Source organism: Amblyomma mixtum, chromosome 7 (assembly GCF_055824585.1).
Source record: "Amblyomma mixtum isolate Tamu chromosome 7, ASM5582458v1, whole genome shotgun sequence".
In the NCBI taxonomy this organism is placed as follows: domain Eukaryota; kingdom Metazoa; phylum Arthropoda; class Arachnida; order Ixodida; family Ixodidae; genus Amblyomma; species Amblyomma mixtum.
Genome location: NC_143018.1, coordinates 122,716,427 through 122,788,134, shown reverse-complemented (window position 1 = coordinate 122,788,134; position 71,708 = coordinate 122,716,427). Strand labels below are relative to the sequence as shown.

The 71,708-nt window shown below is 50.2% G+C and overlaps 1 protein-coding gene and 1 long non-coding RNA gene across 2 annotated transcripts; both read right to left on the bottom strand.

Moving 5' to 3' along the window:
* Window positions 1-20,115: 20,115 nt before the first annotated feature.
* LOC149337379 (uncharacterized) lies at window positions 20,116-23,405 on the bottom strand. Its single transcript, XM_089554872.1, has 3 exons — window positions 23,063-23,405; window positions 22,144-22,341; window positions 20,116-20,579 (listed from the first exon to the last, which is right to left on the bottom strand). Exons 1-3 carry the CDS (start codon window positions 23,361-23,363, stop codon window positions 20,116-20,118), a joined length of 963 nt encoding a protein of 320 aa, XP_089410998.1. The 5' UTR covers window positions 23,364-23,405.
* A 3,431-nt stretch (window positions 23,406-26,836) lies between these two features.
* On the bottom strand, window positions 26,837-70,281 carry LOC149337378 (uncharacterized). Its single transcript, XR_016284624.1, has 4 exons — window positions 70,149-70,281; window positions 49,560-49,657; window positions 39,733-39,911; window positions 26,837-27,100 (listed from the first exon to the last, which is right to left on the bottom strand). It is a non-coding gene; the product is annotated as an uncharacterized LOC149337378 (long non-coding RNA).
* Window positions 70,282-71,708: the final 1,427 nt, after the last annotated feature.

Below are 71,708 nucleotides of genomic sequence, written 5' to 3'. Positions count from 1 at the left end.
AAACTTTGCAGCACGCAATGTTTGAGTGTGTAGTTGCGCGCACCTTTTGGATATTAGTGTCACGCATGTTTTTAACCCGCCTGGAAGCGCGCACTAGTTCTCCCGAAGTGTTTCAAAATATGCTCCTGTGTGTCGTATGTTCGTTTTGTGGCGTCAGCGTGGAGCGGCTTCCTTAAATGGGCGCCCGCAAAGAACAATGTTTCCAATGTTGCAGCGCCTCCGCACGCGCCTCTTTGAACAAGCATGCGTGGACGCTCTGTCAATGAGCGAGGCTGAGTTCTTGCGCAAATGGTCGACATACTTTATCGTTCTGCGCGGCGGTCGAGTGTCGGCTTTCTTACTGCCATACTGACATGCTCAGTGCTGCGTTACTGCGCATGTGCTTGAAAGATCAGACTTCAGTTCAACTGTTTTGCTTCGTATTTTTGTTCCTTTAGAAAAAAATAAACTTCTCTTTCCACGCCGCCACCGAGTGATTCAGTGCATTTGCGGGCGCAAGCCAGCCCAAGTAAAGAGCTTTGTTTGCAAGTCTTTCTGGTGTCTTCCTGACCGCTGGACTGCCGTCACTACAACGTGACATCTGGTGGAGGTGCTGGGCAGCCTTCCATGTTCCGGACACCCCCTACAAGTCGTGACGCCAGCCCTCTGAGTCATTCACCGCAGGACCTGGGCCCAGTCCACTGCGCAAGCCGACGTCTGCTAGGGGACGCACTTGAGTTCGGGATTCTGCCGGACCCTACCCGGAAGCGAAAACCAGTAGCAAAGTCCGCCATGAGCCTGCCCCAGGCGGCGACTCCAATCATTCTTCAGCAGCCCCAGGTGCCACTAAGCTTCGACGCTTCCCCTGGCGCCGACCCCGAAGAATGGCTGGAACAATTCGACAATGTGGCTGTTTTCAACAACTGGGATGATGCTACGAAACTTAGGTACGTCTTCTTCGCCTTGGAGGGACCAGCAAGAATCTGGTTTGAGAATGAGGAAGCTAGCCTTACGGATTGGGAAACTTTCAAGGAGCAGCTTCTCAAGACTTTCACGAACTTCGTGAGAAAGGAGAGAGCCCAGCAGCTGCTACAGTCTCGCATACAACACCCAAACGAGACCGTTGCGGTGTACACTGAGGAGATGAAGCGTCTCTTCCGGCGTGCCGACTCGAGCATGAAGGAAGAAGAAAAGGTCAAGCTGCTTATGCGAGGAGTTAAAGAGCAACTCTTTGCGGGCCTCGTACGGAACCCCCCGAAAACCGTTGCGGAATTCGTCGAAGAGGCATCCACTATGGAAAAAACTCTTGATGCCAGAGCCCGCCAGTATGACCGCGAGCAGCGCTTTTTGTCAGCAAGCTGCCTGGACACAGCTAACAACAATGACCTGCGGGAGGTTATACGTCAAGTTGTGCGAGAGGAGCTCCGACGATTGCTGCCAACGGCAACGCAGCCACAACTTTCATCGCTCAGTGAAGTCATCCGGGACGAGGTCCAACAGGCCTTGGGTGTGACACCGACCACCACCCAGCCTCTGGAGCCTCCAGCCATGACTTGCGCCGCAGCAGTGCGCCGTCCTGCACCTCGACGACGGGACCCAAGCCCCTATCGCCCTCAGCCAGCTGCGTTGGACCGCCGCCCTCTCGCACCAACCCGCCCGTCCTATGAGCGCCGCACAGACGAGGAAATGCGACGAATGGAGAACTCCCGACCAGCGCCGTCCACTTTGCTTCCACTGTGGCGAAGCCGGTCACGTCCTCAGGCACTGCCCATACAGAAGACTGGGCATCCGAGGGTTCTCTTACGACGCCCCACGACCCCGACCCGGCCAGCGACCAGCCGAAATCGAGGATTTTTTGCGTCGGGAAGAATACTCATCGCCGAGCCGCCTATCACGTTCCCCGTCGCCATCGTCCCCGCGCTTTGTATCTCCTAGCCGAGGTTACGCCGTGCGTGGACGCTCCCCCAGCCTCCGAAGGTTAAACTAAATAAAGCAGCCTCTGGAGGTGAGGTTGCTTCTAAGCGCAATGATAAAGATCCTCTATCGACGAGTACTCAAGACCACGCCTCAACTACGACGACAACACCGACGACGACGACGACGACGCGGCCAGACTTGAATCTTTTACCGCTGCCCAGTGAAGTAACGTCGGGGTACGCCCACCGCAGGCTAACTACTCGACGAAGCCGAGATCGGACACCGAAGACAACGTACAATACGAGAACGCGAACAAGTGATCTTGAAGTTACGGTCGATGGTCACGCGGTTACTGCCTTGGTCGACACGGGAGCTGACTACTCCGTCATGAGTGGGCCATTCGCTGTCCGACTCAGGAAAGTGACAACAACTTGGGATGGCCCGCTGATCCGCACCGCAGGTGGTAACCTTATTACGCCGTCAGGACGCTGCACCGCGAGAGTTACACTAAATGGGCGAACCTATGCTACAACCTTCCTGCTCCTACAGAAATGCTCGCGCGACGTGATTTTGTGAATGGACTTCCTGAATGAACATCGGGCGATCATCGACCTTCGATCCAAATTGATCAAGCTTTCCACGGACAAACCCTTATCTGCAGCGACGACAGCGACTCATCGCGTTGCCTTAAACGTCCTCGACGAAGCACTGAGCGTGCCGCCCCGATCAAGTGTCGTCGCCTGCATAGGTACAGGAGACATCGAAACTGCCGAAGGCGTCGTCGAGGGGAATACCCAGTTACTCCTTGATCGAGGACTGGGCGTCGCAAGGGGAGCCGCCCAAATCCGAAATGGCCAAGCCCAGGTGCTGCTAACCAACTTCACCGAAGAATACCGGCATCTAAACATAGGTACGACGATCGCTTCCCTCGACGAGCTGGCAGACATCAGAGATATATTTGCCCTACCCGACCAACCCGTAGAACCATCTGACCAAGGCCATCAACCAACGTTTGATATCAACCCGGCATTACCATGGAGCAGACAAGACCAAATACGCAGTCTTCTTCCAAAGTACAGCGATTGCTTCTCATCAGCATCGAATGTGCGACGAACCTGGCTTGCCAAGCACCGCATTGTCACAGACGAACACGCCCGACCCTTGCGACAGAGCCCCTACCGCGTATCGCCGCTAGAAAGCCAAGCTATTCGCAAGCAAGTTGAGGAAATGCTTCGTGACAACGTCATCCAGCCATCGAGGAGCCCTTGGGCAGCTCCAGTCGTCCTAGTGAAAAATAAAGACGGCACCCTTCGCTTTTGCGTCGATTACCGCCGCCTGAACAGCATTACGAAGAAGGATGTCTACCCCGTTCCCCGCATCGACGACACATTGGATCGGCTATACAACGCTAAGTACTTCTCATGATGGGCCTGAAGAGCGGATACCGGCAAATTGAAGTCGACGAAAGAGATCGCGAGAAGACTGCGTTCATCACGCCAGACGGACTCTTCGAGTTCAAGGTGATGCCATTCGGCCTCTGCTCTTCCCCAGCGACGTTCCAGCGAGTAATGGATACGGTGCTCGCAGGCTTGAAGTGGCAGATTTGCCTAGTCTACTTAGATGACGTTGTTGTCTTCTCCTCAAGCTTTGAAGACCACCTCAGAAGGCTTCGGATAGTGCTGGAAACGATCAAGTCTTCAGGCCTGACACTGAAACCAGAGAAGTGCCACTTCGCCTACGAGCAGCTGCTGTTCCTTGGTCACGTCGTAAGCAAGGATGGAGTTCGCCCAGACCCCAAGAAGACGGCTGCGATCGCAGAGTTTCCACAGCCTAATGACAAGAAAGCTATACGCAGATTCCTTGGATTGTGCGCTTATTACCGGCGATTCGTCAAGAACTTTTCGCGCATCGCTCAACCTTCGACCGAAGTTACCAAGGCTCACGTGCCTTTAAATGGGAAAGGCCGCAAGAGGAAGCTTTCAAAGAGCTGAAGCGCCGCTTACAGTCCCCTCCTGTGCTCGGACACTTTGATGAAAACGCCGAAACCGAAATTCATACAGATGCAAGCAGTCTGGGCTTAGGAGCGGTCCTTGTTCAGAAAGACGGTAAACAGGAGAAAGTTATCGCGTACGCAAGTCGTTCACTGTCGAAAGCCGAAGCCAACTTTTCGACGACCGAGAAAGAATGTCTCGCCATTATTTGGGCCACGTCCAAATTTCGACCCTACCTGTACGGACGACCATTCAAGGTTGTAAACGACCACCATGCTCTGTGCTGGCTTGCCAATTTGAAGGATCCATCTGGCCGCCTTGCTCGTTGGAGCTTGCGTCTTTAAGAATTTGACATAACTGTAGTCTACAAATCTGGCCGCAAGCATTCCGACGCGGACTGCTCATCCCGAGCCCCCGTCGACGCAGCACCGGAAGAGGAAGACGAGGACGCTTTCTTAGGACCGGTAAGCGCGAGCAGTTTCGCGCAGCAGCAGCGCTCGGATCCTGAGTTGCAAAGCCTAGTTGCTTATCTGAAAGGAAAGACCGCATCGCCTCCCCGAGGGTTCAAGCGCCAACTGTCGTCCTTCGTTTTTCACAATCATGTCCTCCTGAAGAAGAACTTCGCGCCCAACAGGACAGTGCATCTTCTTGTCGTGCCCAAAAATCTCAGGCAAGCAATTATGCAGGCATGCCATGATGAGCCGACTGCAGGGCATCTCGGGATTGCTCGCACGTTGCACCGCATCCAGGAGAAGTACTATTGGCCGCGGTTAGCTGCCGATGTTTCCCATTACGTGAAAACGTGCCGTGAGTGTCAGCGACGCAAAACGCCTCCGACTAGACCAGCCGGACTCCTGAACCCCATACCACCTCCAACTAAGTCCTTTCAGCAAATTGGGATGGACCTCCTCGGCCCCTTTCTGACTTCATCATCGGGTAACAAATGGATCATCGTGGCCACCGACTACATGACCTGATACGCCGAAGCGAAAGCGTTGCCTAATGGTACCGCAACAGAAGTCGCTAAATTTTTTGTCGAACAAATTCTCCTGCGACACGGCGCCCCCGAAGTGCTGATCACAGACAGAGGAACGGCGTTTACAGCGGAGCTGACGCAAGCCATCCTCAACTACAGTCAGACAAGCCACCCGAGGACAACTGCCTATCATCCACAAACCAACGGACTCAAAGAGCGTCTGAACGAGACCATCGCAGACATGCTCTCCATGTACATTGACGCCGAACAGAAGACGTCGGACTCCATTCTGCCTTACGTGATCTTCGCCTATAATACTGCCGTCCAGGAGACAACCAGGTTTACCCCATTCCAGCTGGTATACGGCAGGAAGCCCACGAGAACACTCGACGCAATGCTCCCGCACGTTTCCGACGAAAACAACCTCGACGTCGCCGCCTACCTTCATCGCGCCGAGGAAGCCCGAAGACTTGCGCGGCTTCGCATTCAAGACCAGCAGCACACCGATTAGCGAAAAAGAGGATGTGCTAAAAATGCATTTCAAACGTATTGTATTAATTTCATATTTATTTCGCATTTTTTTGTCCCTATGCTTAAACTGCAATACGAATGCTTTCTAAGTATACTAGGAACAATATTTTAAACGTTCTTAAAAATACGTGAAAAGTACATTTTTGCCCGCTTAGCATATTTATAATGCATTAAAAATATACTAAAAATATACATTAGAAATATACTAAAAATATACATTTAATACATTACAAATATGTTTACTCGGGCTTAAGAAAAGTCTACTGGGCGGCTCCATGGAATGACACGGGTTAATTCTTCAACTGGAGAACAAATCGCAACTGGAGAACACGCAGGAGGCTTCTACTCGAGTCGTGGCACATACAGCAAACACGAGAGAATGTTAATCGTTCCCTGGGGACTCTCCCCTCATCCTACGTCCATGGGCTGCGGCCATTGACCCGCAGGTCCTCCACACAGGGGCTTAAAAAGCCAAGCTGCGCTCGCCCGTAGTCACACCGTGAAGAAGGGGCCGAGCCGGTCCCGAAACGTCGTGTTTTTTCCTGTATTTTACTTGGTTGGCGTCACTTACCTTCTCCTAACATTAAATTTCCCAACCAGACAGACTTCTGTCGAATGTTTTCTTTTGAGTCTATACGCCAAGACTTCGGCATCGAGACCATGCAGCTAGTGAAGCGATACATCAACATCACCAAGAGTATTGCTGTCTTCCGGACACATCTAAACTTCAACAAGACCTGCAAGGAAAAGGATGTGATACCCGTGAGCCTTCGCCTAAAGCGCCCTGTAACCACCGCAGAAGGCCTACGGCTGGTGTCCAAAACGGAGCAACAGTTATTAAGTGCGCGGATACACGAGTGCCATTCCGTTCTCCGCAAAAAGGAGCTGGACCGGTTCTTCGCGCGCCGCCAACTAGAACACAGGATGCCTGAGCTCTTCCCGCGGGTGGACGCCTTTGCCATGGAAGCGGCCTCCACTGCAGCCAACAAACATCGTGAGTGTCAAAACAAGAAGTTGTTTGCCCTACAGCAGCGGCAGAAGAAACAGCCTGACCCCCATAACTCTGGCTTTGTAAAGAACCTCTCCTCCCGTCGCTTAACACCGCCCGAACCCTCTGTTCTCGCAAAAGGACATGGATTCAACATATCATCTGGTCCCGCCCTCCCAAAACTAGTCGCGGCTGTTGAAGATGCGATCCAGCACCTGGAGCCGCACGTCAGGGAAGAGGTCCGCCTGAAAGCGATTGGTGTCATCGCCAAGGTACCCCCCAAATTTCCGAGCAATCTGTCTCAACTGGAACGAAAAGCCCTACGCGGTCTCAGGGACGACACCGACATCGTCATACTCCCGGCAGACAAGGGCAACTCTACAGTGGTGATGGACCGACGCGACTACGAGGAGAAGGCGTCAGCCCTTTTGAGCAGTGGGGCGTATGAGAAGGTTCGCAAGGATCCGACTTCAAACACTCAGGCAACACTCAACAAAACCCTGGCAGAGATGTTCAAGCGGCATCCTGATTTCAAATGGCTTTACCTCCGCCTCATCTCCAGAAACGGCTCAGCTCCAGGTTTTTACGGGCTACCTAAAACTCACAAACCTGGCGTCCCCCTTCGGCCAATTGTAGACTTCACCCTGTCTCCTCTGCGACGTCTCTCTGACTACCTGCACAAGGTACTGGCGCCGCTCGCCGGCAGAACACCCACGCATGTACAGAATTCGCGGCATTTCGTCCAACTTGTCTCGAACCTTACCGTGGAGGAAGACGAAGGCCTAGTCTCGTTTGACGTGGTGTCGCTATTTACCTGCGTACCGGTTCCCCTTGCTGTGTCCGTTGCTCGCCGCGCACTCGAAAACGACCAAACGCTGCACGAGAGAACTCCACTCAACGTCGATGAGGTATGTCGCCTTCTCGACCTCTGTCTGCGCAGTACCTTTTTCACCTACAACGGAGAATTTTTCAAGCAAACAACCGGAACTGCTATGGGGGCATCAATTTCAGTCACAGTGGCTAACCTAACCATGGAAGACGTCGAAAGCCGGGCCCTCTCCTCCTTTAATCCCAAGCCAAAGTTATTCCTCCGTTATGTAGACGACTGCTTTTGTGTGGTGAAAACCTCAGAGATAGAAAACCTCCAGAGTCATCTAAATTCAGTTGAACCGGCTATACAATTTACTGTTGAACATGAACAGCAGGGCAGCCTGCCTTTTCTGGATGTCCTACTTACAAGGCACGACAAAGGCCTGCAGTCCTCGGTGCACAGGAAGCCAACCCACACAGGACGGTACCTACATTTCGATTCGAACCATCCCATCCCGCACAAAGCATCTGTCGTGACGTCATTACTGAAGAGAGCCGACTCCATATGTTCCTCAAGTGAAGATAAAAGGAAGGAGAAGAACCGAGTCATTTCTGACCTCCAAAAGAACGGCTACCCAAGCTCATTCATCCGGCGCATTATCAGGAAACAAGAAAGGCAAAACAAAATCCGGTCTATTATTTCCTCAGACGCATGCCAGAAGCGGAAACGTGTTTGCATCCCCTACGTGAGAGGCGTGAGCGAGACGCTCGGTCGCATTCTCGGAAAAGAAGGGGTGCTGACAACGCACAAACCGACTAGCACTATCGGTCGCCTTCTCCCCCGCCCAAAAAACCGGCAGCCCAGAGAAAAGGCCCAGGGCGTCGTGTACAAAATTCCGTGTTCCGTCTGCCCGGCGTCGTACATAGGGGAAACGAAGAACTTCGCGGAAAGGATGAACCAACACAAAGCGGACGTCCGTCACATGAATCGTCAACGCAGCGCCGTGGCCGAACACTGTGAAGGGTGTGACCACCCAATTGACTTCGACAGCACCATTGTATTGGAAACGGAAGCTAACCCACGCAGGAGGCTTCTACTCGAGTCGTGGCACATACAGCAAACACGAGAGAATGTTAATCGTTCCCTGGGGACTCTCCCCTCATCCTACGTCCATGGGCTGCGGCCATTGACCCGCAGGTCCTCCACAGCTGCGCTCGCCCGTAGTCACACCGTGAAGAAGGGGCCGAGCCGGTCCCGAAACGTCGTGTTTTTTCCTGTATTTTACTTGGTTGGCGTCACTTACCTTCTCCTAACACGGGTATTTATTATTAATCAACAGGAGTCTGATATTATAAGGTCACGTCATTGAATGGGAACGGCAGATACCTACACACAGCATACCAAGACGACAGCGACACAGCAAACCACAAATCCTATGACAAGCACTATGCTTGGCTTGCCGTATATATACCCAGCGAAAGCGACGCACTATTTTGCGCGGTGAGGCCTTTTTTTGCGCAAATACTGTGGGCTGCGAAATTATCGCACAAGTACCCTACTGGTCGCGTTCGAATCTGGGGTTAATTGAGAACGGAATTGCTAGTTGAAACTTGCGTCAGGCACAGGTCAGGAGTCGAACTGTCAACCAACAGATACATGGGCGTGTAAGGGAGCCGGTCTGCCCTGCCAGACGGGGTCCTTCCCGCTGGCTTATTCAGACCCAGAAGTACCCAAGGGGCTTTTGCTGGTATAATGCTATCACGTTCTCACACGGAAATGTTCGAATGACATTGAGTGGTATGACATTCGAGAATAGGAATGACATTAGGATTCGACGGACTGCAGCGGTGCTGCACGACACTTTCGAAACGCATTCGAAAGCCTAAGCTCGTTTTCAGTGTACAGCGACGACGACGACGGCGGTCATACTAGTCCGACAACGACAGTATATATCACGCTGAACAACAGCATGTAATTATAGTGAAACATCTAGTTTACTATAATATGATTCTAGAGGGACACGTTTTTCAGGCCAACGACACCGACGAATCCGGTCGCGGACGGTCAGCCTTGTCGGCGGCTGAGCGAGAGCACGGTGATGAGGCGGCGGTGTGTATATGCTCGCGCTTCTAAATGAGCGAAACGAACAGCTATATTTCGCGTGTGCACACCTGAACACTCACCAGCGATAAGCGCTTGCCAAATCAATTTCAGTCGACGACGGCTCTGTTCCCTTCCGCGACGACTAGGCCTAGCGAGTTCGCAGGGTTGGATCTGTGATTTCGGCAGTTGTGAAGAGCGAATCACAAGCTTTAGCGAATGCAAATAGTCACCAGGTGTAGTTTTGGCAACAGTGACCTGAAATCAACTATTGCTTACATCGCAGGGCACGCGTACGATGAACGGGAATCGCCGGTGTGATCCAGACTGCCGAGCCGTGCTTTACGGCCAGCAGCAGTCGTCGCCGTCGCTAGCTTGTGAATAACAGTCGCCAGACATACTTCTGGATAAAGTAGTTTAAAAAAAGTACTGGTCACGTCGGAGAAAGCCGGGACAAGAAGCGAGAAGCGCCAGTCCTGCGCGATGCCAACAACCCGGCTTTCTCAGGCGTGCGATCGCATCATCGCTTCCCACACATTGTCGCACTGCGTAAACAAGCACGAGTACAACCAGTAAAAAAGAAAACAGATTGTTTAATAGAAGGAAAGCGCAGATTGCGTTTTATGTTATGTAAACAAGCGATGTAATCAACAGTATGAGTGCAGTCGTCCTCATCGGCGCACTCCCGGGGAAATTTCATGCTGACGCGGTTAATATTCATTGGCGTAATATTATCTTCAAGCACTCCCTTAGACAGAACACGTGTAGCATCGTTAGATGACATTCGGTTGGAAGGCATTCGAAGCGCCCGTGCAGCAGGGGTATAAGTGGTGATCACCTTCCTGCTAGAAGTTACCACAAACGAAAGGATGACACGAAAGGGAAAGTTTTCACTCCTCGCTGAAACGTCATTTCGAGCCCTAGATTGTTCCACGGTAGCTTGAAGTGTAATGCAAATATGTTTACGCGGACAACCCATTTGTTAGAATTTAAGTATACTTCAGACGGATTAATTGCGTATTTACGAAAGTACACTTTAAATAGATGGCCAGCACCAAAATGCGATCCCGAAACTCCATTTTGAGCATTAGATTGTTCAACGACAGCTTGTAGTGCGCTGCAAACATGCTAATGAGGACTGCCAATTTGCTAGAATTTCAGTGTTCTTTGAACGAATTAATTGCGTATTTACGGAAGTACACTTCAAATACATTGACGACACGCAAATGCCATTTCCCGAAACGCGATTTCGAGCACTCGACTGTTCAAAGGCAGCTAGAAGTGTGCAAAGACGTTTAAAAGTACTGCCCGTTTGTTAGAATTGAAGTATATTTCGGATGAATTAATTTCATATTTACGAAAGTTCACTTTTAATACATTGACAAGATGCTAAAACTACATACATATACGTTTACAAGGGCTGCCCGTTTTCTAGAATTGAAGTATACTTTCGATGAATTAATTTCATATTTCCGAAAATACACTTTTAATACACTGACAAGATGCTAAAACTGCATACATATTTTTTCACGTATTTGAAAAGTGCTCGAAGCATACTTTAAGTGAGGTATTTTTGGCACATTTTAAAAATATATTTCGAATACCAAGCATGAAATTTCAGGAACGTATTTCCTACATATTTTTAGTGCATTCATGAATACAAAATATGTTTAAAATACAATTTAAATAGCCCACCGTATATTCCAAACGTATTAGTTTTTGCTAAGGGCGACGCCCGACGCTACAATCTGCGCCGACGAGACACGCATTACAAGCCAGGTGATCGTGTTTGGATATGGACGCCAGTTCGCCGCCGTGGATTGAGTGAAAGTTGATGCGACGCTACTTTGGCCCGTACAGGTTTCTCCGTCGCATCGGTGACCTCGACTATGAAGTCATCCCCGACGGCACGACAGCATCTCAGCGACGCCGCACACGCCCGGAAGTCGTACATGTCGTTCGCCTGAAGCCATATTATGAATGCTAAAGGACTCGAAGTTTGCATTCTTCGTGTTTATTTTCATTTTAAAGCATCGAGACGATGCTTCTTTGGGAGGGGGGTAATGCCACGTATCATTTAGCGTCTGTTCGTTCGCGCAAGGCCGCAGAAAAGGGGTGTTATCATTTTTCTTCGTGACGCGAGAAGCGACCGGACTTATCTCGATTGTTCACAGCCATGAACAGCTGCATCTACGTGTTTCCAGATTACTCTAGATGTTCTCGACCTGTTATCTCGAAGTTTCCTTGCCGGCTTTAAATTGAACGATGCCGCGAGCAGCGGGCATTCGTAGTTCGACGATTGACGAGCACGCTTGCTGCTTACGCCGCCACCGAGTGATCCAGTTGTTTTGCGGGCGCAAGTCAGCCCAAATAAAGAGCTTCGTTTGCAAGTCTTTCTGGTGTCTTCCTGACCGCTGGACTGCCGTCACTACAACGTGACAATATATGTATTCTGTTTTTTCTTCTCCTCTTTTTTCTCTTTTTTTCATCCCACTCCTGTAATGACCCCTCTGGGGTTCGCAGTATTCCAAATAAAATAAATAAAAAATAAAAGTAAAATGTCTTACGAAAAACAGTCATGATTTTTTAGAGAAAGCAAACGACTACCTAAGGGGGTTTCAGGTAGCTACGTAGTGTCCGCCGGAAAAGGTGCCAACCAAGATCTGCTTCGGCGCAGTAAAAAAAAAAAACTTGGCAGTATCCGGCTTCCTTCCACTACACAATCGCCGCACTGTAACATCCCGTTTAGTAAACTGTCAACCGCTGTTGTTGTTATTTTATCTGAAGCAATGGCACATACCCACGGTGGGGGATTGGCCAGAGTTTGGTGCAGATCCAAATAGGAGAAAAATTTAACCTGACTTATCTGAAGCGGTTCATTAATAAAAACTGTCAGCCTTTCCGGCATTGCTTTGATTATTGTCACCTTCATCAACTTCCATCCGCGCTCGTGTGAGTCCAAAAGGACGAGAACGCGGGCACTTGCGCGTTCGAGCCCAAGTTGGAAAGAAAGAGGGAACAAACTTTTCATTTCATTTCATTTTATTGGTGCCTTATGAGAGAAAAGCACACGACAGCTGTATCTTACCGTTACTCACCTATGGGGCAGAAATATGGAGGCTAACGAAGAGGATTCAGCGCAAGTTAGGGACGATGCAGCGACCTATGGAAAGAAAAAATGATAGGTGTAAAGTTAACAGACCGGAAGCCGGAAGAGTGGGTGAGGCAACAAATGCGGGTTAATGTCATCCTGGTCGAAATAAAGAGAAAGGGCTTGAGCAAGGCATGTAACGCGAAGATAACCGCTGGTCCTTAAGGGTAACGGAGTGGATTCCATAAGAAGCCAAGCGTGGCAGGGGAAAGTTAGGTGGACGGATAAGATTAAGAAGTTGGCGAGGATAGGTTGGCCGCGACTGGCAAAAGACAGGGTTAATAGGAGAGACATTGAAGAGGCCTTTGCCCCGCAGTGGGTGTAGTCAGGCTGGTGATGATGATGATGTGGTTACACATGTGGTTCGCACAGGTCCTGGGGTCCGGGGAACCAGTGTTGCAAACGGCGGCTCAGGCATGGTCGTTCAGGTGTCGCTGAAGAGGAAGCTCTGTGTTAGACAGCCTCATCTCGCACAGAGTTCAGGTTCGTACGCTTGGCCGGATTGGTGGAAAAATAAAAGGATTGAGGAAGCGCCCTTTCACGAGCATGCGTCACATCACACAAGACCGCGAAAGATTTGAACCACGAACTTCAATTATTGTTAGTTTGAATGGACTCAGCAAAAATAACTAATGCTACCACATTGTCAACGGGTAAAGGAAATTAAGCGAATTTCAAATTTTAAGCGAGTGAACCTTATGACGATAGCGCTGGTGCCCAAAATCCTCCGCAGAAAATGTTATCGACGTGCACAGGATGACTGTGACGCTAACATTTCAAGGCGTATCTTGTCGCCGAGATAAGAGGCCAAAATGAAATGCTTTATATGGCCGGCGTGTACATTTTTACGGAAGTTCATGGCCCCTCTTACCGCAACTCTTTCCATCGTTTTCGGGCAGGTGAAGATGTCGTACTCTGATACACAGCAAACCTTATTCTGAGCAAGACGGTTGAGGACAGTCCAAGTCTAACCGCTGGCGCGGTTTGTATGCCGCCTTTCCATATGGCTGCTTCGCGCTATGTATAGAGTGTTTCACCTAAGCTTTGCACAATTTTTAAAAACAGGCTTTTTTGGTTAGACGACAGCTTTTCGGCATAGCACTGTGAGTGGCGTAGTATATCAGAATATAGCTAAGGCGTGCTAACAGAAGGCTGGTTGGCCAATATTGAATAGTTACCTTTTTAACTATTAGTGTTAGGCTCCTTAATCATTGATGGCTGGTGGCCGGTGAAGGTGAATACTAATATTAGTTTTTACAAATTCGAAAACGCGGTTACCCTCTGCCATAGGGCGACACGCTCACTCATTAGTGCCCTCATACCGCCTGACTCACACTTACGGACGTGAGTGTGAGTAGGTGGTCGTGTGTGTGAGTGGACGTGAGTGTGAGTTTGAATGATGGGTGTGAGTGGGAGTGGTCATAAGTGTGAGTGAGTGGATGTGAGTATGAGGACAGAAGAGTGTACAGATGAGTTTAAGTGGACATGAGTGATGTGCAGATGTGATGGTTTATGGCTTATGGAGGTTTAACGTACCAAAAAGTGAACGTGAGTGGCTGTCAGTGGTTGTGAGTGGGAGTGAATGTGATTGGTGGGTTTTCCATTTTATTGCGAAAGCAATACTACGCTCATGAACGGTCTTTCGCGTAGTGGCGGCCGGTAGCTACGTTTGACCTTTAGAATGACTTCTGACGTCATACCAGGGTGAGAGATGGGCCACCAAGTCGAGTCGTCGCGCAGCGGCGGCCCATTGCCACGCGTGACATTTACCCCCGAATGCAGAAATCTAACTTCACTCGAACTTGACTTCCATCGGTCTCAAGGCAGCTCCATCCTGTTTCATAAACCAAACTTGACTTGAAAGGCGACTTGCGATCGACTTGGCTCGATCTCATTCGGCCCAACTTTCAAGTCGGCTTAGGGGCTAGCTTGACGCTGACTTCGTCGTTCTTTCCAACATGGCCGCGTACCGAACGGACGTCGCGCGGAGAGTAGCTGCGTTCGAGTTCGCGTGCCACGCCATGGACGTTGCGTTTTCAGAGGCCCATCGGTTGCCGAAGATCCCCCGGCCAGCGTTAGGCGATCGGGGGAACCCCATGGAGCTGTATAACGACGAGCAGTTCCTCGCCCGCTATCGCTTCTCGAAGAGCGCCGTGCGGGAGCTGCTCACCTTGCTGCCTCTGCGCGAGAGTCCCGACAACAGAGGACAGCCCGTGCCTCCGATGCTGCAGCTGCTCCTGGCGCTAAGATTTTACGGGGCCGGCACGTTTCAGACTGTGACGGGGGATCTGGTGCGGATCTCGCAGTCTACAGTGTGCCGCGCAGTTGGCAAGGTCACTTTGCTGATTGCCCAGCACTTGCGCCCGGTGTTTGTGCACTTTCCAGCCGTCTCGCAGTTGGGAAACCTGATGCGGGACTTTTACGACATCGCCGAATTCCCTGGTGTAACCGGCTGCATTGATTGCACCCATGTCCGCATCAACAGCCCTGGAGGCGCAGATGCGGAAGTGTACCGAAACCGCAAGGGCTATTTCTCCATCAATGTGCAGGTGAGCAATGAAAATTGAAGTTCTCTGAACAGTTACGACTGTTCAGCTCACGCGTATTCATTCGTGTAGTGCACGTGCTGTCATTTTTCTTCTATCCCCGCTGTGCTAGGAACGTACTACAATCACAAGCAAGCTTGCCCGAAAGACGCGGGTTCAATCCCGCTACGGCGTCACTACGGCGTCTCTCCTAGGCTGAATCGCTTTGGGACGTTAAAAAAACTTCGAAAACAAAAGTATGCTCGCGTCGAGCGCTGGCAGATGGCGAAATATGTCTCTTTGGAATATGCAATCGAGGTCGAGCATATTCTTTTGAAGAAAATACTGCGTTATAATGTAGCATCGTTCTCCATGAACAGAAACACTGTACGTCGTTATTCCTTTCTTTTTTTTTTACATGGTTGCGCATGAAAGCGGGTTTCGCGAGTGTTCAGAACTGAGCGTTCTTAGCGATAGGCTGTCGTATCAACAGTTGCATTACGAGTTGAAGAAATAGAAGGAGCCATGTGTCTGCTTGCTTTTGCTGATTGGTCTTATTGCTGGTTTTGTACAGGCTGTCAGCGGACCCCAGCTGCAGTTCTTCGACGTTGTTGCCGACTGGCCAGGCTCCGTCCATGACAGTCGGATATTCGACAATTCCCGCCTGCGGGTACTGTACGAGGAAAGTCGGGTGCCTGGAGTCCTGCTGGGGGATGCTGGCTACGCATGCCACCCTTTCCTAATGACACCGCTGTCGGACCCTGGCCCAGCAAATTCGCCGCAAGGAAGGTTAGTTAATATGTTGCCAATGTCATTGCATGACAAAGTTCAATCATCCCGCAGAGGCACCTTGAGTCTCAAGGTAATGGTGTTTGGTGCCACCACACATCTCAGTTGTCCACACATTAATCATGTGGCCGAGATTGGAAACAGAAAGACGACAGCACTTCCCAGAACTATACACATTCCAAATACAAATGCACCCCTCTTTATTCTTAGGTGATGCTTGCATGTTTTCTTTGGATATGGTTCTTAAATTTTTAGCTCATGTAGGCTTTTCACAAGATATCTCTTATTCCAAGTAACCTCAGCCCCTCCTCATTGCTGAGCAGAAGGCTGAGCTTAGCCTTAACTGTCAGATGCCTTGCCCTTCTTGCTGGATAGAGGACTGTGGCTGAGGCTACCTGGCTTCATATTTTACATACCGCAATTCTTGCCACAATTTTTAGGCACTATACATCACTTAAGGCCATTCCACCTGACTTTACACCCTCTGGACGCACTATAATCATGCGCATACTCACTACTCTTTTAGGCCCTATACACCCTGTTTTGCTTTTAACACGTGTACATATTTTAACCTCAGCCAGACAAAGACATTGTTTTTGGCGCTCTTTGGCCGTAGATGCCCTCGCCCCCAAAAAAACTGATCATCATCACAAAGATCGACCACACTTTCTAGCTGTGGCATTAAACCAACTCAATATTCCTTTATCCATGCAGGTACCAGAAAGCCCACATCAAAACTCGTAATGTGGTCGAGCGAGCCTTCGGTGTCTGGAAGCGGCGCTTCACTTGTTTGGATATGGGGCTCCAGCACAAGGCGAAACAAGCTGCAGTAATAATCACTGCCTGTGCAGCACTGCATAACTTTGCGTGCTCGAGGAAGGAGCCGCAGCCTCCTATTCGGACTGCTCCCGCCCAGAGTGCTCCACTCGACCGCACCAGCACGACAGCAGCAAGGCGGCCACAGCACCTGCCACCTGCTGATGCCGTCACCGACAGCTTATCAGGAATGCAGGCACGACGGGTGCTCATCCAGAAGAGCTTCACTTAGGTAAATATAACAGAGAAAGGCCGGCTAGTTGGCGACTATTACTAGAATGTATCTTGGGACCGTGCAAAAAGACAGAGCGTGGCACTTCAACTGAGTTTATTACACAGGTGCGTCACATTTATACATTCATCGCAATCACAAACTAACCTAACAAGCGACCATCACATGACACTGTTGTGCTGCCGTGTGCGGTACAGCATGTCATCTAGACATGCAAACTATTGACCACACAAGTGCATGGAGGTTTTGCTGACAAGAGCTGGATTCCTTCTTAATACAGTAGGCTTCGTACGCTTCTCTACTTACTTTAAATGCAAACTTTTTTAAGACGAGGCGGGCAACCACGGCAGTGGTGACAATAGTTCGCCACATGCCCACCCGCCGCCAATGCGCCTACTCCTGCGTGGTGCTCCTGAAGTCTGACGTTTATACAATTTCCAGTTTGCCCATTGTAGCTTTTGCGAGGAAGATTGTGGTATTAAGCACGCAGACAGATTCGCCCCGTGCATGAGCGGGGTCGTTTATCGAATGAATACCCCTGTCCTGTGGCAAAAGCTACATTGGACAAACTGGAGACTTCAGGAGCACCACGTAGGAGTAGACGCATTGGCGGGGGGATGGGCATGTGGCCGACCATTGTTGTCACTGCCGTGGTTGCATGCCACGGTTCCACGAAACGACAGTCTTAAAAAAATTTGCATCTAAACTGAGTCGAGAATTGTATGAAGCTTACTGTATTAAGAAAGAATCTGGTCTTGTGTCAGCAAAACCTCGGTTGGCTTGATAAACAGTTTGCATGTCTGGATAACATGCTGTCCCGCACAAGGCAACGCACCAGTGTCATGTGATGGTGGTTTGTTAAGTTTTGAGAAGGATGTATAAATGTGACGCACCTGTGTAATAAACTCAGTTGAAGTTCCACGCTCTGTCTTGCTGGTCTCTTCCTCATCTGTTGTCTTTTTGCTCGGCCCCAAGATACATTCTTATCACATAGGTAAGAAATACACGATTCGCTACATTCTCTCATGCATATTCAATCAAGCATGTTTATAATGCACAGCTGCTCATGCTACCCATATCCCTACTTTTGTGCAGGAACTAAGAAATGCTACAATTTTTTCTCAGCTTGGGAATCTTTTCAGTTGCGAGCTTGTTGCACTAACAGGGTGCTACTCTTCAAGTTCAGGGTCCTGAATTTGTTGCTATGGCGTTCTGTTTCAAATGCTATTTTTCAAGAACGCTGTATTGATCTTGCAGGAGGTGAATACCACTGCGTCCGTCCACTCTTGTCACTACATGGACGTGGAGGCTGCCTGGAAAAGCTCTTGTCTGTGACCCTGCTGCTGAGGATATTAGTGGAGCTCAGTTCATTGTTTTAAGAACTGCTGCCTCGGTGTCTTTGCTTACACACATTTGGTTTGGTTTGTGGTGGTTTTAATGTCCCAAGGCGACTCAGGCTATGAGGGACGCCGTAGTGGAGGGCTCCGGAAATTTCCACCACCTGGGGTTCTTTAACGTGCACTGACATCGCACAGTACACGGGCCTCTAGAATTTCGCTGGGATCCAACCCACGTGTTTTGGGCGAGCAGCCGAGCGCCATAACCACTCAGCCACCGCAGTGGGGCAGATCAGTTTGTGTTATCACTTCAAAGTTGTGTTTTGGGTGAGCAGCCGAGCGCCATAACCACTCAGCCACCGCAGTGGGGCAGATCAGTTTGTGTTATCACTTCAAAGTTGTGTATTTTGCCTTTTCAAGGGATGTGTGTTACGAATCAGCTATTAAATGGCACACTTTTTTTTTTGGCTAGTGTAGAGTTCAAAAGAAGCGATGAGTGTATTGTTTTTATTTGGTTTGGATTGAAGATGGTGTAGAACAGCCAATCCTTCAGCTGTTAAACTGGAGCCTTCTTTTCAGGGAACTAATGCGCAAGCGGTTGGTAGTGTATTGTCGCTCTCTCTTGTCTGTGTCCAAAGTGGGAGTTGGTTGGCAGTTGTCATGGTATGGCGCAAAAGGTTGATTCTTTTGGTCTGAAATGTGCTTCCCGACATGATTCATACACCTCTTATAGCTCAGTCTCTTGCGACAAAGGTGCATAACGGGCAGCAACTAGCACTGAGAAAGAAGTAAAGTCTACTGCAGCATATGTGCCAAGAGAAGTGCAGGCATTGCTATGTCATGGTGAAACGCACCAAAATACAGTTTGCGACCTGTGAGCATTTTGAATTTCCGAGTGTAAAGGTAATGGTAGTACACTGAACTCCTGTAGCTCTTGCAGAAGCTACACAATCTGTCTGCAAGTAGTTGCACTCAACAGTCTGTTCTTGAGCCAAATGCACCTGATGTTTGTTAGCTGCCTTGACCTATGTCACAGTCGTGGTGGACCACTGAAAAAAAAATTTATGACCCCTGTAGTCTTTGCGACATTTTGTTTTGTGGTTCAATGAACAGTTGGTGATATGACTATGCAGTTAGTTCTAGCTTAGAAGTGTTTTAGTGAAATTATTCACATGCAAACACGTAGCCTAGTGTTTTTTTTATTTGTACCTGCAGGTACTCGTTCGCTGCAGTTGCGCCCACCTTCTTGGAATAGTACCAATTCCACTCGAGGAGAACTCGCATCTCTTGAAATTGTTACAGGCTTTGGGGGTTCAAAATAGCAGAACATGAGTGCCATCAGCAAGTGCTTGGTGATGTATGCTTCTTTTAAGTCTTTTCCGTGCCTTGTGCAGGTTGTCGCAGGAATGTGGTGCCCATGTTTTCAAGGATTAAATTACTTCAGCATAGCGGCATTGCATTGACTCGAGCTTTGGGCCAACCTAGTAGAGAGCATAGGAGGAACCGCGTTCTTTAAGGGTTTAGGTTTTTGTGTAGGAGGCCTTAGGTTAGGTGACACAGCATAGATAATAGAACTAGGAGAGAGCAGTGTTGGCATTTGTGCACTTATGGTGTTGACTCTTCCATGAGCAGAGATTGTTGCGACTTTTCATACATGGAACCTTTGCCAGTGTGGCCTAAATTTTCCCTACCAATTGGTTTTGCAAGCCGTGCCAGGGGAGGATTTTCGTTCCAAGAGCAGCCAGATTTGTAGCATACAGCAGTGCATACTTCCGCGAATTACTGTTTGAATACAAAGACCCACAAGCACCATGTAGCCATAGCAGCAGGAGGAGGAGTACCATTCCTCCCACTGAGTCATGTACTTAAAACCATACGGGTGCCAATGAAGTGACGTTATGAGGATTTGCCACATACTATTCGTGCAAGCATTCACACAGCATTCCAGTTTCTTTCACTTGTAGGCACTATTTTATTCTGGTGGCTCTCGCAGCCTGCGAAGCTGTTCTAGTTTTATTTCTTTTTCAATTTGGAGAATTTCGATTTTTAGTTTTTTTTCTTGAATGTCCAAAACTTTCTTCTCCCTACGTTCTTCGAGAAGACTTTGGTGGTCCTCCCGCATCAGCTGGAGGCGCACCGCATGCTCTTCTCGCAGTAGAGAGGCTCTGACATCATTCTCGTCTGCCAGAGACCTCTCCAAGAGGGCCATCCGCCCTCTCGGAGCCCTGCCACCATCGCCAGTGGCCACTGCTTCAGCAGCAGTGCAAGCGTCAGCTCCAGAAGCAACTGCAGCTGTGCTGGGAGCATCGCCAGGTTCTACAGGTGTACAAAAGGCACCGCTCTCCTGCTGAGTTGCTTCTGGAGCTGGCGCACTTGGGCCAACAGGAGCCGTTGATGGCTGCTCCTCGTCAACAGGAGGAGCTTCCCAGTCTTCCTCTGTAATAAACAAAAAGTAAAAATTAGTGGGAAAATAAATCTAAGCTAACAATGCATTATCCTCCTACCTCAATAGAGCAAACTGTTGGGTCAGTTAGTAAACAGACATAACGAAACCCTTATAATGTTCCTTAGAAGTAAGTGAGGCATCAGTTGCCTTTCTCAGCACCAAATAACTGCCATTTCATCTTGGGGCCATGGTTTAGGTGTTCTGTTTTGGTCTGTTATATTCTTCGCAATTCGCTCTGAGTCTCATGGCCTCACTTTTGTGTTTTTTCTGCTAATATGCTAATATATAATTTGCTAATATAGTCGTGCTGGCCCAGAGTTTTTACACATGTGGTTATTCTTTAATTCTGTGCTTGCACCTTTTTGTTCTTTCAGTGGGTTTCGTTATTTTTTAATTTTTGTACATTTCCAACTTAGCATTTGTGTGTTTCTCTCTTTCGTCCTATGTTTTTTGCAAAGGTTTCCTTATAATTACTTTCAACCTCCTTAGCCACATATATGCGATACCAATGCTAAGGTGGGGCATACAAGAAAAGTGAAGAATACTGCAGCCTGTGGAACAGCCTATAATGGGTGTATGTAAGCTACTGTACAAAGCTGCTATTTCTCGTGTCTCATTATAGGAGTCCTGAATCAGTCACTGCAAACTGTTGCACTGTGGTTGTATTACATTGGCAGTGCCATTCCTATAGCGAGTATTACAATTTCCTTTCTGTTTAATATAGTGCATTGTACAAATAAAGTATGTACAAGTGACAATTGAATGCTGTGTTGTGCAACAAATTTTTATTTTTGATGCTACCGCCATAAATATTACTGCACAGTTTGTGTACACATTGCTGCCACTAGTGCTACTTTTCAGTCTGCACTAATACGCACATCTGTAGGCAACCAAATTCAGGGCTACAGAAAACACTCCTCAAGTAAAACCTCTGCAATGCAAAACACAATTTGCTGTCAAACTAGCAGCCAAATTCCAAAGGTATTTCGAGCATTGCACAGAGGCAAGCTGCAATATTATTCAGAACGAGAATGTTGTTAGCTTATCCCTCAAGCACTACCATGTACAAGTGCACACAAATATGAAAATATGTGGAGTGCATGCATAATGGAACTGCATGAAAGTTGACATTCGTTTAAAGAGATGCAGGAATGCCCAGCCGGGCTCAAAAACACGAAATAAGCAGGTGAAAATGTCATAATGAATGCAGTTCAGGTTACAGCACGGAACAAGGTTGCTACATCAGTGCCCGACGGTTGACTCGCCTCCTTTCACTACAGAAAAACAGCACACCACTTACATGCGTGAGCACCACCAAGACAGAATGCCTTCGGAGTGCTGTCCAACAACATGCAGCTTGGAGCAGGTCATCCTTTTGCATTGTCAACCAATGCAGCCTTGATCTGCACAAACATTCAGCCAACCCCGTGTACAGCAGCTTGCAACAGTGTTGCTGTAGCTGAACCCTATAATCCTCACAGTAGATTAAAGGCAATAAAAAAATTAAAGCAGCGTCACTTGCAACAGTGCACACTGCCATGCAAAGTGCCCTACCTGCATAGTGGTATTCCATATCGCCTGGTCCATCGACCATTGGCTGCAGGAGCCTAACAACAGGCAAACTTGCCACTGGCAAGAGGTCAATGCCCCTGTCCGAGTCTGTCTGATTGCCAGCACGCGTGGAAATGTGGCTGGCAACAGCCAGCACTTGTTCAGTTTGCGGGCTTATAGCGCACTCTGCTGGCCCTCCCCCTGAAAAGAAAACAAAACATATAGCACACAGGGAACCTAGCTTTAATAGATGTAAAATGTGCCATTAAAATACTGTTTTTTTCATGAAGTCCCATACAAAAGCAACCGAAGGCACATCAATGCGTCCGGTGTTGTTTTCGCTCCATTTTTGTGCCACTAGTCCCAATAGTGTCATGAACGAGTAAAGGTAGGTTGCTTTATGCACAGCCTTCCGGATTTTCAATAGTACCAATCAACTCTCAATCGCGCAGCTAGTTTCCTCATGAACATAAAGTTCGCCAGTGTTGACGCCGTCTGAACTAGGTCAGCGGTACAAATCGTCCGTTGTCTGTTCGCTGCCGGCGTGACGCGAACGCTCCATCGCATGGTACTGCCCGCTCATCGTCTTCTATGTAGCAGAAATCTGTGCTTTCGCACTGACTCGAGTGTAGTAAACATTCTCCATAGTTTTTATGAAACAAGGAGGCTGTAGAGGATACTGCTTACGCATTATTTACACGATGAAAGCAGGCTGCATTTATCTGCATTCGTAAAGGCAGCAGGGTACACTTCGCGGAAAGCGTGATTACGCGCCAATTTGCGCGTTATTATACCGTTCCTAAAACTATGCATTCCAGCACACGCTGCTTACGCAGACCAAGTAGAATAATCGCGCCCTTATCCATGGCACACGAAACATGCAGGAACAAGCGTTAGTAAACGGCCTGAAAGCTGCGCTCACCTGTCTTATGGCAATCCCTCCGTTTCCTCGCATCCTCCTCCTTTGACTTCTGCTTCATATTATTCCAGCATTTTTTAAGCTGGTGAGGGTCGCGTCGGGTCACCCCGTGGTTGCTGTTAAAAATTCTTGCAACTTCTTTCCAAGTCTCGTTTTTCTTCGCCAGAGAAGACACATCCGTTTTCTTGCACTCGAGTATGTGCTGATGCGCCTTCACCAGCGCCGTTAGGAGCTCTTTTTCTTCAAACGTGAAGCGAGGCGCTGGTCTCCGCTGAGAGCCCGAGTCTTCGCAGTGTTGCGACATTTCGCGATTTCTGCTCACGTGGATTAAGGTTGATAAACACGCCTTGCTAGTAGGCCAACGTGAACAGAAAAGAAACAACGTAGAAAAAACTGGCTACGGCTCAACTAGAACTGGCTCAATGTGGGACACGTTGCCAACCAAAGACGTCATTCGGGCGAAAGCGGCCGGTAGCACTGAAATGTGGTTTTATTGTTAGCATTTTTCTGCAGAAGTCACTTACACCTAGTGCCTGTTTATGATTGCTGAACGAAACGCGTGGTTTTATACGAGTAAAACGTGCGTTATTACAATAGAATGTTGAATACTCTCTTCCCCAGACGAGCAATGCGCCCTCGCGTTCAAGCACGCACTTCACTTGACGAAGCAAGTCAGGTTGAGCGTCTATGAAACACGAAACCAAACTTGGGGGTCCTGAAGTCGACTTGATGCTTCAAGTCGGCTTACCGTAGTCAGGTTCAAGCGCGATACAAGTTCGAGTGAAGTTAGATTTCTGCATTCGGGGGTTAGAATGGCCCCTGAAGTCATACCATGCCTAGTGACGTCACAGAGTAACGTCATACCAGGAGCGAGAGACGGGCTACCAACTCGGCTCGTCGGGTAACGGCGGCCGCTTGCCACGGCGCGCTGCGCTCCTCCCGCTAGAGGCGCTAGTGACGTTATGGCTTGACGTCCTACAACGGTGAGAGATGGGCTGCCAAGTCGAGTCGTCGCGCAGCGGCGGCTGGTAGCCACGCGTGACCTTTAGACGCGGCGCACTGCGTTCCTTCTTTAGACGCGGCGCGCCACGTTCCTTCCGTTAGAGGCGCTGCGCTCGCTTTCGCAACCTACCAGGCTTAACCAAAGCTAAGCCCCTGCCAATTTTTTATTTTTCGACGATGGTGTCTGCTTAGTTATTTTTGTTGTTGACAGCCGAGCGGCACCCGAGCGCACTCGAGACAGCATATGACATCATGCCAGTGTCTTTGGGAGCCTAAACAAAGTATTACGCTGGCGTGGGAATAGCAATCTTTCATTGATGTGTGCTTTAATAGCTCACCGTTGGCATGGACCTGAGATCTTCGCTGGTGCAATGAGCCGCAACGGGATGTGTCAGATCCTTTGATGGAATTTCGCTCTGCCACTACTAGAAATGCAGATGTTTCTTATCACGCCTCCTACACGGGTCGGGCTAATCTACGCAGAGATCCAATATTTTCTGCTGATACCATGACTGCCCGCTTCTCAGAAATAACTAGCGTAAGGTTTGATCTTGATCACTGCTGTGTACGCGTAGATTTTTTCTGCGTCCGGGTGTGTGCATTGTAGAGCTCCGCTCTGGTCGTAGTTATTTATTAGACCAGATCCGGAACCGACAGAGACTTCCATTGCCGAGTGGTTGTGAGTGTGAGTGGTAATAAGTGTGAATGAGTTGCTGTCAGTTCGAGTAGACATGAGTGTGAATGTGAGTGAGCAGTTGTGAGTGTGAGTGGTCATGAGTGTGAGTTTGAGTGAGTGGTTGAGAGTGAAGCTACATGGGTGCGAGTGTGAGTGAGTGCTTGTGAGTGCGAGTGGGGATGAGTGGGAATATGAGTCAGTGGTTGTAAATGTCAGTGGACATCAGTGTAAGTGCGAGCGGCCGTGAATTTGAGTGTGATTGAGCCAACCCTCATGGCGCCGAGATATGCCCCTGCCACTGTGTCCCAACAAAGTTTGGATACATCGCGCGAAAACGCATGCGCTTTCGAGAAGCATGTAGGCAAAGCAACCTCTCCAGTGCACGCCACTCGTCGAAATGGTCAGAATTTGTTGGGCCACTGCGGTGAATGTAACCGCGTTTCGTCAATTCTAAAAAGTGATATGGACATAAATTACGGTGGGTTACACGCTTCTCGAAAATTAGGGAGCCTAACAGTAAGAGTGAAAAAGTTAAGTATTAAATATTAGTTAACCGTCCTGCTGTTAACACGCTCGTATTCTGATGTACTACACCACTGGTAATGCATGCGGGAAGAAGCGCTCATCTAACTCAAAAAGCTTATTTTTAAATAGCCGTATTTCCGTACCGACGAAAGCCTGCATGTCCTGGTAGTCAATACACTAGCTCAGTGAAAACGTTGTAGAATAATCCAAGCTATGACCCGAAAGAATTTTATTTAATAATACTTCTGGGATCTTTCGCTCACGGCCAACACCGCCGCCGACGACGCCGACACCGGCTTTTCTGCGACACGGGGCCCCTAACGCTATCGCGTTAAAATTGTGCACAGTCCAAGGTGGAACGCCCTGTATACTGAGGCCTTCTCCAAAAGTGTCTTTGAGGGAGCGACGTCAGCAGATTTCAGGCAAGCGTGGAAACGGTTCACATGTTGGCGTGTAACTTCTAGACTCTTAATTGGTTGGATGCCTGAGTAGGCGGGTAGGAACTGAAATCAGAGGTCTGCACAACCCTGGGTGACGTGCATGCCGCCGTCGTCAATGAATTGCTGCGCGTCGGTGCAGTGTGAAAATAAATCCATTTTCGGGAACTTGTGTGGCAAAACATTGCTAGAGTATAGTTGTTGCCATTCCAGTCTGTTTCTACTCTGGGATTCAGTACACTCCACACGTCGTGAAAATGTTAATCAATAACCAAGGGCTAGCGCCATATGTAAACGATAGAGAATGCTCTCAGGAAATGTTTACTCCAAGTGCACAAAGGACAGCAGACACACTAGGTCATTGATGTAAGCTATTGGCCCCAGTGCAAGAGGTATATTACTGAAAACCATCTTTTCACCATGTCCATGACATCGTTTCATGTGAATACTGGCTTCACTTACATTAAGGCAACTATAGCTCATGAAAACTCGGTAAGGTTATTGTAAACTCTCATGTATAGCTGCCCATGTCCCATCCAGCGAGCTCAGAAACCATTCAGTACGCGTAAAGCTCACGCTTGAAAAGACAAGATACCCTAGGGTCGTTTACAAAATCCCTTGCAAAGATGCGGTGCAGCGTATATAGGCGAAACAGGGGACTTCAAGAGACGCTTCAAAGAACACCAGCGTGACGTCAGGAACGAAAAAGGGACTTCTAACACTCTCGCTGAACACCAGAAAAACAGGGGCCACTTGATTGATTGGGATGCTGCGGGCATAGTCGGAAAAGAAAGTCTTTATCTACTCGCGTGCTCAAGGAATCCCTTCAGATACAAATGACAAGCCAAGCGATTAAAATGACATGGGGCAATCCACCAGAGATATACATCCGCCCGAAACGGAACGTTTTTCATACATATGCAGCAGCCCTTCTCATTTTCATCCTGTTGTGAACAAGGAACCTGTATCGGTGCCGAAACCTCAATGCTCTTATGTTTCTCCTCTTCGTGTATGACTTCGGCCAGTGTTTGTTTCTTGATATGCGAAACTCTCATGTAGTTTGGAGTTGCCACAGATTTGAAAGCACAAGCTATGGCGCAGAAGTAGCTGGTTATTTTTATTGAACTGTGTCTCAAATTAGCAGTTACTGTAAAATATAGAGTAAGTTTTATAATCCACTCGTGGCTTAGCCAGTGATGTCAGTTGGTTTGATTGCGGGTGTCTTGTCAGCTAATGCTCCCTTGTAGGTTGTGTTGAGGGCACGAGCGATTTCTATGACTCTTTGGGAGATAACATTTTCCTCAAACTGCTTGATAACGTCGCTGGGGAGATCCATGGACGGGCGCAGAGGCTTCAGCTTTGCTGTCACGTCTAACTGAAAGATGGTGTCCACCTTCGTATCTGCGTAGAAGACATGTGGAGGCACGAGTCAGAGAAAAAAGTATGCGTACGTTTTATTTTGCTTTACTCGCTGCGTAGATCACTTGCAACAGAGTCTGAAAATGGGCACGTAAAAAAATGGCAAAAACGGCAAGGCAATTGTTCATTTTCCGGGGAAAGAGTATGCCTCTTACCACATATCTTGTTACCGCTGAAGGCATTGTTCTCGCCATATATGATCTCAAGAAAGATTAAAGCAGAAACCGTTCCTTTGCATTACTTATGCGTGCAAGAGTTAGTTCTTAGATTCAGAACAGTTTAAACAGACAGATGAAAAAACCAGAGTCGCCTAGGCACATAGCGCGTTATAAAGTTCCAAGGGTTTACACCTGCTATGGCAATAGCACACGGCAGTTCCATATACCCTACTATTTAAACAAACTACCTGCAAAGATGTTGGGTTGTTATTCTCTGAGGGCTGTGAAATATGCACTGAAAGCGTGTATTGAAAGTTACAGTAAAAGAAAACACTGAGTTGCCTTGTAATTTTTATCCTGTTATTGGAATTTGTATTCCGTTTGTTGACTGTAGACTTCTATACTATACTATGCTATACTATACTATACTATACTATACTATACTATACTATACTATACTATACTATACTATACTATACTATACTATACTATACTATACTATACTATACTATACTATACTACACTACACTACACTATACTCTCAACACCACAAAATAAATAAATGAATTTAAAAAAATCCCCTGTGCCCCTTGGTTTCTGTGGCTGTTGGCTTCTCTCATATACTATACTATACTATACTATACTATACTATACTATACTATACTATACTATACTATACTATACTATACTATACTATACTATACTATACTATACTATACTATACTATACTATGCTATATGCACTGTATCGGATTTTTCAATTGTGTGCTTTCAGTGCTTTGTGTCGACCGAGCATGGTTGTGACTGACGTGCCCCCCCACAAGCGCCAGCGCTTCTGCGGGCTCACGCTATTTACTGCAGATATATCTTGCAATAATTTCCCTGTGCGTGTGTGTGTGTGTGTTTGTGTGTGTGCGTGCGTGCGTGTGCGTGTGTGTGTGTGTGTATGTGCGCGTGCGTGCGTGCGTGCGTGCGTGCGTGCGCGTGCGCGTGCGCGCGTGCGCGTGCGTGTAGGAAACGCTGGCGTCCCCGTCGAGGCCTGTTTCTTGAGCACATCATGCAAGGCTGCAATGCCGGGAAGACGAGGATTGCTATTTGGCTTCGCTACTGTAGTGCTGAAAACATGTATATTGCCTTTACATCGGCAGCTGCACCGCAACGTTCTCCTGTTCGCGCAGATGAAATGATTTTAATAGTGCACTTTTTACTTTTTCAATTAACTTCGCACAATTGCTAGGCTGGTATAGAAACTATGCGAGCATTTCATCGATTTTGGCCACGGGAAGTGTCGTATTGCTATTGCTGAATCCACGTTCCATGCCCAAATTGCTGAAGGCTACTCCATGTATATCCTAGCAAACTCTACTGCAGAAATGTATTCGATCTGAGTAGGGCTTTGTCACTGACGCAGCTGTTCTGCTCTCGCTGCGTGAACGTAATGTAAATGGTCTTTAAGGGCTGCCCAGTGATGACGCCAAGGTAATGGAGAATACTATAGCAATTTTGATTTTGGCTGCCAAATGCCCACAGGGAACAGTTTGCAGAGCATGTTAGAGGAATTAAACAGGTAAAGAAGAGCGGTGGGTCTCAATATGTATATTGTCACGGAACCAAGGCAGGAGACACCGTTTGTCAGCTGCGCTAACAGAATCAGCCCTCAGGGCGTTCGAGCCAACTCCCACCTCTTTCTCTTCTGATGCCACCTGGGGCCACCGGGTGGCATTATTCCCCCTCCCGAAAAAAAGAAAGGGGATACGGAAAACCACTACGACGCCACGAGCTAACTGAAGGAAGTAGGAACAAAAACCGAAACTCTGCAAACGCTGTCAGTGCGTGAAAAAGGGCTTCATACGCAGTACGTGCACTACTTCTGGCTGGGGTCGACGGCGCGCACTGTGCACAGAACCGTCGGGCAGAACTTCATAAGTCACATCTGTTATGCGACGCAACACTCTGTAGGGGCCGAAGTAGCGGCATAGGAGTTTTTCCGACATGCCTGGGCGACGGACAGGTGGTCCATACCCACACTTGGTCGTCCGGTTGGTACTCGACGTGACGGTGTCGCTGGTTGTAGCGGCGTGCATCTGAGCCCTGTTGCCTCCTGATGTGCATGCGGGCGAGTTGGCGGGCTTCCTCCGCGTTTTGGAGAAATTCTTCGGCGTGTGGCGTGAGCGCCCGGTCGTCAGCAGTGCATGGAAACATGGCATCCAACATGGTGTGCACATCGCGCCCATAAACAAGGCGAAATGGCGTAAAGTGAGTGGTTTCTTGTACTGCCGTATTGTACGCGAAAGTCACGTATGGAAGAATCTCGTCCCAAGTCTTATGCTGGACGTCTACGTACATAGCGAGCATGTCTGCTATAGTTTTGTTGAGTCTCTCGGTGAGCCCATTGGACTGCTGGTGGTAGGCAGTAGTCTTGCGATGGCTGGTATGACTCAACTTGAATACCTCGTGCATGAGCTGCGCTGTAAAAGCCGTTCCCCGATCGGTGATCACGCTGGACGGGGCGCCGTGTCGCAGAACAATGCGATGCATGAAGAACTGGGCAATTTCAGACGATGTGCCACGCGGCACCGCTTTGGTTTCGGCATAGCGTGTCAGGTAGTCTGTGGCGACAATTATCCACTTATTGCCGGCCAACGATAGGGGGAATGGGCCGAGAAGATCCATGCCGACTTGGTCAAAGGGCGTACGAGGAGGTGCAACTGGTTGGAGTAAACCCGCGGGCTTGAGGGGAGGTGCCTTGCGGCGCTGGCACTCACGGCAACCTCGGACGTAGCGGCGGATGGTGGCAGCAAGTTTAGGCCAATAATAGGCCTTGCGTACTCGAGCGAGAGTGCGTGTAAACCCCAAGTGACCAGAGGTGGGCTCGTCGTGAGAGGCAAAAAGGATGTCGGCACGGAGGTCTGCCGGCACGACGAGGAGATAGGCGCGGTCGCCGTGGCTCGAGTTTTTCTTGAACAGTATGCCATTGCGCAGGCAAAAAGAAGAGAGGTTCCGGGAAAACTCCCGGGGTATGGTAGCAGTGCGGCCCTCCAAATGGTCAATGACGGGTCGTAAGGTGATGTCATCTCGCTGCCTCGCCATTACGTCGGAATCGCTGAAACACTCCAAGGAAACGACTGTCGTCCTCTATGCTGTCATCAGCTGGGTCGACTGGTGCGCGGGAGAGCGTGTCGGCATCTTCGTGCTTGCGTCCAGATTTATAGGCTATGGTGTAGTCAAATTCCTGGAGGTGGAGGCTCCACCTTGTTAAGCGGCCTGATGGGTCCCGTAGATTGGCCAGCCAGCACAAGGAATGGTGGTCTGTGACGACTTTGAAATGGCGGCCGTAGAGGTAGGGTCGAAACTTCATCGTGGCCCACACAACCGCGAGGCACTCCTTCTCCGAGGTAGAGTAGTTGATTTCGGCGCGAGACAAAACGCGACTCACATATGCAATCACGCGTACTTGTCTCTGCAGCGTCTCTGCAGAATACTTGTCTCTGCAGCGTCTCTGCAGAATACTTGTCTCTGCAGCGTCTGCCACCCTCCGAGCGACGGCAGTCAAGATCGCCGTCACCTCGCCGACCGTCACCATCATAGGCAAGGCATCACTTCTCACGACCAGCGCAAGGCCGGTCGCCGAGCCCTCGCCGGGATAACTGACGACAGCGACCTCCGGGGGCGGGGTCGCTGGAACTCGACGCTCTACAGTCCCCCCCACAACGCGAACATCGGCTGGCAGGAACGTGACGACATCGACGCCCACAGCTTCAGAACAGGAGACACCGTTCGTCAGCTGCGCTAACAGAATCAGCCCTCAGGGCGCGCGAGCCAACTCCCACCTCTTTCTCTTCTGATGCCACCTGGGGCCACTGGATGGCAATATGAATACCCCTTGGGTAATGTCCAATAGTATGGGATAGGAATAGATGTTTACAGTAGGGAGCGATTCATCGGATGTGGTAAGGAAACATGTGCTGTCGACAAGAAGTCATGACAGATGGTTCTTACCTCACGGGTGCAATAGCTAGGACCATAAGAAGGGGATAGAATGCATTTCGCAGGTACTATCTGTATGCAGCAGCGGCAGCATACAGAGCACGAAAGATACTGCAGATTACTTTTCGCAGGTTGTTGGATAAGCGAGACCTGGTCTGCCGGAGCACCACCGATCGTGGCTCGTTCATCGGAGCCATCAACGTGGGAAGCAGCGGAGCCGCCAGCGCTCGACACCTAGTCACGACAACTAACTGGACCATGCGCCTCCTGTATAAGCCAGCGCAGCCGTCGATCCTGGCATTGGCAGCAAGGGCAGCATACTGAGCACGACAGATCACCGCACATTACTTTTCGCAGGTTGGTTCATATCGTTCCTAGCACTTTCTCTTGCTGCCGCTGCTGCCCAGCATTTACCCTCTCTGACCTGTGATGCCTTCTGTGTGTTTGCATGCAAAAAGCCGTGCAAGCAGTGACATATTACCATTAGTTGCAGCGTGTGCACCAACAGTTATCACGCACGGACTCGTTGCGATGCTAGCGAAAGAGCTGTGAGAACTAAAAAACAAGGCGGTCTGAAAAATAGGAAATGCGCGAGCTGTCGCGAGGGCTCGCAATTCAAGACACACACTGCAGAAGACAGTCAAGGGATGGATGCGACCATAGCTGCGAGCCTTGTCATGATAAATGTAAAGCTAGAGCAGCTTCTGCCTTTAAAGGCTACCGTGAATAACAGAACAGTCAGTGAAACACATGTCCCAAAAGTCTGACGAAGTCACGAAACGGCGAGACGAACAAGAAAAAGACAAAATCCCTCACGAAGAGTGTAGATAAGATCGACAAAGTGCAAGTTATTGAAATGCCGAAGCAACTGCAGGAGGATCTGCATCACATTCAATAGCGCAGCAGACGCCTTAATCTGGAATTTCATGGAATTACAGAGACGTCTGGAGAAGACCTACAGCAGGTAAATGAACTTGCCTCAGTTTTAGACGTGCCGGTCCTCACGCAGAATGATATATCAGCTATACACTGACTTGCACCAAGACAAGTTAAGGTAGCTGGAATAATTGCTCGCTGTCCCCGCCAGGCAGATAGAGACATGTGGCTGGCCAAGCGAGAAGAACTGAAGGAAGAAAACAGCCACGCGTTCATTCTCGAGAACATGAAGAAGTACAACCATGACTGGTATCGATGTGTGAAAGACAGAGCGAAGGCAAACTGCTACCGCTTTGTGTGGCATTCAAATGGCGAAATCCTTCTTTGGAAAGGTGCTGGAGATACTGGCATCGTTGTAAAATCGCTCGGCCAGCTGATCGAACTTGAAGCCTAGTTGATCCCATGAAAGAAGCTGTAAGAACACAAAATGGTTGTGATACTGGAAGCTTTTGCCCAAATCTCTGGTCCGCAAAAACATGCCTTTCCTTTCTACATTTCAATTGTCGGTCTGCTAGGTAAAGAGCGGATGAGTTGGATATCTTTGTGCATACCCTAAACTTCGATTTTTCTGTGCTTATGCTTACAGAAACTTGGTATGACCAAGATTCAGAAATGTTCTTGATGCCATCTTTTTCTCATTTTTTTGTCAGACGTGCGAGCAAACGTGGTGGAGGCGTGTCTGTTCTTGTGCGCAGGAGATACGAGTGTTATATTCAACTTGAGTTTACTGCTGACACGGATGATTATGAAACCATAGCGATCTCTTATGGTATGCACATGTTTGTGGGATTGTATAAACCACCAAAGGCTGTTTAAGTACCTTGTGTGCATTTCTTGTACACATGTTTGATTTTGTCATTGCAAATGACGTGAAATTTGTTGTACGAGGTGATTTCAATGTCAGCCTGCTCGGAACTAGTGCAAAAGAATCTCAGCTTTATTCACTTGTTAATTCAAACATTTCGATATAATATCCACTAGTGCTACAAGATTATAGAAGCAACTGCCACACTTCTAGACTTTTTCGCAACAAACCACCAACTATCCTTTATTAAGGCAGACACCATAGCCACTAATATAAGTGACCACTCGCCGGTCTAAATGCTTGTAAGCGGAATAACTAAAAACAGAAATGAAAAACATGTTTAGGGAGACTATTAAAACCATTTCATGGGACCAAGTTTATCATGCGTGTAACCCGACGAAACATATGAAAAGATCCTAGACGGCATTTTACCAAATGATAACACTTTTTTCCTACAAAAACTGCGCAGAAGACGTGATGAAGTCGTAAGCCCTAGGGTGAACAAGGAAATATTATAAAAGATTACCCTAAAAAATCGCCTGTATCAAACGCTCATTGAAAATAAAGGCCAAGATGTTTTACACAATTTAAATGTCTGCGAAACAAACTTGTTACCATACTGAGGAAGACGAGAGCAGCATATTGCTACGATCTATTTTGTCGTAATATACACCGATCGAATATAATATGGAAAAACCTTAACTCTGTAGTTAGTCGCGGCCGAGAAATAAGCGAAATGCGTACAATTTCTCATGAGAGCGAAACGTTTTCAGGAGCTCGGCTGGCAAACCCCTTCAGTCACTTTTATGTAAATCAATTTCCAGCTGTGCAGGAGAACAATCGTTGGAATGAACCGCGAGTATTGAGGAAACCAAATTCTCTCTTTTTATCTCGTGTTCACGAACGCGAAATAGAGTCCACCCTTTTGGTTTGGTTTATGGGGTTTAACGTCCCAAAGCGACTAAGGCTATAAGAGACGCCGTAGCGGAGGGCGCCGGAAATTTCGACCACCTGGAGTTCCTTAACGTGCACTCACATCGATCAGTACACGGGCCTCTAGAATTTCTCCTCCAAAGAAATTCAACCGCCGCGGCGGGGATCGAACTCGCGTCTTTTTCGGTCAGCAGCCGAGTACCATAACCACTGAGCCATCGCGGCGGCAGTCCACCCTTTTGAACAAAAGTAAACGCAGAAAACCTGCAGGTCAATCCAACAAAGTATGTCGGTGACCTTATAGCATCACCTTTGACATGTATATTTAGCTTGGCTTTACCAACGGGAACATTTCCAGAGAGGATGAAAGTCGCTGAAGTGACACTAATATATAAAGGTGGTGACAAAAATGTATTAAAAAACTACAGGGACGTTTCTATCCTCCTAGTCTTTTCGAAGCCGCTCGAAACACTTACACACAATAGAATGACCAATTTTTTGTCGAAATATTCATTAGTAAATAGTTTCCAGCACAGTTTGCGGGAAAGTTGTTCAACTGAATCAGCGCTAATAATACAAAAAGAATTAATTCTTGACAATTTTTCACATAATTTGTTAACTTTAGAAATTTACATATATCTATAGAACTATCGAAAGGATTTGTTACTCTCTGCCAGACTATGCTAATCAACAAACTTTTTTATTACGACGTGCGAGGCGTTGCACACGATCCATTAAAATCTTATTATTGCGTTTGCAATACTACTGTAGGTTTCGCTTCGTCGCGTAGCCCCGGTCGGTCGTGACGGGTGACCTTAAACAGTCGCTGCGCTGAGCGATTGGCGCGCCGTTGCTTCAGCCGCGCTCCGCCATATGGCAGCGCCGTCAGCGCGCGGCAGCGGCGAGAGCAGTTTGATCTGTCTACGACAGATGGCGCCACTAGGAGGTCGGCCACTTCTGGCCTTCGAAGCCGGCGTTAGCATCATTGGTGCGAAGTGCGAAACGCTGCTGCGCACCTTGTGTACGAACGTCAAGTGACTCTTAAGCAACCCAGCTGTAACTAGCCCAATTTCTAGCCAGGCCACGTAAAAAAACACCGAGTAAGAAATTGGTCGAGTTGGGGAACCGAACGAGGGTCTCCGTATTGCGTGACGAGCCCGCTAACCACTCCGCCATGCCATGTTTTTTTTTTCTTTATTGCCTGGCTTTGGCACATGGCATTCAACAAAACAAACAATCAACAAAACGCACCAAACGCTTTGTACATACACACGGCACTGTCGTGGTCAGCCAGCATAAGTCTGGCTCCGTTAGATTCAAATTCACGCAAATTGCACAGCGGCTCTATTCTCGAGAGCCACTCCGGAGGCTCCGCAGCGGCTTTCTGGATGGCCAGAAACCAGTCCCTTTCCCGAAAGTTCGGGCAGGCCTAGCGTCTCTGTCACCATGGTAGCCTGCAGTGGAGGCCTATCAGCATTAATAAGTCAAATGGTACCCCATCCTTATTTTCTACAGATAAGTACCGGATGCCATACGGGTGTAGCGCTAATTCTCTCTTTACGGTTCGCTGCAATACATCGCAAAAATAGACCGCTTCCCAACAGTGTAAAAAAACGCGCTCTAATTTTTCCGCTTTCTGCAAATTAAACAATGAGACCCCAAGGGTAAAAATAATTCCTTTCCTTCTAAAAATTCTTGAGCCGGTAAGGTTGCGGTGTGTAGCTTAAAAAAAAAGGATTTTGTTCCTGGTGGCACCAGCATTTTTTTAACCCTCTTTAAAACATCTCTGTCTGGGCCTCCACTGTACAAGGCCCTGTACAAGGCCACTGGAAAAACTACATCGCACAATGCACGGTACAGTTCCTTCCGTTCCGCCGCCGCGGTGGCACAGTGTTTATGGTGCTCGGCTGCTAACCCGAAAGACGCGGGTTCGAACCCAGCCGCGGCGGTTGAATTTCTTTGGAGGAGAAATTCTAGAGGCCTGTGTACTGTGCGATGTCAGTGCACGTTAAAGAACCCCAGGTGGTCGAAATTTCCGGAGCCCTCCACTACGGCGTCTCTCATAGCCTTAGTCGCTTTGGGACGTTAAACCTATAAACCGAACCAAACCAGTTCCTTCCGTTTCACAGTTGACAGAAATCCACTTGAAAACCGCGCGGGAGGGAGTCTCACACTCGCCACAATTTGTCGGTAGAAGCCGCGGATCCTAAAGTATACCTCAGTAGTCGAGCCTACGTACTCCGGCAGCATGCGCCGCAGCCCAGCTTGGCATATGGTGCGCAAAAGCGGGTATCTTGTGTCCCTAAAAAACAAAAAAACGATTGACCAGCTGCCGAAAAAACAAATGGCCTAGTCCCAGCCCACCGTCGTGTACCCGTCTGAATAGGTTGGTCTGGCTGCAGCGCTCCCATACAGACGATCAAATGAAGATTGCGAGAATCCTTTGTAGCTTTTGAATGTTTACCCTTGAAGAGTGCAACACCTGCATTATGTACCACATCCTGCTGATATAGAACAAGTTGAAAACAGTGGCTCAGGCAAAATTCGACAAGGTTGTTCCTTTCCACTTATCCGCTCTCTCCCGTATCTCTTTGGCCTGTCCTTTCTAATACTTTTCACTGTCTCGGCAAGGATCGTGCGGAACGCCTTATCTGTTGTCGTCGTCCAAGGCACACTGGCGAAGCATTCGAGCATTCAGGCGTAGATGACCACTTTCCATGCCAAAGCTCGAGGCACTTCGACCAATTATCCCCGCTACCTGCAGCTTGGCTCAATTCGCGTACAAATTTAATAGCCTCGCTTATGCCTCCCTTGCCAACGGCAAGCACAGCAATGTCATCTACGTACGCCAAGAGCTTTACTTCGGCTACTTGTAAACAGAATTCATTGGTACTCCCGTTCTTCAGTATTTTCAAACAAAGGCTGTCCACATTAATACAAAATAGAATGGGGCTGAGGGGACAGCCCTGGCGCAGCGAACGCTGCACGCGAATGGTGGCCCCCAAACTCTTGTGAACAATCAATCTCGCCGTGCAGTTCCGGTCTGCCAGGGCCACATCCTCACGGATAACAGAACCGTCAAAAACGTGGCCTCATACAGCAAAAAAAAAAAGCCCATGGGTGACGCTGTCAAATGCCTTTTCAAGATCAATTTGGAGAATAGCCACCCGACAATAAGTGCCATCACATCATTCTAAGACACTGCGCGCTACGTGATTATTGCTAAAAAAGGACCGGCCTTTAATCCCGCAGGTCTGATTGGGACCAACTAAGTAATGAATGACAGTCTGCAGCCTTCGCGCCAAAATCTTCATAAAAATTTTGTACTCGACGTTAGTGAGTACTATTGGTCGGTATGCTGTAACCAGTCGTAATCTCTCAGTCTTCCGTTTTGGGAACCAGAACAGTATGGGGTGACCCATAAGACGGAGGCAGTGCTGTTACTTTAAAGGCTTTATTGAAGATTACCTGTTTGTATTCTCGTTTGTATTCTTGATAGAAAGCAGCACTGACGTATGGTCCAAGCGATTTGCCGGGGTTTAACTGTGTATTGCTTGCTCCACTGCCCGATGCGTTATGTCCCGCTCTAATCTGTCTTTTGTTTCGCCGTCGAGACGCGGTATGTCGGCTAGAAACACCTCCTTAAATGTGCTAGCATCAGCCGGATGCGATGCGAAGAGCGTCTCATAATGCTCGAAAAAGGTTGCTTTGATGTGATCGATGTCCGTTGGTAAAACACCCCTCCATTCTATTTCGTTAATGTGGTTTCTTTCGGCACGAGATTTTTCTAAACCAAGCGCTCGTTTCGTTGGCGCTTCCCCTGCTGCTACGTCTTCTGCGCTTGCCCTCACCAGCGCTCCCCGATAACGTTTTTCTTCGATTAGCTCTAGCTTTTGTTTGGTTTTTCTTATGTCTTCTATAGATTTACCAGGCGCTCTGCATTCTTGTTTTAGCATCTTCTCAAGCTGTGCCTTTAGCTCCCTTTCCTGTTGTTTTGCCTCATGATGTATACAGGTAGTTCATTCTATAGCTTTTAATTTTAAAGTTCCTTTAATGAGCTCCCACTCCTGCCATACCCTCATGTTTCTATTTGGTTCTATTTTTTATATTTCTTCTTTTACAGTTTGGTTATAAAAATTGTCCTGAAGTAGCGTGTCATTTAACTTCCACATTTACACGAAAAACTATTCCCCTTCTTAATGATCCCTATGCTGCTTTGAGCCAAACAATGGTGAGAAAATGATACCGGCACTACTCCATAACTATCGCATTTAGATATGGTAGCCACAGATGCATAAATGCGATCTAGCCGTGCTTGACTTGAGCCCTCGAATCGTGTGTACTTTGCAGCACGCGCTCCTTCGAGACACTCTGCCACACCCTCTAGGCTGCAGTTCTCGATCATTCGCAACATCACTTCAGTGCTTTTATCTCGAAAACCGTGTACGCTTGTCTTATCGCGAGCGCTAAGGACACAGTTGTAATCTCCAATAACAATGAGCTGTCTGTCCGTCCGAAGCCGTTTTTCGACGTGTCCAAAAACGCGGCTCGGTAACTGTACCGATCTCTTCAAAAAAAAAAAAAAAAAGAGGACAAAATTGCACCGTTAAGGGCACAGCACTGCTTACAGAGTCATTCCTCACCCTTAATTTCACTTTTTTGGACTGTTATTAGAGCCGTGCGTTTTTTAGGGTGAACATGTGGAAGATTCTTCCCTCGCCACGGAATGTCAGGATGCGTAAGGGCGCATAGGTGCTTCAAGGCTTTTCAGACAAGTTTTCTTTTGTACATCAACTGTACATCCAACATAATGTGCGATGTTAGAGCTTCCCGTTATAGGTAGTTGAAGTTTTATGCGCGTAGCAACAGCAGTGACTTGCACTGAAATTCGAAATTGGTTTGATTTGGTTTGGTTTATTGGGGTTTAACGTCCCAAAGCGACTCAGGCTATGAGAGACGCCGTAGTGAAGGGCTCCGGAAATTTCGACCACTTCGGGTTCTTTAACGTGCACTGCCATCGCACAGCACACGGGCCTCTAGAATTTCTCCTCCAAAGAAATTCAACCGCCGGGGCCGGGATCGAACCCGCGTCTTTCGGGTCAGCAGCCGAGCACCATATCCACTGAGCCACCGCGGCGGCTGAAATTTCGAATTTCAATTTTAAATTCGAAATTGAGTAAACTGCCATAGCACAACAGCAAAGAAGTACTAACTGGTGGCGAGTGGTATGAATTGGGTGTTTAAAACAGGAGAATTCCGGCGCGCAATACGCAGCTAAGGGGAGTACGACTCTGGCGTGCCTGCCTATTTATCTCGATCACTTCAGAATTGTTGCACCAGTTATTTCAACGATGACTTTAGCTGTTTTGTCTGGTATCTATGGCGCATCAAATTTCGTGTGCTGTGCGAGAGGGTATCGAGGAGGTTGGTTTCCTAACAGGAAATTTTCTTCTTTCTTTTTGCAGAAGGTAGCCCACAAAACGCTCTTTGAACATACTTCTACTGATTATTATTACCGAGAATCGGGAGATTTTCTCACGGCCTTTCCAGCTTCCCTTTCGTAGTTGGCGCATCACAAAATTACCAGAGTATTAAAAAGAAGTCGCTACTAGTGCAATTGTAAGCAAACAAGACCTGCTACACTGTGAAGCAATCGGCAGGAAGATGTCATTGCAGTCGTCGCATCCCATTGTTCAGGTGCTGTGAAAACACTCTACAGGGTGCGAATTCCTCCACAATGTACACCATGTAGCGGCAAAATTTTTTAAACCCAGTGTGCGTGGTTTAAGTACGCACCCTTTGGCGCAAATTGAGCAGAGTTCCTTTTTCCAGGTGAAACTCGACGTATCCAGAGAAGGCGCCCGCGTGCTCCACGTCGAACGAGATGTCGTGCAGCGGAATCTGGTCCAAGCCGACGCTGGGCAACAACCGGTCCACAACGAAGTTGGCGCGCAACACACTGGCCCAGGCACAAGCTAACATACAAAAGAAAGGAGTTATAGGGCTGAGGGAGAAATAGAATTTGGGTACGAAGGAAAACAAAATTCATGTTAGGTCCTCTTTCTGGTAGTAGTCCACAAGGCCACAACTGTGTCAATGAGTAAGTTCCTCACACATAGATATAAGTCCACAAATGTGGCCAAGGTTTAGCTGCCCTTTAAGCAGTGGGTCGGTTCCACTGTTTGAACTAAGCAATTTATTCTGAACGAAAAGTCTGAAAACGGAATAAAAGCTGCGTGATCATTGCATCAGGAATGTCCTTTATCCTCATTGCTCCACTATACCAACAAGAAGTAATTCGATTAGCTGCATTTCATGATAATTACACCAGTGAATTTTGGCTCCAGAACCGCCGAAGTTCGCTTTCTTACGCATAGCTCCTCCAGTATAGCGTTTCGTTTTTCGCTCAGATTAAGGGAGCATATTTTAAAGTCGTACAAGCACTGAAGGTAGTGACTGACCAGTGCACTGGGCTTCGATAACACGGGCTTTGGAGCTCTTTTTGGCCGAATGTCCCGATTGCCGCCACCAGCATACCGTCGACTACCCCAGCTAAGTAACTAGGTGTACCTCTTTATTTTTATTATAAGACCGAGCCCAACCGGTGCAGTTAAGCTGCTTAGCTGCTTGAGAAACCTAGATTTGATAAGCTCAAATTTTCCCTTTGTGTTATGATCTGCAAACTGCGTACGTAACGCAAGTTTTTCATTGTCTCCTTTTGTTTGCGTGAAACGGCTCAAGTGTTTTTGTGATCTTCCTATCCTTGGTGCTGCGGCTGGACTCAACAGTGTCAGCGAGTGCGCGACGGGAGATTCAGTTTGTTCATTTCTTTCTGACGGCTACTGATCAGCAGTTTTCTCTCCTATTAAAACTTCAGTGACCCGTTACTATGTACTCTTATTCCGAAGGTGTTAAGTAGAGCCTGAATTTTTCATTATTTCGGACTGCACTCAAACGAATACTTGGCCATACTGTAAACAAGGTTTACTCTCTTGCGAAGTTCTGTAAACGTGATTTTGCGGTGATTGCTTTAGCGAAGAAAATGAAAACTTAAAGGCTTAGAAAGACTAAGATTACTTTTTTTCAGGCTAGTTACTGTGAAGGCAGGCTTGTTTGTAGGAGTGCCGCTATTCATACAGTAGTTCAATAAATTGGCAACAGTATTGGAGCATCAGTAAGCCTGAACGGTAAGCGCTTGCTGCAGTTTTCCATTCGCAGCGTAGATATATCCTTCCTCACGCTCACTCCAGGCGTCACTTGCGTAATTTTTGGCTTTTAGTACCTCGTGGTACCTGAATGAAGCTGCAGACTATCTGTTCTTCGTGAGTGAAGCATGCAATACTTTACAGGACTATACTAGTGCATTGTAAGGTGGCTGGAAGGCGCTAGCAGCACTGTTCGAGTGGACCTCGGCCAGCTCGTTTGGGCGCTGCACAAGTCACTCTGCTGCTCATCGCTATTCTTCAGACTGTGCACCGTGTTCGGTGCCCGTGTCTGCTTATTTCGACCCCTTCTTTTTGGCCGCATAAAGCTACCGTTGCCGACGTAAGCCATGCTTTGTTTCCACCTACGATCCCCACCGTCTTGCCTGTGTGTACAGAAGGCGCTTCTTGTGTAGATTCATCCGCCTGTGTTATGCGGGAATAGCACTACTATTGCAAAGCGGAATAAAAAGGGTGATTGATGTTGCTGCTGACTTTTGGCTTTCCGTTTTGCATTGGTAGGATGTAGCAAACGCACGATTCAGCAAAGATGATGAGTGCGACGACAAACATGACAATCTTGGCCAATGTGCTTTGGGCAAGTGCCGTAGGCTAGGCTGACTGCTCTCGCACGACAATTACTGCGCACTCAAATTGGAGCCATATGTCGTGAGTGATATGGTACAGTTAAGTTGGTAGTGGCTGGCTAGAATGGCTATTGAGTTAAAAGCAGTTGTTCAGTGATAGACTTCTTTTATGCCTTGATGTATTACACGGCAGTACATACCCCTAGAACACAGTGATAACTTGTTTTACTTCATTTATCAGTTCTAGACTCATTCAGTGGCTGTGGAGGCAGGTAATTTGGTTCTTCATTCATATATTTACATTCATTAATATATTTCACAGCGCTTCAGTGTTTCCACTAAACAATAGCCTTGTACATCACATGACCCATTGATGTGAATTTTACTGGTGTGAAGTTATTGGCACTCGCCACATTCTGGCCAGCGTTTTGACAAGAAAGGAATCTTGCTTTTCTCTAAACGCAGCTTTGGTTCAAGCGGGTTTCTGTATATTAGCATATATTTACTGCCTGCCATGTAGAACTGAAACTTACCTGCAAGCAGAAGCACGGCTACTACACGTAAGAACATTCTTGCTATCTGAACTAACGAGAATAAGGATTTCTTTTAGTGACGATATTATCAACCTAACTTGCAGCATTAGGCTTACAAAACACCTAGCGATGATTAAGCGTCATCCTGCAAACAGTATAAAACAAAAACTGCATCATATGGGGCGAGCTACTCTCTAGCTCCATGGGGATCCATCCCCATCAGATGGAGCCTTCACTCCAGTGCCATGGGATGCGATCCCTCCGGCGATTGGTCAGTTATTCTAATCTTTTACATTCGCCACCTTAGCTCCGCGTTCACTACAACGCTAGAAGCGAACGCCATGAGGTATACAAGATCACCGCCTCTTATCACGCAGTAGGGTTACTTTTAGTGAGAGACTATTCAACACAACTGAAAGAAAACCGCCAGACCCTTGCAAAATACAGGAGATACAAAGAATAATTTTTTAACACTCAGTGCTCTCTTCCTTAATCTATTTTAAACTTAACAAGGAAGCAAGGCCAGCGTAGCGGGAGGCAATAGAAAGTTAGGTAGGCGGATGAGATAAAGAAGTTTGCGAGGATACTGTGGCTGTAGCTGGCAAATGACATGGTTAAATGGAGAGACAGGCTCTTCGTGCGCTTTTTATCCGCCAAAGAGCTTAAGATGGCTAAAAGCACGTTTACTTAATTGCAAACTGCAGCATATGCTCGGGCGTTTTTGCGGCGAAGTTTTAGTAACTTCCGCAACAAGCCGAAGTCCCGACTGCGTTTTAGACATGGCCTATACAGAGCCTATTGTTGCTCGAATGTGCTTCTGTTCGTTGGATCCCCCATATATATTATTTCAGTATTAATCTGAAAAACAGAAAATTGACTACACTTATGTTTAGCTACTCACAAAGGAAATATTGAACAGAGAAAAGTAAGAACCAAAAAAATTACCGAAACAAAAAATTATCGGAAAGGCGAAGTAAAGAATTAAAGAAGGAACGAAAGGATCGGACGCGAAGGTCATGGCATTTTCAAGAAGCCGGCAGCCTTCCTCAGCTGCATTTTCAATAAGCACATCGGGCTTCGGGTTGAGCACATCGGGTGAAGTCAGGCAGCTAGCCTAGGCATTGCCCCTTAGAAGAATCCTCTATGAAATCGTTGTCTTATTTTCATCCACAAAGAAACCATATTGACGTTGCGCTTCATACTTTATAGAAGACCGCGCTGAGTGTTTTCATACACACGTATACTGAGCGCCTATATTTACAGGGGTCTTCCAACCACAAGATCTAACCCGGGAAGACGCGTTGGTCTTGCTATCCGGCACACTCATCCCCTTCATTCTTCCTCGTTTACACAGATGCTCCACGAGCTAAGGTCGGAGTAGCTGCGTACTCCTTTGCCTGCGACAGCCTGGCTGCGACTAATACCCTCGGTCCTCACATCGGTCCGCCTCCTACCGCTATCCTATAAATCCTCCCGATAACTGCCAGTATTCAAGAGGTCTTCCCGCCGACGTAGTGGCTCAGTGGTTATGGTGATTGGCTGCTGAAGACCCGGGTTTGATCCCTGCATTGGAGGTCGAATTTCGATGGAAGCAATATGCTTCAGGCCCGTGGGCTGTGCGATGCCAGTGGACGTTAAAGAACTCCAGGAGATCGAATTTATCCAGCCCCTCCACTACGGCGTCCCTCATAGCCTGAGTCGCTTCGGGGCGTTAAAGCCCATAAAACCAAAAGCAATCAATACATCTCCCAAGCATCCCTTAACCAGTCCGACTAAACGATATTGCAAGCTATACGCGCCTCTTTTAGATGGCCTCTGAGTTGTGCTGGAATGATACCCACACTTCGTCCCCGCACAGTCACACCGAGCTCGATTCCTGGTCACACGGGGGTCCCAGGAGACGAGGCGGTGCACTGACATGAACTGGTGGGCGAGTTGGTCTGACATATTTTCTAGTGAAGCAGCGCAACGGCACAAGGCCAACGGAAGAAGAGGACAAACACAGCGCTGATCAGCGCTGTGTTTGTCCTCTTCTTCCGTTGGCCTTGTGCCGTTGCGCTGCTTCACTAGAAGCGGTGCACTGGCTCGCCTGCGAACTTCAACACAGGGTGCCTGGGATCCCACACCCTTTCCCACCACCATGGGACACCACTCTTCATGCAAACGTGAAACAGATCTTCACTATGGTAACATCAAAGAAACTCTTGCTAGTTTCCCATTTCTGACGAGTTTCAGCCCCCGCCTTAACCACCAGTTTTCTGGCGCATTAACTTCATTACGCTCCGCGCTCCTGCCGGTTCTTTCTTTCACAGTCTCTGACCCTCCGCTGCATGCCCAAGTCACTCCGAACCTTAAGCGAATCTGTAACATTCCCCCTTGTCCTGTCCCGTTGGCGTTCAATCCAACATGGCGAGCCTGGCTAACATTGGACCAGCTAAAGCACTAGCTGGTTTTGGTGACCCTGACACATTACGTTCTCGACGCATAATGCTTTGCCGAAAAACGTGGTAGGGCTTTAACACAGTTAGACCAAGCAGACGTGCGAAAGCTTCCCTTAATTCTTCGCCTCTTCTTCTTTTTCTCCTCCCATTGGCTACAGCAGGTCCGAGTCTCCTCTGAATTTTCCCAAGCTTCCTCTCATTGGTTACATCTTGTGCAACGCTAATCCGAACTAACTCGAGCTTACCCCTTCTTCTCCTCCCATTAGCTACAGGTGGCGCGACGCTCCTCTGAACTTTCCCGAGCTTGCTCCCACTGGCTACAGCTGGCGCGATGCTTCTCCGAACTTTCCGAGCTTCCTCTCACTGGCTGCGCCTTCGCAATGCTCCTCCGATCTTTCCGAGCTTCCTCTCACTGGCTGCACCTTCGCAATGGTTCTCCGAACTTTCCAAGCTTGCTCTCATTGGCTGCACCTTCGCAATGCTCCTCCGAACTTTCCGAGCTTCCTCTCACTGGCTGCACCTTCGCAATGCTCCTCTGAACTGACTCGAGCTTACCTCTTCTTCTCTTCCCATTGGCTAAAGCTGGCACGATGCTCCTCCGATCTTTCCGAGCTTCCTCTCATTGGCTGCACCATCGCAACGCTCCTCCGAACTGACTCGAGCTGAACTCTTCTTCTCTTCCCATTGGCTACAGCTGGCGCGATGCTCCTCCGAACTTTCCGAGCTTCCTCTCACTGGCTGCACCTTCGCAATGCTCCTCCGAACTAACTCGAGCTTACCTCTTCTCTTCCCATTGGCTACAGCTGGCGCGATGCTCCTCCGAACTTTCCGAGCTTCCTCTCATTGGCTGCACCTTCGCAACGCTCGTCCGAACTAACTCTAGCTTACCTCTTCTTCTCTTCCCATTGGCTACAGCTGGCGCGATGCTCCTCCGACCTTTCCGAGCTTCCTCTCATTGGCTGCACCTTCGCAATGCTCCTACGAACTGACTCGAGCTGACCTCTTCTTCTCTTCCCATTGGCTACAGCTGGCGGGATGCTCCTCCGAACTTTCCGAGCTTCGTCTCACTGGCTGCACCCTCACAATGCTCCTCCGAACTGACTCGAGCTTACCTCTTCTTCTCTTCCCATTGGCTACAGCTGGCGCGATGCTCCTCCGAACTTTCCGAGCTTCCTCTCATTGGCTGCACCTTCGCAATGCTCCTTCGAACTAACTCGAGCTTATCTCTTGTCTTCCCATTGGCTACAGCTGTCGCGAATTCTTCGGAACTTCAAAGAGCTTATACGAGTGACTGCTATCAGGCAAGACGTGATTCGTACTCGGGGTTAGTACGTCTGCAGTAGGGATTTCGCACTAATAAGGTTTCGTATCCGTGTTCCTCATTTTCATTTACCTTCGTAGGACATATGAAAACCGCGTGAATGTCCGCTGGTCTCAATACGTCCCAAGAGATATGTTATCTATTCTCTAGCTCGCAGAAGTAAGGTTTAAAAGGAAGTTATCTGATCACAATGGCTGACTCTCCTGCGTGTGACCAGTGCGGTTGTGACGAAACGATCAGCCACCTCCTCTGTGACTGCCCTCGTTTTGAGCGAGAGCGCGGTGTCCTAAGTGTTTCTCTGCTCCGCTTGGACTCGCGTCCTTTAACAGAGTCTAACGTTCTGGGGCCTTGGACTCAACCTTCCAGACAACGGAAAGCGGTGAAAGCGCTCCTGACTTTCTTAAAAGACTCGGGGTTGCATTCCCGCCTATAATCTTTAAGTTTTCAGTGCGCGCCCTCTGTCCCTGTGACATGGTGGTCGCTGGACACTTAGAAAACTCATTTCCTTGCCGCTCTTTTTCCTTTTTTCCCCTTTGTTCCCCTCCCCAGGTGTAGGGTAGCCAACTGGGCATCGCCTGGTTAACCTCCCTGCCTTTCCGTCCTTTTCTCTCTCTCTCTCTCTCTGTGTGAAAAAAATGTGCACGCCATACTTATTTCTTTGATTAAACACTTTGAGAGAAAATGCTCCTATGCAGGCCTGTATTCTACACAAGAAAAGAATACGCGGCCATTATGTCGCAAATTAATGCATGAATTTATCGGCATTGCTTCTCAGTGAGGGCGCTAGCAGCTGTCACCTTGTCTTTTAAATTTAACTGCTGCTGAATTACGTACTCAACGCCAACGTGCCCATGGCATGCTAGACAACAAGAGAAACACTCTCTGATTCCAAGTCATCGTTCGTACTTGTAGATGGATGTGCTCTGTCAATCATGGGAAGTCAGAAGCTGGATGAGCCATGCCTTTAGTGCCTCAGTGTTCGGTGCAAACTCGACTTCGCAAAAAAAAAAAAAAAACTCTAAGCCTAAATGCTGACAAGAGTGTGCGGTTGGTTTAGAGTGCTTATATGCTGTAAGCATCCACTCTGAATCATGCCCCAGAAAAGATCTCGCAGTCTCACGAGGGGCAAGAAAGCACATGGCACAAAGGTTCCAGCGTAATGCTACCAGTCTTCGTGGTAATAGGTCACTTTATTCCGATACCGTTTTTCGAAAAGAAGTCCCCGTCGAAAATTCATAACTGATAGCTGCAGTATGATAGCGTTCATTTCATAGAACTGCCTTTCATTAGTACAGTGCAACTGCGCCTCAATGTTGTGCGGGCTAATGCGCTTAGGGCAGGATGTTTGGGTACAAGTACGTGAATTCTGAAAAAGAGATACATTGTCAGGCTGTTTTATCCCATTTCTACCAACTGTCTGATAGAGTTAATTGCTAGAAACAAAAAATAAGCTGAATATGCAGAAGGGAGATATGGAATGACTCGTAAAATTGTTTAACACAGCGGGGTACAGTGCAATACAAAGGCTATGTAATATGCTTACGAAAGCGAGAAATTCGGTGGCGTCTTACCTGATGGTTACGGTAGACTGGCAGATCGGCATTCACTGGCAGCCTGCTTGCTCTAGGAACTTATATTTGGCCCTAGAGACTGGTATGCACTGGTATAGAGACGCCCACAATGCATTCAGGAGACGTCACCAAACCGGTAGCATTATATTTGGTACCCGTACACATACGGCAACGGGTGACTGAAAATAACTTTATTAGCACTGTTAAGCGATTTATCTGTGCTCGGCCTCTGGAGCACTTATTGTGCTTAGTGATGTGAAATCGGGCCGGAATTCTTGCAGCTCAAACAGAAAACTGACCCAGATTGATAGCGGCGTTTGAGCGCTTTTCTCTTGTCATTGTCGCAACACACGGCGTTATCAGATATCCGTTCCCGGAAAAAATGAGGAACTTGGGGGTTTAATAATGTTCAAATAGGGTATCTTTCGCTAATCAGATTGCTTTTTGTCATATTGCCCGTAGAATTTTCCGGGTTCTTCGTGTGTATATCAACAGTATTGTAAACATTGATAAGACCTTAAAATTCATTATATATGCTGATGATTACACAGTACTATCCTCTGGTGTAGATGTAACTAAACTAATGATCAAATGTAACCAATTGCTTGATACCCTTCAGAAGTGGTGTGCTGCTAATATACTCAAAATCAATCCTACAAAATCAAAAGTGATGGTATTTCGACCAAAAAACAAGGCTATCAGGTTTGAAGGTGTTATTGCCTGTGCTGGTGAGAAAATTGAAATCGTTCATGAGCACACCATACTTGGGGTAACATTTTCTTCTAACCTTACTTGGGATTCACACGTTCAAAAGTTAACTAATAGTCTCTCGTCAGTGACAGGCGCAATCTGCCGCTGCCGCACTTTTCTTCCTTGTAAAATAAAACTTCAGATATATAATGCGCTATTTGCCTCACGCATCAATTACTGTTCCTTAGTTTGGCTCACTACTACTAAAACAAACATAGAGAAAATTTCACTGCTCCAAAAGAAAGCCATTCGTCATATTGCGAATCTTGATTACTTAGGTCATACTCGACAAGCTCTCGAGGCGCACAATGTTGTAAGGACCCAAAATATGTACGAATTGCGAATTCTGTTGTCATACTATTTCCCTTCCAGCTTCAGATAAATGGTAGAAGGTACCACACTGCTAAAAGAAAATAGCCATCCAGTAAACACACGGAACACAGACAAATGGCTAGTACCCTTTTTTCGAACAGACTACAGGCTGCAGACACTAGAATACAATCTTCCCACAATTCTCAAGAAATACAAAGACGCGAATAAATCTACCAAAGCTACACTACGTCATTATTTTGTAATGATGTAATCTGATGTTCTTTCTCTTAGCTGAAAATTTCTCTCCACTTTTCCTCAGTTTGTTTAACAAATTTCCCGTTTAAAGCGTTAATAAAGTGTGTAAAATTTACTGTCATTTATTGAGTTGATTGTATGCATATTACCTTGCAGTTAGTGTTACTTGCCGAATTGATATTTTTGGTGTCCTCTTAATATAGCTATATGTTCACTGTATTTACTTGAATCTATGATACTCTTTTGTTTCATTGTTGTATCAACTATTTGCTTCTCGATGTATATAAATGTTCTTTTAATGTGTGCTGTTATGCCTTGTAACGGCTGGCTGGGGCCTCGTCAAGCTGTTTACGCACAGCTTCTAGCCCCAGTCAGCCGACCAGAACCTTCTGGGAAATAAATTGAAATTGAAATTGAAACCATTGGTCTACCCTGTGAGTAATATTGCAATGAATTTTTCGGGCTAAAAACATTGCACTCGGTGATGGAAGAGATATATTGTCAGCGACAATATAGCTGTAGTCCTGTGTACTACGTGCCATTGTTTATTCGCTGAACTTGCTAGGCCTTCAGGTGATGTCACCACGGAGTATCCGGGATTCAAGTTGAGCCGTCCCTAGAGGAAAACGCTCAGCTGCTAGCTTCTCTTACCTGAAAGTGGTGACGACAATTGGCCCGGTAGTGAAGTAGCGTCAAAGCTGGATTGGTACTCTCCCCTTTTGTCGCGGACGACACACATCAGCTGCGGGCTTCATCCATAAAAAATGCATAAATTGTGATTATCCATCTGTTCCTACAAGCACTAACCAAATAAAAAAACCCCCTGAAAGAGCCCTCTGTACCCGGCGAAAGAGGGCGAGGATAGAATTTTTACACTCCTAAATTAATGAAAAGCTCGACACCTACGCAGCACCTTATGTCTCACCACAATTGACTCGCAAAATACGACACGCATACAACTATAGCTTGACTTCTCACTTTCGCAAAAATAAACTCCCACTAATTCTAATTTTTGTTTTCCAAAAACAGTCTCTCACTGGAACGTACTGCCTGAAGAATTTTTCCCGTGTGAAAGCTTCAAACATACCGTTAGAGCTAGTTCTTATTTGATTTATTGTTTTCATTTTGTCAGCACACAGACTGCAAATCGAGCGAGAGCAAGCTAAAGGCGTTTAGAAACGCCTGACAGAGGCCTGCCCTCCCCATGTAAAATAAAGAAGCTGGCACTTTGCAATGGTAAAACATTTCCATAAGTAATACAAAGTACAATGCAGGGGACATAGGGACTACGGAACGATGAGATCAATCAGGCATAATGCAAAGCACCACACAACTAAGCTGGATTAGGTCGAGAAGACACCACAATTATCTATAACAGAAATGTTCGGTGACAGTTTACCTATATCTGGGCTCGGACGCATTTTGTAGCGACAATTCAGTTAAGTAAGGGTAGGTGTTTAATGTATGAGGAATTGCATGGGTTATTTTTTGGTACAGTAGTTTGTGCGAGATTTCGAAGCATGGTATCGAGGGTACCTAAGACTGCATGCTGTTTGGGCAATTAAATATGTGGTTTCAAAAGTCGGTCTGTTTTATTTCATTGCGTTTCTGGCATAAATATCAAGTTTATTACGGTAAGCGACTATGATGACAAGCAATCTATGATTGAGAAAGGAAGGTCCCGTGGCCTCACTGTAATGTAAATTATCAATCAACTTTAATTCAATGTAATTCTTTCTTAATACACCACAACCCTCGCTTGGTGACTGGTGCGTTCCTGCACGCGTTCTCGCTGGCATGTAGCGTGCTTGTAGGTTAAGCCGCACAACCCAGCCCGAAGCGAAGCGGACCCCTGGACGCCGCCAGCCCGCTCCCAGCAGGAGGCATCGCCCCACTGGAGGACCGCCGCCCGGGCGCCCGGCTAACGGCCGGCTGCCCGGGAATTCCTGCCGCTCCCCTGCCGTCCCAGGAACCTGGTGGAGGTGCTGACCGCGGCCTCCCACCCCCCCCCCCCCAGCGTCCCGCCTACCGAACCCGGTCCCGTACCCGGCACCAGCATGGCGTCAACCAGTCCCCCCGGAGGACCGACTTTTCGAGCGCCTCCCCCGAAGGCGCACTGCTTCACCTTCGAGGTGAAAACCTAGGCTTCGGCCGACGACATTGTCGACGGCATCGAGGCCGTCGTTGGCCCCAAGGGGCTGGAGTCCGTCCAGCACCAAGGGAGTTTCAAGTTTTGCGTCGCCGTAGACTCGGCTGCGGCGGCTCAGAAGCTGATTGCAGAGGGGGCCTTTCACATCAACGGCACCCCTGTCCCGGTCGCCTGCGTGGGTCCAGCCGTGGTCAACATCACCGTCTTCCGGCTGCCGCTCTTCGTGGATGACGCCTCGCTCGCCTCGGCACTCAGCCCCTACGGGAAAGTGCTCGAGGTGAGCCACCCAGTTCTCAAGGGCCGGCGGCACGTCGGCAACGGCCAGCGCCTCGTGCGCATGGAAATGCGCAAGCCCGTGCCAAAGTTCATCTCGGTGCTGGGCCACCGCGCCATGTGTGATTATCGTGGCGTGCGGAAAGTGTGGTCGCGCTGCGGGCAGGAGGGCCACGTTGGCGCGACGTGCCGCACGCCGCGGTGCTCGCGCTGCGAGGCGTTTGGCCACGATACGGCCGGATGCCAAGCGGCGTGCCGGCGATGCGGCGGCCCCCACGCAGCAGCCGATTGCCTGCGGCCGCGTTCCTACGCAGACGCGGCTGCCGCCAGGAAACCAGCGACCTCCCGGCCCGAGCTGCCCAAGGGAGCTGCCGACGACCTGCAGCAGCCCACTGCTGCTGCGCCCCGCCCTGCCGACGGTCCCCAGGAGAACCGGGTGGAGACCACCCCAGTCGAGACCCCCAAGGAGCTCCAGGCCGAACACCATCTGGCCGAGACCCCTGAGGAGGACCCAGCCGCAGTGCCTGCTGCAGGCAGCCCGACCACCTCGGCTGCCGGCGCGCAGGCGGAGGGCTCCCTGGAGCTCTTCGCGTTCGGCTCGCCCTCGTCCCCGACCGTCTCCGCCACAACGGGGGCGTTCTCTCCCGAGTCGCTCGTACCTTTCGGTTCGGCTGACGAAGTGAGCCGGGACTCCGAGTCCTCCACCTCCTCGACCGAGGAGGGTGGGCCCATCGAAAGCGGCTCTGTGCTGCGCCTCACGGGGGACCTCACCTGTGAGCAGCGCGCGGCCCTCACCACGTCGACCGACCCGGGCCTGCCCCGTCGTACGCCCCGTCGACCGCCGTCCGGGGAGGAGGACGGGCGACGAACCACCAGCCTGGCCGCCTCGCACGCCCCCGACGCGTCGGAGTCGGCATCCGGAACACCGCTCGCTTCAGTGTCGATGAGCCAGCCACTTGACCTGCGCGCGCCCCCCGTTGATGATATGGACACGGGTAAGCTCGCGGGGAAGCACGCCAGGCAGGATAGCTCTGATGATAACTTAGATGGCGCTGCCCCGCCCCACGCAAAAAAGTCCGCACCCAGCTCCGCTCATGGCGGGGCTACTTAGACTTGTCACCACTACGTCGGCACCCTGTCTCACTATCATGGCGTTAGTGCATCTCCTCTCCCTGAATGTTCAGGGATTTCGATCGCCGGACAAGCAGAGAGAGGTGATGCACTTCGCCCGCGCACAGGGCGTCGACATTCTATTTTTGCAAGAGTGTAACTTACGCTGCCCACGCGAGGTCACTGATTTTAAGTCTCGTTTTTGTGTTGAAGCTTTTTTTTCGTTAACCTGTTCTGTTTCGTGTGGTGTTGGCGTCGTTTTTGTCAATAGTTCCCTTCGCTCTGGCGCGCATTGCACCTACGGCGTGGACAGCCGCACCCTCGCGGTCGACTTCTTCCTCGGTGGAATGCGCGTCATAGCGTTGGTGGTTTACGCGCCAGCCCGCCACTCCGACTCTTCTAGCTTCTTTGATTCGTTAGATTCTTTTATGTTAGATTGTTATCCTTGCTTTCTCGTTGGCGATTTTAACTGTGTTCTGGATCCCGTACGAGACGTTCGCGGTCGAGGCCAGGGGCGACCCTACGCCGGGGCCCGGTCTCTGCGGGATATTTGTATTCAGTTTGGTTTGACCGACGCGTGGGTTAAGCTTCACGATGGTTGTTTTGGTGGAACTTGGGAGCGGGGCAGCTCAGCGAGCATAATTGGCAAGTTCTTGTTTCCTCGAGAGCTCGAGTGTTTATTGGTGGCCTGCAATGTGCTCGCGTTCCCCCCGGGTACACCGCGCATTAGCGACCATCGACCACTGTCAGCAGTACTGGACATGGGCGAGCGCGCCCCCCGTTTGGAAACGTGGCGTATGGACCCATGTCTGCTGACAGATTGGTCGAGCGTGATAGCCCTTGAACATGCGCTGGGAAACCCGGGTGGACGCGACGCGACGCGCATTACCTGGGACGAGCGAAAAGCGGCATGGCGCGCGCTCCTTATCACCGAAGGGCGCCAACGCCGTAGGCGAATTAAGGCCGGAATACATGGAGCGTTTTTACCGCGGCGAGTCGTCGATTTTCGCCCGACGGCGCAGATTTGACGCCCGGCGTCGAGAAAAACGCCCGCCGCCGCCGATCAGGACCAGCTTGATTTTGACGCGCGGCGTCCGGTGAGACCGGAAGCGGCGGCTGAAGCGAGCCAATAGCAGCGCAGAGAGCCCGCTCTTCCGGTCCTCTGCCTGCTGCCGCCAACATGGCCGCCTTGGCCATCGAGCTAGGCCGTGTTTTTAGCACGGAAATGTTATTGTCGTGAAAATAAACGCTTCATCAGACTTGAAATGGCGCTTTTTTTGGAGAACACGGCCGAATCTTGGATCGGAATGCCTGCGCTCCCTCCCTGAAGCGAATGTGTTGAAGAAAACCGCAGCCGCTGGTGTCCGCGGCTGAGCGGCCGTCCAAAGGTACGCGACGGAATGCATTCGAACACGCAAATCTTTATAGATACTTAAGCGCGCGTGCTAAAATTTGTACAATGGTGTCGAAGTGAAACTTCCCTGATTTTAACAGTATGGTCAGCGTCGCGGTTCTCACAGACCTCCTTGCACAGTGGTGTTTGCCACTTGTTGATCACATTTGCTTTCGCGTCGAGGGATACGCGGCGGCGCGCCGCCGCTTCAACGCTCCATGTATCTCCCGCCGGGCGTTGCGCCGCCGCGATGTTTTCTGCCGCGCGAATGTCGTCGAAAAAAACGTCGCATGTATCCCGGCCTTAACGGGCGAAATTAACATCACCCTCGCTCGTATACGCGCCGCGCAGCGCGGCGCGCCGCTTACTTTCGCCATGCGCGATTGCTTGAACATCTTGAAGGCGCGCTACAACACACTCCTGCGTCAGTCATCGCGGACAGCAAGTAGGGCGCTCGTACAGGGCCGACCGGTTTCCGATCCGACCGTATTACGCCAAGTACGGGCAGGTAGCCTTGACGAGCGACAGGCCCACGTGGAGGAGGTAGTTTTGCCGGACGGTACCAGGAGCAGCAGCGCGGCTGACATCTCTGACGCATTTACCCGTCACTTTTCGCAGCTGTTTGCTTCCGAGGCCGAAAGGCCGGACGACGCCTCTTTCACGGACTCCCTCCGTAGTTTCTGCGCTACGCTACCGCAGGTCCCGAGCGATCTCGGCGCGCAGCTGAGCGCTCCCGTAGGCGCGGAAGAGCTCTTCGCCACCGTTAAGGGCATGAACGCCGCCTCAGCTCCAGGCCCTGACGGCATTCCTATCAGCTTTTATGATAGGTTTTACACCGTCCTGGAGGATCACGTCCTGGAGGATCACCTCCTCCGGATGGTGAACGCCTTCGTCAGGGACGGCGAGAGGCCAGAGTCTTTTCGAGAGAGCCGCGTAGTCCTCATCCTGAAGCCCGGCGGGTGTCGATCTGACCCGCAGGCGTGGCGCCCGATCACTCTGCTAAACGCAGACTACAAGATCGTGGCGTCACTGCTGGCTAAAAGGTTGAGTAAGGTTTTATCGGTGCTCGTAAACCCTGCGCAGACCTGCAGCGTGCCTGGACGCTCGGTGTTCTCGTCTCTCGCACTGACGCGTGACTTGTTCACGTTCACCTCGAGAACAGGAATTCCGGGTTGTTTTGTCTCCCTCGATCAGGCTAAAGCCTTCGATCGGGTCGAGCACCGATACCTTTTTGGAGTTCTCGGGGCTTTCGGCTTTCCGCCGGAGTTCTTAGAGCGGTTGGAACGGCTGTACTTCGATCTTACAGCTTGCTTGCTCTTCAACGGGGCGTTGACCGCACGTTTCTGGATAGAGCGCGGTATTCGCCAGGGTGGTCCCCTGTCACCTATGCTCTTCGTGTTATGTTTAGGCCCGCTCTTGCGTCGCGTAGCAGAGTCTCCATCGATTCGCGGTTTCCCTTTGCCTGGCCAGGGCCAGGTGAAGGTGTCAGCGTACGCTGACGACGTGTCCTTGTTTCTGAGGGACGCGGACAGCTTCATAGCGTTTGTACGGCTTTTTTACAGTTACAGCGAGCTGTCCGGCGCCCTCCTCAACAGGGGCAAGAGCAAGGCTCTGCGTTTCGGGGCCTTCGCGTCGGACCTGCTGGGCGAGGTGGAGTGGGTCCCAGCTTGTAAGGTGCTAGGAGTCGTGTTCCTCTCCTCGGGGGAGGTAGCCCGCGACTCGTGGACCGAGTTGAGAGCGACCGCTGAGCGACGCCTGACAGTAGCAGCGCGTTTCCGCCTGTCGCTGTCGGAACGCGCGTTTATCATCAGGGGTGGTATTCTCCCGGTGTCGCCTTTTGCGACATGTCGCAGTCGCACTTCGCTGATTGGCTCGAGCCGCGGTGACGGCGGCGTGACAACACGGATCCGCCTTCCTGCTACGTCGTCGTGACGTCGCCCCAATTTACTACGCTTAGTCGAACAACGGAATGCGCTGAAGCGATTCGCGCGGGCGACGGGCTACCGTTAGCGCACGAACGCAATCGGCAGTTGCGGCTTTTGCGCCCTTGGCGTGATGAAAACATGGCGACGTCCTTTCAAGCGAGAGCCGCCCGCTTCAGCCAATTCAGCAGTCCTTGCGATTCCGGTCGGCATGTTTACCGGCAACTACTGGTGTTGTTACTTTTCGCTATGACTTACCTTGCTTCGACGATAAAGTTTAAGCTGCAATTCAGCCTAGTTTTTTAGATACGCTCTCGATTCTGGAGCGCGCAAGCCTAATGGGACCTCCAGCTACACTGCTACCGTCTGCAACTGCCCGAAACGCAGCCGAAACCTAGCACAACCGTCCGGAACGAAAGAAAAATAGATTTGGAGCTTTTTCGCGGTGTTTTATAGACTTAAATGAAGTAAAGCGAGTTTATATTAAATTTGCAAATGTTTTTTTGAACATTAGACGTCATGCGATGGCAAATATTCTTGCTATAAAAGATACGAAACTACTGCTGCTAATGAATCAGCAGTGGTAAATTGTCGCTTCTCGGAGTGAATGAATGCACCGCAGACGAAAGTGCCGGCGGCTTTTTCTGTTTCTTCGAGCATCTGTAAGCACTTTTTTAGGCCCTGCCCATATGCGACATGTCGCAAAAGGCGACACCGGCAGAATACCACCCCAGGTCATCGGTGTGCGCTCCGCTCTATTATATAGCTCGCGTCGCTTGTCCGCCGCGCACCTTTACGCGCCGCTTGGCCACTCTCTGTGGCAGTTTTTTCTGGGCGGGAAAAACGGAGACCGTCGCTCGCGCGCTCCTCCGTCTTCCCACGCGCATGGGCGGGTTCAGCCTGCCCAACCTGCGCACAATGTGCAGCGTGCTTGCTGTTCGAGGCGTCCGCGACCTGGTCGACGCCACCGACTACCCGGGAAGAGGGCTCCTCGCCTACCTTCTCGGGACTTCGCGGCGCCTCTTTTTTGGTGAACTCGTAGGTCCTTCAACCGAACGGCAGCCGGCGTTCTTCCGGTATGTCTGTCGGACGGCCGAGTCTCTCACCGCCACCCTGCCCGAGGTCGGCGTCTCTCAGACGCAGGCCTCCCGCGTTTGCGAGCTCCTTGCCATCCAGGAGGCTACACCTGAACAGCTAGGGCGGAGCAGGCGGGTACGGTGGCGAGACTTGACGTCGCACTGGGTACCACCAGACGTCCGTGACTTCGGCTGGCTGCGAGGCTGGAGAGTCCTCCCAACGGGGGTCCGCATCGCCGCGTGGGACATCGCTCCTTCTTCTCGGTGTCCCCAGTGCGGTGCGACAGAGACCCTCGAACACGCGCTTTTTGAGTGCGTCGTAGCGCGCACTTTTTGGAGGCTGATGTCGCGCATGTTTTTTGTTAGCCTCGACTCGCACACCAGGCCGCGCGACGCATTTGTGCGGCTCTTGCTCTGTGTCGGGGCCTTTGTTTTGTGGCGCCAGAGAGGCGTCGCTTCCTTGCAGGGCCGGCCTCAACGCGCCATGTTCCCCATGCTGCAGAGGGTTCGGGCGCGCCTGTTTCAACAGGCGTGTTTAGATCACGTGACTCTCCCAGAAGACGAGTTCCTGCGGTGGTGGAGCACCCGCTTCATCGCCGCCAGCGGGGGCCGCGCGACGGTGCGGCTCCTGCCGTATTGAGTGTGTGGTGCGCGGTGTCGGTGCGCGTTCATCGTATTTAGTGTGCGTGCTTCCCCCCGCGATGCCTGGACATTATGGACCCTTTGAACATTCTGTGCTGTGAATGATTTTGTGTGAACGGCGACAGGAGTCGCCGTCGTTTTCTTGTTTCATAGGTTGTTTGTACCGAGCGACACTAGTCGCTGCCTTGTTGTTTTTGTCTTTGTGAGGGATTATGGTCCCTTTGTATGAATAATCAGTCCAATAAACTCTTCATAGCAAGATAAACTCACTAGTTGTTAGAGAGTTTGGGGCAGGAATTCGAACCGGCGACCTATAATCGGGGCTGCGGGTGTCCACCGAGATGGTTGAGACAGTGACTGCAGCTTCCTTGCCTCAAATCTAATTTTCGTTTCCTTCATTACGGCACCTCTTTATCTCTCTCTCTTCTTTCACTCCAACCAACCTCCCTTTCCTTATGGCGGAGTTCGGGTGTCTATCGAGATGTGCAAGAATTACTGAACCATTTCCTCTCATCACAAATGCGTTCCTTTCAAAGCTGTTTCTAACGGGCAAGGTGTCGCGCTGGACGGGAGATGGGATTCCGTGGACTGCCTAGCAGCGCTGCAACATGGTGTCGCGTTCCACTCCTTAAGGACAAGCTTAAGCGTTTTCTAATTTTTAATGTAATAGCGTAAAGGGCCTCGTGTCGCAGAAAAGCTGGCGTCCTCGTCGACGGCGTCGGCCGTGAGCGAAAAATCCCAGATGCATTAATTAATAAATAAAACCGAGTAAGAAATTGGTCGAGTTGAGGAATCGAACCAGGGCCTCCGGAGTGCGAGCGAGCGAGGCCGCCAAACTTTTAGCCCGAGGTTCTTTAAACCGGCCTCAGGTGGCCTCGGATCGGGGATTCACGAAGGAACGCATGCACTCATTCAACGAGCTGACGCAAGCCTACAGAGCCTCACGCCAGCTCTACCCCCCGCCCCACTCCTCCCTAGATAATAAACAAGCAACACTCTGGCGCAGACTGCAGACACACTCTCTCCTCACCCCTTACCCTAGCCCACTATCATCCCTCTTTCCCCACTCCGGCATGCGCGCTATGCCCAGAACCCTTCGCTTCTTCCCTCCACATCCTTTCCCTCTGCCCGGCGGACCCTCCCCCGCGGGACCTAGAGACCTGGGCGGGACCTGGGCATGCGCGCTATGCCCAGAACCCTTCGCTTCTTCCCTCCACATCCTTTCCCTCTGCCCGGCGGACCCTCCCCCGCGGGACCTAGAGAACCTCAAGACCTGGGAGGACTGGGAGACCCTGCTGCGCTCGGAGGACCCAGCCGCGCAGACCATCGCCACCGGCCGGGCTGCCAGTGTTATGGACCTTAGGAACATAAACACTTTAGTGCAGTGGGGTCGTGCGGGGACTCTGGGGCGTGCCCCGAATTCCTATTTAAATAAAGTTTCTCTCTCTCTCTCATGCTGACCACTCCGCAACGCCAGCTGGACGGTTTGGAATGAAAGGCGCGTCTAGTGTTGTCTTAGGAGGGCGCTTTAGAGACGTACTGTGGTGTCCATTCCTTTCGGGTGTACACCGAGATTTGAAAGACAGGCGTATTTCCTTTCCTTAAAACCAATTTTCATTTCATTTTCCGTCCCTTACGGCGCGGCTCGGCTGTCCACCGAGTTATGAGAGACAGGTGTCGTTTCTTTTCCATTGGGCAAGGCGACGCGCCGTACGGGTAAATTGGTTTTTGAGGAAAGGAAATGAAGTAGTATGTGTCTCGCATATCTGGGCGGACACCTGAACCGCACCGTAAGGGAAGGGAGGAAGGTAGGAGTGAAAGAAGAAAGAGTGAAAGAGGTGCCGTAGTAGAGGTCTCCGGAATAATTTCGACCACCTGGGGATGTGGACACATCGCACAGAACACGAACGGGCGATGGCGTGCATGGGTGTCATAAACATAATGAAAGAAATTGTTTGGTTTATTGGTTTATTGGGGTTTAACGTCCCAAAGCAGCTTAGGCTAGAATGAAATAAAGATAGAAATAAGAAAAGAAAAGGGCAAAAATAAATAAAAAACAAAACAAGCAAAAATAGGAAATACAATGAAAACAAAAGTAAAATATGAAAAATAAAAAAAACGCACCAGGAAACACTTGTATCGATGGTCTTCGGATGATATCGCTTAAGCAATTAGCCTCATTTGTAGACAGACCACATAAATAAAATATACCATCGAATAGGTAGACCGATGCAACACCGCTGCTCGGCAAATGTCGAGCCGGAGCACGTGGCGCCTTTTCCGCGCCCTCATTGATCCGACCCAAACCCGCACCGAAACACAAAAACATCTTCAACGAGCAATTCACACCTTCAACGGAGACACAGCCAAACTGGCTGACGCGCTCCGAGACAAATATCTGTACACAGACCAGAATTCGCGTGGTCCGGCGTACTCTTATGCAGGTTCTGAGAACGCAGAGCTGGATCGAACGTTCCAGCTTCCCGACCTCAAAGCGGCCCTGGCCGAAATGAAACGAGGGACAGCCCCGGGCAGGGACAAGGTAACTGTGAAACTTCTCGCTAACCTACCCGAACGGGCCTACGAGCGGCTGCTCGAATACTTCAATGCCATCTGGACGGGAGGTACGCCTCTCCCAGTGGATTGGAAGACGGCTCTCGTCACATTCATACCCAAACCAGGCAAACCTCTCAACACTGACAACCTCCGGCCCATATCTCTCACTTCTTGTGTGGGGAAGTTGATGGAGACCATGGTCCGCGACAGACTATCCACCTACCTAGAAACGCACAACGCCTTTGCAGACACCATGTGCGGGTTCCGCCCACACCGGTCCGCACAAGATGTGCTGCTGCAACTTCATAGAGAGATTCTTGATCCCGTCGAGCACCCTAGCGATGACAAGGTGGTCCTCGCATTGGACTTGCGGGGGGCTTTCGACAATGTTACTCATGATATCATCCTCTCCCAACTGTCCCAAGTGAACTGTGAATACAACACATTCCAATACTTCAAGCAATTCCTCACAGATCGGCAAACATATATCCGACTCCAAGACAGTGAACATGGCCCGTACCAACTTGGTACGCGAGGGACTCCACAGGGAGCAGTCCTCTCGCCTCTTCTCTTCAATCTGGCCATGATGAAGCTCCCTACACTGCTGGGTGAGGTCCCGGGTGTGCAGCATGCCCTGTACGCGGACATCACCCTCTGGGCAACACACGGTTCGGTTGGAGAAATCGAGGCCAACCTGCAGCAAGCGGCGGCTATTGTGGACGATTATGCACACCGCTGCGGCCTTGAGTGCTCCCCGAACAAATCGGAATTCGTGCACATACGTCCCAATCCAAGGTGCACAACCAAAATTGCCCTCTCCATGCTTAGTGGCCCGATACCTGAACACGATGAAATCAGAGTATTGGGACTCTACATACAAAAGAACCGCAAGATTGACACCACGCTGAAGAAACTCCGCAAGGTGGGGGATCAGGTGGGCCGTATGGTCCGCCGGGTATCAAGCAAACGAGGGGGGTTGCGATGCAAAGACGCCCTGCGGCTGGCGAATGCATTCGTAACCAGTCGAATCCTGTATTCGGCACCGTACCTCCACCTGCCCAAATGCGATTAGAACGCTTTCGAAGTGATTCTCCGAAAAATCTATAAGAGAGCTCTCGACCTCCCAATTGCAACATCCAACCAACGTCTCCTCGGCCTGGGGATGACGAACACCTTTGGCGAGCTGCGCGAGGCTTATCTCAGCAATCAATACTTGCGGTTAAGCAAAACACGTGCGGGTAGCCGCCTACTGACCCGCCTCCACATCAATTACACAACCCAAGAGGAGGAGCGGGTATTCATGCCCGAGGCGTGGCGCTTCGCACTAAAGGTTCGCCCCCTCCCCAATAACATGACAAAAGATGCCCCTGATGGCCGCCGCCTCGCGCGAGCGGAGGCCGTTTCCAAGCAGTACGGTGCTCGACCAGGGGTATTTTACACGGACGCGGCAGGTCCACACCATGGGGGTTGGTACACGGCTGCCGTTGTCCACCAAAACAACCCAGTTCAGGGCCTCACCTTCCGTGCCCCCAACATTACATTCGCGGAGGAAGTTGCTATCGCACTTGCAGCTGCGGATCCAGCGTCCCGAGTCATTATCACCGACTCAAGAGAAGCTTGCCGCAATTTTGAACAGGGCCAAATTCCAGATCGTGCTTTCCAAATTTTACACAGTTGTGAGTACCGGGATTTCCCAACCCGGCGCACTATCATCTGGGCCCCAGCACATGCGGGGATAGAGGGAAATAAGGTAGCGGACACTACCGCCCGCGCGCTTAACCACCGGCATCGCCTCTCTCGCCGCCTGATCCGGCTACTGATTTTAATCCGGCTATTACTTTTCGGGATATCTCTCTCCTGTATCAAAACGCTCACGGCCGATACCCACCCCCCTGTAAAGGCCTCAATAAGGCAGAGGAGCGTTGGCTACTTCGCCTCTACACCAACACGGTACTGTGCCCGGCAGTGCTCAAATATTTCAATTCGGCCTTTTCGGGCGAGTGTCCACACTGTGGGGAAGTGTTTGCGGACACGTATCACATGGTGTGGGTATGCCCTGCCAATCCTGCTTTCCCACCCCACCCCCACCCCACCCGAGAGGACTGGGAGGCTGCCCTGCTCGGCTGCTCAACTCTGCAGGACCAACGAGCCCTGGTGACAAGAGCCCGGGCCGCCGCGGAGGCCACAGGGGTCCCGGACTAGGGATTCCTCCTAGTGATTGTGAGGGCCGTGCCCTTCAGGCACGGTCCACGCAATACCTCTGTATATAGTATAAATAAATGTTTTACACCACCACCACCACCTCCGGAGAGCGAGAGAGAGAGAGAGAAAACTTTATTTACAGAGGAATTCGGGGCACGCCCCAGGGTCCCCGCACGACCCCACTGCACTCAAGTGTTTATGTTCCGAAGGTCCATAACACTGGCAGCACGGCCGGTGGCGATGGTCTGCACGGCCGGGTCCTCCGAGCGCAGCAGGGTCTCCCAGTCCTCCCAGGTCTTGAGGTTCTCTAGGTCCCGCGGGGGAGGGTCCGCCGGGCAGAGGGAAATGATGTGGAGGGAAGAGGCGACGGGTTCTGGGCATAGAGTGCATGCCGGAGTGGGGAAGGAGGGATGATAATGGGCTAGGGTAAGGGGTGAAGGAAGTGTGTGTGTCTGTAGTCTGCGCCAGAGTGTTGCGTGTTTGTTATCTAGGGAGAGGTGGGGCGGGGGGTAGAGCTGGCGTAAGGCTCTGTGCGCCTGGGTCAGCTCACTGAATGAGTGCATGCGCTCCTTCGTGAATCCCCGATCAGAGGCCACCTGAGCCCGGTTTAAAGAACCTCGGGCTAAAAGGTTGGCGGCCTCGTTTCCGGGATTCCCGGAGTGCGCGGGCACCCATATCAGCTCCACTTGGCGGGGCGGGGGGGCATCGGGCGAGTCCAGTATGCCAAAAGCAGGGACATGGACTCGGCCTCAAGCAAAATTTAGAATCGCAGTTGTAGAATCGCTTAAAATGTACCGGGCTTCCGTGCGGGTTGTAGCAAGGGCAATGGCGGCTTCCTCTGCAGCCTCTGGGGACGTGTCTGGAGGGAGAGGTACTGTGAGGAGGGCGGATAAAGAGGAGTCCACCACAGCTGCTGTCGCTTCATCACCCGTGCAGGCAGCGTCCACCCACACGGCGTCCGGCTGGGGGCGGTACGCTCGATGAAGTGCCTTCGCACGGGCTCTGCGGCGCTGCTCATTGTGGGACGGGTGCATATTCCTCGGGAGCGGCCTGATGAGGAGCTCTCGGTGAAGGGATCGTGGGATGGCGAGGAGGGTTGGGTCGTTGGCCGGTATTTTGATTCCGAGGGTGTCCAGGATATACCGACCTGTGGAGGTTTGTGTGAGCCTGATGTATTGGGCCTGTCGGTGGGCCTCCACCAGTTCCCCGATCGTATTGTGGAGGCCGAGGCCTAGTAATCTGTCTGTGGGTGTGTTGAGGGGAAGGTGAAGTGCTATCTTGAATGCCTTGCGAATCAAAGCATCTAAAGCGTTTATGTCATGTTTGGATAGGTGTAAATATGTCTTGCTCCCCAGAGAAGTCCGAACTCTTCCTCATCCGGCCTAAGAACCACCGCTGCCCCCGCTCCCCCATTGCCATTGAACTGAATGGTGACCCGGTACCTGAGGTTGGAACCCTCCGTGTATTGGGCCTGCACATCCAGAACGATGGCAAAAACACCACCACCCTCAAGAAACTCAAGCAGGTTGTAGGCGCGATATCGCACCTCATCCGCAGGGTTTCTGGACGTCATAGAGGCATGAAGGAGCGCGACCTATGTCGCCTCATTCATGCCTTTGTCCTGAGCCGTGTGCTGTACACTACCCGAAGAGCGAGACGAGCACGCTATCCACTCCTCCACGCCAGCTTTTTTTTTTCTCCTTGCTCCTCCACGCCAGCTCGATAGTTCGGAATGAATAAGCGCGCGTTTAGTGAATACGGTGTCTTGGTTCACTTCCATCGACCTCTCTTCTCGTAACGGCGGGGTTCAGGTGTCCACCGAGATATACGACACATATACATTTCCTTTCCTCCAAAACCAATTTACCGACGAGCAAGGCGTACAGCCGAGCGGGCGATGGCGTTTTGGGGACTGCCTGGCAGCGTGGCGGAATGCTCACGTGACCAAAAAATCCCAGATCCATTAATTAAAATCTCTGCCTCTCCCGTAACAGAGAGTAGAGTAAGCATGAAATGCAGAACGATGCAGAAGCGTACGTGGACACGACGAGACGCAGGCCTGACAAGAATGTATATTTGTCCACTGACCCCGGGCAGCCAGTTATGCGCACTTCCTTTCCTTAAAATTATCGCAGAGCGTAAAACGTTGTCAACGCCAACGCCAATGAACGCAATGAACGCCGAGGACCTATGTCTTCAGCGCCGCGTTTTTGGCACAAAGTTGTCAATGCCTGCAGCCCACATCTCTTTCTCATCACCCCACGTACCTATAAGCGCAATTCAGGCGTCCACTGATCCAGGGAGCAAGGTATGTGCACTTCCTTTCCTCAAATGGCCGCCGCTGTGGCTCAGTGGTTATGGTGCTCGGCTGCGGTCCCGAAAGACGTGGGTTCTCTTTCTCTAAGCGGCCTTCTCTCAAAGCCCCTAACAGATCACGTATGACAACGAAGTGTATTGTGGCATGTATGTGCTTTTTGCACGCGTTATTAGAAATCGGAAATTATAATTCCGTGCATTATCAAATGCACAGCGCGACTGATATCTTGATAAACATTGAGAAGACACTGTCAGCAGTATTTTTTTTTACTCGTTTGGAGAGCACCCGGCGCTTGTATGCCGGTCCCGTAGGAGGGCTTAGAGAGTCTCGTACGGTGCCCGGATGTTCTCGTTTCAGAGCCGGGATGATGGCTCTCGGTCTCGGCGTGACGTCACCACACTGCCGACAACGAGAGCTAAAAACATTTCATGCTTAATATGCTTTGCTATGCAGTCCTCTAAGGAGAAGTGGCACCGGCAGTAAAGGCCCATCTCCATGGGCGCATCCGAGGAGCACGAGCGCAGCGCCTACGCGTACCAGCGTACGCCGGAGCCGGTCTGCGCATGCGCGACGTGCCGACGCGAGCTGGCACCGGCGCTTGGCAAATATCTGTCCATGTCAGATATTCCCGCCTCGCTCGCGCCGGCGCCGGAAGTCGCCGCTGGTTTGCGGTCGGTGTAACCAGAGAACGCAGTTCTCTCGGCATCCGGTACGGCCCTTCGCGCCGTTTGCTTCACCGAGCCGAGCTGAACGCGGTAGCAGCGACAGGCCATCGAGTTGCATGTTTTCCGACGCTTGTCGCGGTGTGGCGCTGGGCGCGTAAGCGCTGCGCTGGTGCGCCTCGGATGTGTCCATGAAGATCGGCCTTAAGAAGCGAGAAAGCGACGACGTGCACAAGAGACGCCAGAACTGCGTGAATAACGTCTTGCTAAGCGTCGTGCTAAGGATGCAGCTCGGTGACAATGTTCTACCTCGCAGAGTGGCTCAACGTCATCGGTCACGGATGAATCTCAACACCTGACTACTCAGAAACGCCGCAATGCTGCCAGTCGAAGGCAACGCGCCGAAGAATCGCTAAAAGAACGCGCACACTATTGCTTACGCAATTTAACCGGTTTAACCAGAGCTAAACCACTGGCAATTTTTTTATTGCCAGTACGTGCAGGCTTTCGTCGGTACGGAAATGTGGCTACCGCGTTCGCCGGGTGCCGCTACAAGAGACGATGCAAATTAAAAATAAATGAAAAAAAAAGCCGCTGGCAGTGTTTTATCTATTAAGAACCAAAGGCTTTCAATTTCCGCTGTCGGCGATCCTAAAACAGTAGCAATTATCTATCGCCGCAGACCAAACGCGGGATTATCAGAGCACAAAGAGAAGCTTATTGTGTACAAATTCAAGCAGTCAGAGCGCCCTCCCTTGGAAGGGGATGTTACAATCGTGCTGACAAGACATCAGGCTCCGAAAAGGACGGAAAATACGGAATGCCTGGCTCAAGGAAGGCATACACGGAAGAAATGCATAGATACGCTAGACAAAAGGCAACACCCTAGCCTAAAGAGAACAAAGTGAACACTCAAAGGCAAATACACAAATGCAAAAGACGAAATGCAGCACTCAAAAGCACAGCGAAGCCGGCCTTACACACACTTCAAGGTGAAATCCCCTCAAAAGGCACTGGGAAGAGGCTAATACAGCAAGGCTGGCACTCCCAGCCTTCCTCCCCGCAAAACAAAGAAGCGGGTGTGCCATCGCTGCAGAAAGAGCGGTTCTCCATCCTGGTGCAGCCGGTCAGACAGAAATGTCCACAGGAGGAGGCGCAGGTTCTGCAGCACCGGGTACATTGCCCGAGCAGGCTGCCTGCGGGCCTCGGCTAAGCAGCGTCGCCGCCACAAAACAAAGTACTCACACAAGCGACTACAAGTTGCGCAAAAAGACCGCGCTGGCGCCGGTCTCAGAGGCCACCGCGAACCGACAAAATGCGCCAAACCAGGCGCCACATAACACGAGCGACCCAGCCTATTCAGATCTACTGCTGTTACAACCAGTTGCTTTCACACACTCGCGCCCCTGCGCCATGATATAAAACATGAGTGAGTGCCCCGGCCATGTTTTAATTTCTGCTTCCACTGCTCATCTGCACCCTTGCGACCGAAGGCTGGCGCTCCACGCTCGCATGTGATGCCTTGCAACCCGCATATCTCTTACTCTGGGGTTAAGCCTTAAAGAAAAAAACAACAAATGACATGACGGTCACCACGTCTAAACGCAATATTCAGCGACAGCTGATAATGCGATATGTTGTGGTTGAGATAATGAGCCCGACCTCTTATCTGTGTAGTTCTACGGCGCTGTTTTCAGTATCCCACACAAAATCGTTTACGCACTAGCGTATGCAGCTCGTTGGGTCGAAAAGCCGTCGGCGTCGTAATTGTAGTTGCCGGCACCGCTCATCGGAAAAAATCGTATCATGACAACCGTCTGCCGCAATGTTCCAGATTGTGCTATATCATTCAGCCTTTCGAGCAGCATAAACTTATTAGAGAGCTTGCAGCAGGAATTCGAACCGGCGGCCTATAATCATGGCTGCGGGTGTCCACCAAGATGTTACCGCAACTTCTTTTCCTCAAATCCAATTTTCCTTTCCTTCATTACGGCACCTCTTTCTCTCTCTCTTTCTTCTTTCACTGCCACCTACCTCCCTTTCCTTACGGAGGGGTGCGACTGTCTGCCGTGATGTGAGAGAATTACTAAGCCATCTGGTCTGCTCAAATATGCGCTGCGTCCAAAGCTGTTTCCAGTGGGCAAGGCGCCGGAGTACCCGGATTCGAACCCGACCGCGGCGGCCTCGTTTCGATGGAGGTGAGACGCAAGAGGCGCCCGTGTGCTGTGTGATGTCAGTGCAAGCAAGATCCCCAGGTGGTCGAAATTATTCCGCAGACTTCCACTACGGCACCTCTTTCTCTCTTTCTTCTTTCAATCCCACCTCCTTCCTTCCCTTCCGGCGCGGTTCAAGTGACCGCCGAGATATGTAAGACAGATACTGCGCCATTTCCTTTTCGCAAAAACCAATTTACCAATTTATCGCGCTGGACGGGCGATGGTGTTCCGTGGACTCCCTGGCAGTGCTGCAACACGCTGTCGCGTTCCACTCCTTAAGAGGAAGCCTAAGCGCCTTCCAATTTTTAAGGTGAAAGCCTTTAATGCCTCATGCTATCGTTAGCAATCCGTGTCGGCAGCCGTGTCTGCGTCCGCGTCGGCAGTCGTGTCCACAGATGTGTCCGCGTTGTGACGGGTGTCCACCGAGATATGTGAGACAGTTACTGCGTAATTTCCTTTCCTCAAACACAATTTACAGTTTCTTCATTACGGCCTCTCTTTCTTCTTTCACTGCCACTTCCTCCCTACCTGTACGGTGCGGTTAAGGTGTCCACCGAGATCACTGAGAATTACAGCCCATTTCGTTTCCTCAAAAAGTGTTGCGTTCAAAGGGCAAGGTATCGCTCCCAACGGAAGGTGGCGTTCCGTGGACTCCCTGGCAGCGCTAGAACACGCTGTCGCGTTCCACTCCTAAAGGCGAAGCTTAAGCATCATCAATTAGCAGTCATTTAGTGCTGAGTGATGAATCAGTAATTAGTGATTAATTAGTAATTTGTCATTACTTCGTCATCAATTATGTGTCACGTCATCCAGTGGTGACGTCACCAGTGTCACATAAGCAAAGTGGTGCGGAAAACGCTTTCGCCTCTACGCACTTTAGATAGTCAAATTGTCCCCTGGATTTTTATATCTGCTGCTGAGAGCCACAGATTCTTCGTTTTTCTGCGAGGCGTAAATGGTCATCCGCTATTTATATATCTGCTTTTGTGGTGCAAGTTGAATGTAAGTAACAAGAACGGGCTAAGGATAGCAAGGAGTTTTATAGCGAAAGCAATACTACTCGCACTTTCAAGCCTTCGCGTGACCTGGCCGCAGTTACGTTTCATATTTAGCGTTGTGAATATGGGCGACCAACTCGCTCCTTCAGAGAGCCCGGCTGCAGTTACACCGCGCCCTGTGGCGCTACTTCCGCTGTGACGTCATACCAGCTGTAGTTTATGGGCGACCAACTCGCTCGTTCAGAGAGGGCAGGAGGTGGAGCGAGCGCGGCTTTGGCCGCTTATCTATTTTTATGCGAAGCATATTACTAGAGCTACACTACAGCCCGTCGAGCGCGGCGGTGGAGCTACCATTGACCTTTAGCGTGACCACGTGACGACATGACGTCACAGCAGAGGAGAGATGGGCTGCCGGCTCGCGCGGTCGGCCGCGGCGCTGGAGGCTCCACATCAGAGGCGCGGCCGCTGACCACGTGACAACATGACGTCACAGCAGAGGAGAGATGGGGCTGCCGGCTCGCGCGGTCGGCCGCGGCGGTGGAGGCTCCAAATCAGAGGTGCTGCAGCTGACCACGTGACGCTACAGCAGCGGTATAAAGCTGAGCTTGCCTCGCTCTACAGGCGTCCGCTCCGGCGGACGCAGTTGTTGCTGCGACGCGCGTCTTTTCTTTCCTTTTTCACACACACCCACACTATACCACATCACATGGGAGTGCGAACGAAATAAAGCATTCCACCAACACGAATTCCCGAGTGCGGAGCAATGGGAGAGCCGGCTCACCAGCAGCGAGCTCGCGGCCAAAAGGGCCTTAGTGCGGCACGCTACTGACGCAGCGTGACTCAGTGGAGCCCTGGACTAGGGGCCCAACCTTGCTGAAGTGAAGCCTCAAGTCGCCGGCGCCACGAAAGACGACGGAGGCTTCGAATCCGCGAATCTCTTAAAAGATCTCAATAAAAGTTTTCTACTACTACTACTACTTCCTTTTTCTCTTTCCTCTGATCTCTTTACTCTCCTCTGTCTGCACGATGGCAGCGGTGGTGGCTCGGCTGGAGCCAGTAGCAGGCCCGTGTAATTTCCTTTTCATCCTTCCCTCAGTCACAACAACAACAAACAACAACAACAATCTCCAGGCACTTACGAGGCGGCCAGGTGTTGGGATGCCGCCTAGAAGCAGGGCTGATTCGAACGAGAAGCGAAAGCTTCAGCCTGCCACAGAGACCGACGAAGAGCGGGATGAACGTCTGGCTAAGCGGCGTGCTCAATGTGCGGCTCGGCGACAACGTTCTACAACAACTGAAGAACAAAGCGAGGAACTTTACCAAGCCTAGCCATCAATATGCTTCGCATCTGACTAGGCTTAACCTTAGCTAAGCCTCAGCCATTTTTTTAAGACGCGTTGCTTCGGCGGACATGGTTGTTGCGACGCGCGTCTTTTTCTCTATTTTTTTATGTTTCCTCATATCTTTCAACTCTTCTATCTGCACGTGGCAACGGTGGTGGCTCGGCTTGAGCCAGTAGGCAGGCCCGTGCACTTTCCTTTTCATCCTTCTCTCAGTCGGAACCAACCAACGAACCACCTTCAGAGAGCCCGCCTACAGTTACGATGTGTGTTAGCCGCGCTGCCCACCTGTGGCGCTACTGCCGCTGTGACGTCATACCAGCTGTAGATTATGTTTTCTTTCTATCAGTCGTAACATCAAACACAAAGTATAAAAAATAGTACCTAAGACGCTTTCAGTCGTCGCGCAGCGGCGGCCGGTAGCCACGCGTGACCTGTAGACCCGGAGCACTGCGTTCCAAGACGCTTTGAGTCGTCGCGCAGCGGCAGCCGGTAGCCACGCGTGACCTGTACACGCGGAGCACTGCGTTCCAAGACGCTTTCAGTCATCGCGCAGCGGCGGCCAGTAGCCACGCGTGACCCGTAGACGCGGAGCACTGCGTTGCAAGACGCTTTGAGTCATCGCGCAGCGGCGGCCGGTAGCCACGCGTGACCTGTAGACCTGGAGCACTGCGTTCAAAGACGCTTTGAGTCGTCGCGCAGCGGCGGCCGGTAGCCACGCGTAACCTGTAGACGCGGCGCACTGCGTTCAAAGACGCTTTGAGTCGTCGCACAGCGGCAGCTGGTAGCCACGCGTGACCTGTAGACGCGGCGCACTGCGTTCAAAGACGCTTTGAGTCGTCGCGCAGCGGCAGCCGGTAGCCACGCGTGACCTGTAGACGCGGCGCACTGCGTTCAAAGACGCTTTGAGTCATCGCGCAGCGGCGGCCGGTAGCCACGCGTGACCTGTAGACGCGGAGCACTGCGTTCCAAGACGCTTTCAGTCATCGCGCAGCGGCAGCCGGAAGCCACGCGTGACCTGTAGACGCGGCGCACTGCGTTCAAAGACGCTTTGAGTCGTCGCGCAGCGGCAGCCGGTAGCCACGCGTGACCTGTAGACGCGGAGCACTGCGTTCAAACACGCTTTCAGTCATCGCGCAGCGGCGGCCGGTAGCCACGCGTAACCTGTAGACGCGGAGCACTGCGTTCCAAGACGCTTTGAGTCGTCGCGCAGCGGCAGCCGGTAGCCACGCGTGACCTGTAGACGCGGCGCACTGTGTTCAAAGACGCTTTGAGTCGTCGCGCAGCGGCAGCCGGTAGCCACGCGCGACCTGTAGACGCGGAGCACTGCGTTCAAAGACGCTTTGAGTCGTCGCGCAGCGGCAGCCGGTAGCCACTCGTGACCTGTAGACGCGGAGCACTGCGTTCCAAGACGCTTTCAGCCGTCGCGCAGCGGTAGCCGGGAGCCACGCGTGACCTGTAAACGCGTTGCACTGCGTTCCAAAACGCTTTGAGTCATCGCGCAGCGGCAGCCGGTAGCCACGAGTGACCCGTAGACGCGGCGCACTGCGTTCCTTCAGTTGGAGGCGCTGCGCTTTTGCTCTCGCAGCCTACCAGGCTTAGCCGAAGCTAAGCCCCCGCCAATTTTTTTATCAATAATTCAGGCCTAAAAACATGCTATGGGCTTAACGATCGTAGCTTCATCTTTGAATGTTAGATGCGGAACCTGTCGCTACTCTAGAGGCCACTAGTAGCCGCCTGGTAATAACTCTGGATTGTTGTCATGCTCTACTGTTGTCAATAGATAATGGCACGACCACACTGCAGCGTGACGTATCACTTCCAACTACGCAACTGTACCGCTTAAATACCAAAAAATGCTGCTTCTAATCTAGCAATGGTGTCTCTTATGTTACATGCGCTAGTGGCACTATTACAGAGTACAATACTCTCGATTGGAAGGCG

What these genes read in the sequence shown, in the direction of transcription:
- LOC149337379 (XM_089554872.1), bottom strand. Translation starts at nt 23,363, where the DNA reads ATGTCGCAACACTGCGAAGACTCGGGCTCTCAGCGGAGACCAGCGCCT. An exon ending in GAGGGATTGCCATAAGACAG is followed by an intron (nt 22,342 to 23,062) that starts GTGAGCGCAGCT and finishes TTTTCTTTTCAG; the next exon opens with GGGGAGGGCCAGCAGAGTGC. An exon ending in TATGGAATACCACTATGCAG is followed by an intron (nt 20,580 to 22,143) that starts GTAGGGCACTTT and finishes TGTTTATTACAG; the next exon opens with AGGAAGACTGGGAAGCTCCT.